Genomic DNA, 72,089 nt, shown 5'->3' with positions numbered 1-72,089 from the left:
TTTATTTTTATTAGTAGAGGGTAGGTTGAAGTCAGAGGGAAAAATGCTTAATAAATGAAAAAATAGTTTTAGAAACACAATAAATTATGAGAAGTTTGGACAAAAAAAATTTAGTATTTTATCGAATCTCCTGTTTTGACTATGAAAATGATACTGAGTGAAGTAATTCCATTTAATCCATACAATTGAGAGCACATACATCTTCCACCCAGGGCTCTCAGGGTTCCTGTCTCAATTAAAAGAACTCTTGAGGGAGAGATAATTCTTCTAAACAACAGTTCGAGTAACTCCAATGCTTCATCTCCACTTATGAGTAGGGATTGCTTCATTCTTTGTACATGTATCCTGAGTGCCTAGCACAGTGCTGATATATGATACCTGCTTAATAAATACCTGGTGATTGATTAATCTCCCTAGTGTAATGGAAACACCTTGAGGGTACAGGTTATTTTGTTTTTGTCTTTGCACCATCTGTAACTAGCACAGTGTCCTGCAAATAAATATTTGGTGTTTAGTAAAGGTTTGTTGAACTTTCAAAAAAATCCTTAAATAAAAAGTTCAGGGGTTCATACTAAATCCCTCTTTTGGGTTGTTTTTCTTCATTTATTGAAATATTTGTGTTTGTTGAGTAGCTAGGTAGCGCAGGGGAGAGAATGTTGGACTCAGACTCAGTTTCCTCATCTGTAAAATGCAGATAATTATAACGTCTGCTTCAGAGGGTTGTTTCAAAGATATAATGGGATAGCATACATACATATAGTACTTCACATACCTTAATATAGACGTGTTATTATTGTTGATCATCAAGTTCATGATAAAAAAGGGATGTTTTTATAATGTCTGTTGAATTGAATTGGTCATAGAAAGATGACCTCCTTCCCACAGGGATTCACCTTGGGTTTTCAAAGGCTATGCTAGAAGAACTCTACAGATTTTAGGAAGTCTCATCAAGGTTCTGAGCGCGGAGTAGAGACCCAAGGATAGATTGTGTGTCTGTTGTGTGGTGTTGTACACAGAACCCTAGATTTGGGATTAGGAAGCCCTACATTCACATCCCAACTCAGTCCTTACCCACCTGTGTGTCTTGGGCAAGATATTTCCCTGCTCTGGGCCTCAGTTTCCCCATCTGTAACAAAACAGCATCAATATATTCCTTTAAGGTTTGCAAAGGGCTTTATATCTGTCATGTCATTTTTAAAAAGTAGTTGCTATTATTATCCTCTTTTACAGTTGGGGAAACTGAGGCAGACAGGGATTAAGTGACTTGCCCAGAGTCATACACCTAGTAAGTACCCAAGGCAGGATTTGAACTCAGCACTTCCTGATTCAAAGCCTAGTACTCTATCAGGACGCTTCAAATCAATGGCCCTATGATCCAATGTCTAACCTTGTTAAGTTTAGAGAAGACCCATAATCAGAAGGCTAGACAACAGGTAGTGAACTATCACCACCACAGTGACGTACTTACTAAGGCATGGACAGGTTGCAATCTGTCTGGAGAGACCTGCTCACCCTGGATCTTCAAGGGTTTGAAATATCCAGATAGCTATCTCAAATACCCATTTCCCATAACATGTGTAGACACAGCTTTATCCTGAGTGGTTTCCAGGATTTGGAAGTAAACCAGTTTCCAGCTCTTTCACCATGCCAACTGAATCAAGAGGAACTCTCCTTTTACCTCACTCCCCTAGGGACAGACCAATAGACAGCCTCCCATCCTTTATCTACCAGAGGAGCCCTGCCCAGCTACACAATTATGTCTGAAACTAACCAGATCAGCAACTTTGCATGAAACTGTGAATCATCTCTATTGGTATGGATAACTGAGAGCCCCAGGAGCACCTCTTAGGACCAGCCTCCACAGTCCTCCACCCCATCAACTCTGTGCCACTTCTGAGAGGGTTGACCCAGTCAATTCAAGTCTGGGGGACATGGACAATCAAAGAAATCAAAGATATTGAAAATTCTATAAGAGCGACAGACCCAAAGCCCATGGAATCCTTGGTTCTCTACCATACCCTTCAGGAGAACAGAGAGGAAAACACTGGAGTCTTACCTCATCGGGACAACTAAATGATTAGCGGTGATTTCTGTAAATTCAAAATGGAAAACTCTAGTCTGTTAGAGTAGGGTGTAATAGAAAAACCACCGAATTTGGAACCAAGAGACCTGAGTTCAAACGTTGGCTCTCTTCCTTGGACAGATCACGGCTTTTGGCTTGTACTACTTTATCCTCATAGGATCACAAGACTATAGATTTAGAACTGAGATGGGCCTTAGATGGTCCTCTAGCCCAACCCTCTCATTTTACAAGTGAGGAAACTATAGGAGTGTTCGGGATTCAGCTGATGCCGACTCTAGAGAGCCAATGGTTAAATGTTCAGTGAGAGCGCTTTCACCTTGGAAATTGGCAAATGCTCTAAGCAGAACTTAATCTTTTGTTTTGTTGGTCATCTGGAAAGTGATGGAGAAAATGTTTAAAATGCAGATTAAATTGAAAGGTGTACCGAGCATTTTCAGAGATCTGTTTGTTAAACGTTTACCAGCACAACCTGCTTCTAGCTTGAAACCTACAATCCTGTGGCCCTCTGATCTGCTCCGTTCGTGAACCTAGGGCCCTTCTACAGCCTCCACAATGAGTGATCCTCCCACCTCTGGAGAACGCCAGGCTACAGAAAGAACTCTAAACAGAAATAGATCCCTAGGCATTATAGTGTAGGGGAAAGAGCCCTACAAAATCAGGAAAGATTCTGAGAGAATGAGGAGCTTACCTCCAATGTGTGCTCCTTGTGTGACCTTCAGTAAGTTACTTAACCTCAGGGTCCTCGTCCTTCAGAAAGAGAATAGTAACACCAACGGGATTAACCTCTGTTTCCTCATCTATAAAATGGAGATGATGATAGCATCCACCTCCCAGGGTTGTTATAAGGACAAAATGAGGCAGTATTTATAAAGCTCTTAACACGGGGCCTAGCACATAGTATGTGCTTAATGAATGCTTGTTTATTTCATCCCTCCTTCTCTCCCTTCTCTCTTTTTTCTTTCTTATATTCCTTTCTTTCTTCTTTCCTTCTTTCGTCCTTCCCTCCTTTCCTCCCTCCCTTCTTCCCTTCTTTTCTCCTTCCCTTCTTCCCTCCTCCTTCCCTCCTTCCCTCCCCCCCTTCTTTCCTTTCCTTTCCTTTCCTTTCCTTTCCTTTCCTTTCCTTTCCTTTCCTTTCCTTCCTTCCTTCCTTCCTTCCTTCCTTCCTTCCTTCCTTCCTTCCTTCCCTCTTTCTTTCCTAGGGGTTTTCTTGTAGGAAGATTCAATGCCATAATGCACTTCATAAACTTTAAATGCCATATAAATTTCAGCTATTGCAGGTGATCTCTCAGGTCTTCTACAACTTTAGATCTATGATCCTCTAAGTCATGAGGGATGCCACCTTGGGGAGCCCTAGTTTCTTGGGGATTCCCGGGGACCAAAGATTCCTACACTTTTGTGTGTACCGGCCACCTTTGACAGTCGGTCTGGTGAAGCCTATGGCCCCGTTCCCTGACTAATGCTTTAAATGAATAAAATAAAATACACAGATTACAAAGGAAATCTATTAGACCGAAATACAGGGATCAAAAGGTTTTGGTTTTGGTTTTGTTGTCAAGTTTACAGGTCTAGGTTAAGAACCACTGGACCAGAAGGTTTCTAAGATTCCTGCCAGGGGTAAAACCACAAGGCCAAACCTTCACCCATACCATAACCCTCTTCCCCAACTGAGGTCAGCCTTTCTTGGGGAGGGTAAACTCCCTGATGATGCAGCAGCAGGAAGTGTGATTCTGATTAGGCAATGTGCTAGAAAGCTAATAGCTAACACTTCTACAGCATTAGCAATTGTTATCTCATTTGACCTTCACAACAACCCTGGGAGGTAGGTGCTTTCTGTTCTTTTAATTTTATTCATCTTGAACTTCATTACAAAACAAAACAAAACAAAACAAGAACATTTCCATGTTCATAGCACAATATAAAAGAGGATAAAACCATGAATTTCCATTTCACACTGTATACTTTTTTTGAAAAACTATGAAATAAATACTACACATCCTTTTCAAAGCTACCCTGATCTTCTGTGCTTCCTTCTGAATATTCTTTTGTTCTCTGCCATGTACTTTTTATTTTTTTTCTTCCTCCCTCCTCACTCCACCTTAGAAAAGGCTACCATTAGACACAAATGTGTGTGTGTGTGTGTGTCTGTATACATATATTTGTAAAACCATACTATACATACTTATATTTATCAGTCCTTTCTCTAGATGTGGATAGCATCTTCTTTCATAGGTCCTTTGTAGTTCATTTGAGTATTTATGATACTCAAAATAATGAATCGTTCAAAGTTGTTCTTAGAACAATATTGCTGCTGCTGTGGACAGCACCCCCTTGGCTCTGCTCATTGCGCTCTTTGTTATTTCATGCAAGTCTTCCATGTTTTTCTAAAATCAACCAGCCCATCCTTTCTTATGGCACACATAATATTATTGCATCATGATCATACACCACAACTGGTTTAGCCATTCTCCAATTGATGGGCATCCCCTTGGTTTCCAGTTCTTTGTCACTACAAAGACAGTTGCTATAAATATTTAGAACATATAAGTTCTTTTCCTTTTTTCCCTAATCACCTTAGGAAACAGGCATAATAGTGGGATTGCTGGTCAAAGGGTATACACAATTTTTATAATTTTTTAGGCATAATTCCAGATTGCTCTCCAAAATGGTTGGATCAGCTCACAGTTCCACAAACAGTGAATTAGTGGCCGAATTTTTTCACAACCCGTCCAACATTTATTGCTCTCTCCTATCGTTTTAGCTACTCTGATAAGTGTAAGATAATATCTCAAAGTTGTTTTAATTTGCATTTCTCTAATCAATAGTGATTTAGAGCATTTTTCCTATATGACTATATATAGTTTTAATTTCTTCATCAAAAAGCTGCCTGCTCATGTCCTTTGATTCGTCAATTAGGGAATAACTGATATTCTCAGAAATTTGACAAAGTTCTTTATATATTTGGGACATGAGATCTTTTTCTGAGAAACTGTCTATACGATTTTTCTCTCAATTTTCTATTTTCCTTCTAATCTTGGCTACATTGGTTTTATTTTAAAATTTAAATTTAAATAAATTTTTAAATTTAATGTAATCAAAATTATTTATTTGACACCTTACAATGCTCTCTCTTGTTTATTCATCAATTGTTCCATCCATAAGTCTAATAGGTAATGTTTCATGTTCTTCTAATTTTTTTAATGCTATCTGCCTTTAATATCTAGGTCATGTATTCATTGTGACCTCATCTTGGTAAATGGTGTAAGATATTGGTCTATGTCGAATTTTTGCCAGACCACTTCCCAGCTTTCCCAATAATTTTTAGCAAAAAATGAATTCTTATCCCCAAAGCTTAAATCTTTACATTTGTCAAACACAAAGTTACTATAATCATTTGCTACTGCATATCATATGTCTAGTCTGTTCCATTGATCTATCTACCTTTCTTTTTCTTAGCCAGTACCAAAGAGTTTTGACAATTATTGCTTTATAGTAGAATTTAAGATCTGGTACTGAGGTAAGTGCTATGATTATCCCCATTTTACAAATGAATAAGCTAAGGCAAACAGGGATAAATGACTTGCCTCTATTTTATAGCTACCAAGACTGAAGTCCTGGAAGATTCAGTGGCTAATAGATTGGCACAGAAAGAGGCAACTCCTGATAGAAAGGGAGAAAGCCTGGACTTAGTTTTATGCAGAATTGGGAATTCTAGTTTTCAGAATCCCTTCCTTCCTTCTTTCCTTCCTTCCTTCCTTCCTTTTTCCTTCCTCCCTTCTTCCTTCCTTTCTTCCCTTCTTCCTTCTCTTCCTTCCTCTCTCCCTCCCCTTCCTTCCTTCCTTCTTTCCTTCCCTCCCTCCCTCCCTCCTTCATTCTTTCCTTCCCTCCCTCCCTCCTTCCTTCCTTCTTTCTCTCCCTTCCTCCCTCCTTCCTTCCTTCCTTCTCTCCCTTCCTCTCTCCTTCCCTCCTTCCTTCCTTCATTCCTTCCTTCCCTCCCTCCCTCCTTCCTTCCTTCCTTTTCCTTCCTTCTTTCTTTCCTTCCTTCCCTCCCTCCCTCCCTCCTTTCTTCCTTCCTTCTCTCCCTTCCTCTCTCCATCCCCCTCCTTCCTTCCTTCCCTTCTTCCTTCCTTCCCTCCCTCCCTCCAGCCTTTTCTTTCTTCCTTCCACCCATCCCAACTGTGAGTTCATGAGAGCCAGGGCTGAGTTAGGCAACTCTTGAAAGTGGCTGTTTACCTCAGGAGACCAAGACCACTGAAAATACCTGGCAGGTGAGTCACAAGACTGAGTCTCCAGGTTCATTGATGGAAGGCCATAGCCAACCTTGCATTTGAGCTCCAGGACCTGGAGATGTGAAACATCTCTTTGAATCACCCAAACAGGGATTATCTCAATTGCAAAAACCCCAGCTTCCTGTTTCTAAGAAATTGGGCTTGGGGAAAGGAAGAAATTTCAAGAGGTTTGCTATAACCATGGGGAGTTGGGAGGGAAGAGGAAGGGTGGACTTCCCGCTCTGTAGTTCTAGAAGGCTCACAGAAAGGAAACTGGGCATGTGGGATGCAGATTTGCATTAGGACACTTCAGCAGAGTGGGGCGCCTTCCCCAAAACAGGCCAGAACATTTCAATCCAGTCAGGCTCCCAGGCAGAGTGGATAAGGACCTCGGCTAGGTTCCCCACAACCCTCCTCCCTTTTCCTCCCCCACCCCTCCAGAGATAATTTCTTAACTTAAGCCCTACAGAACACACAGGGCCCTAGCCTACTGCAAGCTCTGGGCCTCATAGAAAAGCCAGAACAACATTCAAAATGGCTTGAGATTTCAGATTACACTAAGATCTAAAAGGAGGGAAGGAAGGAAGGAAGGAGGGAGAGAAGGAGGGAAGGAAGAAAGGAGGGGAGGAAGGAAGGAGGGAGGGAAGGAAGTAAGGAAGGCAGGAAGGAAGGAGGGATGAAGAGAAGGAGAAAGGGAGAAAGGAAGGAAGGAAGGAAGGAAGGAGGGAGGGAGGAAGGGAGGGAAGGAGGGAGGAAAAAGGGAGGGAGAGAAGGAGAAAGGGTGAAAGGAAGGAAGGAAGGAAGAAAAGAAAGAAGGAAGGAAGAAAGGGAGGAAACATTTATTAAATGCTCCCTATGTCCCAGGCATTGTGCTAAGTGCTTTACAAATACTATCTCATTTGATCCTCCCAACAGCCCTGAGAGGTAGGTGCTATTATTATCTCCAATTTACAGTTGAGGAAACTGAGGCAGGCAAAGATTAAGTGACTTACCTAGGGTCATACAACCAGAAAGTCCCTGAGGCTGGATTCAATCTCAGGTGCACTTGATTCCAGGCTAAACACTGTGTCCACTGTCCCACAAGCTGCCCTTGGGGTTTAGGCCAAATCAGTAGTGTGGTTACACAGATTCAGAGGACTTTAGAAATCAGCTCCCCCTTTCCCTCGCACCCCTAACATTCATTAGCTCTGGCAGCAAGTCCTTTCAACTGTCATCCTCAATTTCCTCATCTGTAAAGTGGGGTAACAAATATCCACACTCCTTCCTTTCTTCACAGAGTTGTAATGATTAATTCATTCATTCAGCCATTCAGTGAGCGTTTATTAAGGGTCTCCTATGGGCCCACCACTAGGAGACAAAGACAAATATAAAACTTTCCTTGCACTTCAGGAACTTATATTCAATTGGAGGGGAGGAAACAATGTTCGCAAAGATCATTAAATATTAAGTACATGCAAAAAAGATGCAGAGCTAATGGGGGCAGGTGTGCTGTGGTTGGAGAATCAGCAGGTGAAGCTTGAACCGAGACCTGAAAGAAAGTCGAGATTCTATGAAACAGCTGTGGAGGTGGGGAATGGAACACCAAGTACGAGGAAGAGGGAAGAGAAGAGGAGTATGGGGGAAGAGGGAGGCAGCTTCTCAACAGCTTTGAACTGAAGAGTTTGTATTTTATCCTTAAGACAACAGAGAACCCCCCTGGGTGTTCTAGAGCAGAGGAGTGGCATGGTCAGGCTCTGGGGAAAATCCATCCATTTGGCAGCAGTATGGAAAATGAATTAGAAGAGGGAGAAACTGAGAAAATTAGAAGCCTATTGTAGTAGTAGGAAGGAAAGAAGGAAGCATTTATAAATTGCCTACCATAGTGGAGAAGGACTTTGAAAATATTATCTCATTTGATCCAGGTACTATCATTATTTCCATTTATTCATCCCTATTTCAACTTAACTATTGAAGAAACTGAGGCAGACCAAGTTAAGTGACTTGCCCAGGGTCACACAGCTTGTGTCTGAGGTTGGATCTGAACTCAGGTCTTCCTGACTTCAGGGCTAGTGCTCTATCCACTGAGGCACCTAGCTGTCCGTATAGAATACAAGGCATTTCATAAACTCTAAATTGTAACTTAAATGTCAGCAATTGTAATGATTTAGTCACTGTGTCATGGGATTTAAAGTTGGAAGGAACCTCAGAGGTAGGTTGTCTAGTTTATTGTTGATATTCAGTCGTGTCTAACTTCATGACCCCATTTGGGGATTTCTTGGCAAAGATACTGGAGTGGTTTGCCATTTCCTTCTCCAGTTCACTTTACAGATGAGGAAACTGAGGCAAACTGGATTAAGTGACTTGTCCAGGGTCACACAGTTAGCAAGTGTCTAAGGCCACATTTGAACTTGGGTCTTCCTGACTCCAGGCTTGGAGCTCTATCCACTGTATCACCTGTCAAACCCAAAAAGAAACAGATCTCTGTGGCTGCATGTCACCTTAGAAAACCACAAACTGACATTAACTATGTTGGGTTGTATTTTTATTTATTTTGTGCAATATTTCCCAGTCCCGTGTAGTTGACACCTTCAACCATTTTATTCTGTTTTAGCCATTTCAATCATTTCACAAATGAGAAAACTGAGGACCAGGGAACTGCACTTCTCCAAGTCCCAGTTCCTTTATTCTAGAGTGGAGGAGAGGAAGGCCTGGAAAAGGGAAGGGATTTGCCTGAGTGTGCCCATGCACACTAGCAGAGGTAGGACTGGAATGGAGCTTCCCTGCCCAGCAGCATGCTGGACCAGGATGCTGCACCTGGAGGCAGAAAAGACCCGAGTTTGAATTCTGACTCCAATGTTTACTTGTAAAGTCTCTTTCCCTCCGTTTGTTCATCTATAAAATGGGACTTACATGCCTGATACCATCCACCTCACCAGCCCTATTGTCCCAGAAAAAAATGTTTTGCAAATTGTAAGACACTCTAGGTGGTGGCCTGCTAGAAGGAAAATGTGAAGATTGACAAGGATGAACGGCTGGTAGTACGCATGAAGAGCATGAGGCTATTTCACCCGACGAACTTAAAGATGAACTATGTGAATGACAGCCTAGCCTCGCTTCGTTGTACTGTTATAAATATCAACACGATGATGGAAGAGCCTCAGACCCTCTGTGCTGTTTTCTCTAGTCCTGTTGGGTGTAAGCCTGAACAACAGATGATGTATGCTGGGAGTAAGAATGAGCTAGTTCAATCAGCTGTAATAACTAAAGCATTGTAAGAAATATTGACGACCTGACCGAAGAATGGTTATGTGAGAAACTTGAATTTTTCCACTAAAGTGAACTCTTAAGTATTTATGTACTAACCCGACTCTCCTGGAACCAGGCCTAAATACTTACTTATGCCTAAAAAGGCACAATTTTGTTTCCTGCAGCAAATAAAATATCTTCGGTTGTGCAAAATTTGTACAAAGGAGGAGATTCTTCTTATAGTAATGAAAATTTTAAAAGCATTTCCTCGTTTTTGTACTTGTTTAGTGGAAGACTTCTGCAGGGAATTTTCACACTCTTATGACTAATTTCTGTAACTTCTGGTTCAGAATTTATTACTTTTAGAAAGCATTGGAAAGTGGAAAGTGGGTTTTGCCTCCTTTTGACAAATACTGGATATTAGCATAGTGTAACTTGTCAGATATGTGAAACGTATTTAAAGGCTTGAATGACCAAATTTGAGCCCATAAATAATATGACTTTAGAGCAGGGGTGAGGCCGCGGGTTCCCCACTCCTGTTTTAGAGTATCATATATTGGAACTCAGAATCTTGTGGAAGTGAATGTTGAAAACTAAAATAAATAAACTGAAATGTGGAGTATCACATATGCTAACTCCTTTTTCATTAGTTCTGGAACTCATTTACTTTACTACATTTTTCTTCCATAACCTCCAATATCCATAATTATCAAACAATAGTAAGTCCTATGAAGTTATGAACTGGAATATTTCCTGATGTCACATGAGCGTTAGTCATTTTAAACCTGTTAATACTGTGCCTTTGATTTGTTAGCTTTAAAATTAATCTTGAGAGTTTTACACTACCAGTAATCCAGACTTGGTGAAATTAATACTTTTGTAAAGGGTCCAAGTAAAATGTTTTGTAGTGTCTAACTCTATAACTAAAATTTGTAATAAAACCAACTTAATTTCTGTAAAAAAAAAAAAAGAGATATTCTAGAAATGTAAACTATTATTCCACTGAGCAATGGGAATTTTTTTGTTGTTGTTGAATAAGAAATTATTCCTGTTTCTTTCTCCTACATAAATACCACTTCAGGGGACAGTCCAATTTGGCTCTGAGTTTTCTTCTCTCGCCAGTCAGTTAAGGGGTGGGGTTGAGTCAAAGTAGACCGAAATTTTCATCAAGTTCATGGCTTTTTGGATGGGATCAACACACTCTACCTAGTATGAATACATTGTTTATTTTTCTTTCTTTTTTTAATATTTACAGTCGGAAAGACTTTGCTTACTGAGTGACTTAACCAAATAGGAAAGGAGAGAACAGTTGTGTGTTATTTAACCTCCCTGTAAATGTCACCCGTCCTTTCTATGATTGGAGATTCCAAAGGTGACACCCCAGCTGGTAGCTCTCACCCACACCTGCCACCCCAAGCCTCTTCTTGGCTCTCTGTCCTTCCATAGTCTGCAAATGCATGTATTTTTTTTTCTTTATGATAGGGCAAAGGAAAGAAAAGGAGGGAGGCAAGGGAAAGGGGGGGAAAGTAGAAGAGACAGAGAGGAAAAGAAAGAGAGAAACAGGAATGGAGACAGAGAAAGAGAAGCAAGTGCTTGCTACATTTGAGGCTTTGTCCTAGATTGTTATTTGGTCATTTTCAGTCATGTCTGACCCTTTGTGACCCATTTGGGGTTTTCTTGGCATAGTGGTTTGCCATTTTCTTCCCCAGCTCATTTTACAGGTGAGGAAACTGAAGCAAACAGAGTAAAGTGACCTACCCAGGGTCACACAGCTTGTAAGTGTCTTAGGCTGGATTTCTAGATGTTGGGGTACATTTTACTGAGTCAGGGTTAGAGTAAAATGCACAAATCCATAAGTATATAAATGACAGTTTGAGAAAGAAGAGAGTCCTAACAACTAAGTGGACCAAGAAAGGTTTTCCAGAAGTGGCTTGTGAGCTGAGCCTTGAAGAAAGGAAGAATGGATTCAAAGAAATAGAAGTGACAAGAGAGAATATGGAGGAAGGGTAGGGAATGCCAAGTTGGGGGAGCAGGAATTAGATCAGTAGCCTAGAGTCAGATTGTGAAGAGCTTTAAGAGCCCAACTGAGGCATTTGTTTTTGAGCTGAGAGGGTGATTAAGTAGAGAGAATGCTGAACACCTGGGTTTAAATCCTGCCTCAGATGCCTCCTAGATGTGTGACCCAGGGGTAGTCACTTCACTTTGATTTCCCTGTCTATAAAATGAGGGGGTTGGGCTGAAGCCTCTAGGGTCTCTTCTGGCACTAAATCTATGACACTGTGATCTCTACAATCCTTTTCGGCTCCAAATCTATGATTCCATGCTGCGATGGGGAGCCATAAGGGAAGGTTCTGAAACAGGGGAGTGTTGTGTGCATTAGGAAGACGGTTTTGGCAGCTGTGGGGAGAACGGATTAGAGAGGAATTAGACCGAAGGATGTTGTCATCATCCAGGTGAGAAATAAAGAGGACCTGAAGTAGGGTAGAGGCTAGAGGCTGTGGTGAGATGACTCGGGGGCATACAGAGGAGAGAAAGAGAGAAGAGGCGAGAATGGTGCTAAGGCTGTTGATTTGGGTGACCAGAAGGATGGTGGTGTCCTCCATAAAAAATAAGGAAGTTTGGAGGAGAGGGCTTAAGGAAGATAACAAACCCCCCTATGAGCATGGGAAGACAATGAACAATGCATTTGTGGGTTTTGTTATAGATGCTGATCTATTGTCTACACCTCACACAGAGGCAGGGAGGGGAAGCATTGCCTGCTACCACCATTTGGCATATGGATGGGTCTATCAGTCCCGCTGATCCCCTGGATTTCCCAAGCAGCAATCTGGACTACCCTTCTGAACTTGCTCTAATTTCTCAGTGCTGCTGGTGTCTGTGGTAGTATTTCTTCCCAGATATCACTGGAACTAGAGCGGAGCAGACTGTTACTGAGCATCTTGGGAATTAATATTCTATTGGACATTTCACATAGCCTCTAATATGGTACTCATTCAATTGCAAAAGCCTACATTATCTCTACCTCTGCAAGGTGGTGCAGTGGATAGAGCCTGGAGTCAGGAAGACACAAGTGTGAGTTTTACTTGAGTATGTTGAGACAGGAATTCCTGCTTCAATATAAGTGAGACAAGGTGGCCTTCCAGCTTGAAGGTTCTATGGTTCTGAACTCTTCAGGGTCTCTTAGGTTTCTTCAAGTTAAATAATTCTTTAGTTTTCAAACTTTCAGGTGGTTCTAGTGCCAGTTCACCATGGATAGCTATCAGTTCTGCAGAAGCTCAGAGGATGAGGCAGAAATCAAGGAGAAAATTGGTCTTGATGACCTTTATAGTTCCTTATATTCTAAATTATTTGATCCTATGAATAAGGACTGGAGTACTGGTCAGGGAAGGCTTGATAGAAGAGATGGGTCAGATTAAGTTTAGCAGAGGCGAAGAAGAAGAGAACAAGTATTTATTAAGCTCCTACTCTGTGCCAGGCACAGTGGTAGATACATTACAGATTTTATCTCATTTTATCCTTACAACAACCCTGAGAGGTAAATGCTATTATGAGCCCCATTCGACAGTTGAGAAAACTGAGGCAGCAGAGGTTAAATGACTCACCCAAGGTCACACAGCTAATAATTGTCTGAGGTTGGATTTCCTTCCTAACTCCAGGTCCAGTGTCCTATGCTGGACCTCCTAAGGCATGGAGGAAGGATTCACAATAGCAAATTCATGGTATGAGGAAGAGCTCAGTCTGGGGAGTTGATGGTCAAGCAGGCAGTGTTGGGGAGAAAAAACTGGATAAGTGTGACAAGACCAGAATATTGTTGTTGTTTTGTCAATTAGTTGTGTTTGACTCTTAGTGACCCCATTTGGGGTTTTCTTGGCAAAAATACTAGACTGTTTTACCATTTCCAACTCATTTTACAGATGAGGAAACAGAGGGAAACAGAATTAAGTGACTTGCCCAGCGTTACCGAGCTAGTAAGTGCCTAAGACCAGAATATGGTATCTTGAAAACCAGGCAGAAGAGTTTAGATTGACAAGGTAGGAAATAGAAAGCCCTTGAAGGTCTTTGAGCAGGCGAGTGGCTTACTTGAGAGGAGGCTTAAGGAAGTGTGGAGCCAAAGATTTCTAGATCCAGAAAGGAGCTCAGGACCAATCTGTCCCTAAACAAGAATGTTCTCCACAGTATCCTTTGGCCAGTGCTGAGTCAGGCCTTCCTTGCAGACTTATAGTGAGGAAGAGGCCACCACCTTCTGAGACAATCAATTTCACCTTTGAATAGCTTATTTGTAGAAAATTTTTCCTTTTACCAAGTCTAAATTTGTTTTTGCAGCTTCTATCCATAGTTCTGCCCTGTATAGTCAAATGAAGCAATTCCCATCCCTGTTCCACTTGACAGTCCATGGCATGGACACTGACAGCACTGACAACCACTGTGTCCCCTCCCCTCCCCCAGTCTTCTCTTCTCTAGGTTAAATATCCCCAGTTCTTTCACCTGATCCTCATTTGGCAATGATCCAAGACTCTTCACCATCCTGCTTGCCCTCCCCTGGATGTCCTATGGACTGTTAGTGTCCCTCCTGGTCTCTCTTTTTGACAGATGACCCTATGATCCCACATACCAGAGATGGGAATCCCTTAGGATTTATAGCTGAGAGAGACTTTAGATATAAAGGTGTGGATGGCAAGAGTTGGTAAGAATGAAAAAGGAGGATTAAACACCCAAAATGTTTTGAAAAGAAGATTCAACAAAACTGCATTACTGACTGGACATCAGGGAAGAAGGGAGAGAGAATTAGAGATATTGCTATGGTTTCAAGCTTGAGTGTCTAGGAGAAAAATGATGCCATTAACACCTTGGGACAGGTGGGGAAGAGCCAGTTCGGGGGAGAAGACGATGAATCAGATTTTAAATGCCATTCAGTGACCATTTATTAAATGATGCCTGGGTTCAAGTCACTGCATTAGCTGTTAAATTTGCTGAATTTGAGATCATGGCAAGTCAGTCAAATGAAAATGTCGAATAGAGTTGGAGATAAGGACCTCTGCTGCTTAGCACAGAGCTTGGCATGCACTTAATAAGTTGTTGTTGACTGACTGACCCGCTGACCTGGAATTTAGCTGAGAACAAAGGTGGTCAGGTAGTCAGCCTTCTGGAGAAAGTTAAAGGTGAGAAAGTGGATAAGCTCCAAGGGAAAGGATCGGATCAGGGCCCAAAGACTGAGCCTCAGGGAGACCTCCTGGTTAAGGAGGAGGCAGAGGGAAAGTTGTCAATGAAAGAAACAGAATGCTGAGAGGAGGGAAATGAAAGTGTCACAAAAGCCTCAAGGGCAAAGAATATCAATATGGAAGAGGCTGTCGGCAGTGTCAAGCTCCAAGAGGAGATCAAGGGAGGGAAGATGATGGAGAAGCCATTGGATTTGGCCATAAGAAGGTTATTTGTGACCTTTCAAAGGACATTTCCAGTAAATTGATGAGAATGGACATCAGACAGTACAAGGTTTAATATTGTTATCAACTATTTCATGTCTTTTGAGTGGTTTGGATTAAATACACAGATGACATTCACATTTACAGATTCCACAAAACTTAGAGGAATCATTAACATATTGAATAAAAGTTACAAGTCACAAAGATTGTGGCAGTCTAGAACAAGGAGTGAAGATTGAGGAGATGGGCTAAACCAGGAGAGTTTATTTGCTATGGGGAACTCCTGGGCAAGGAAATTCCCTCTACCAATTCGAGTCAGCAACATCTTTTCTGCAAAGTAGTCTTTTTCTAAGTCTTTCTTGGTTGTTTGGTTGGTTTTTTTTGTTTGTTTGTTTGTTTTTGGTGAGGCAGTGGGGATTAAGTGACTTGCCCAGAGTCACACAGCTAGTAAGTGTACTGTCTGAGATCAGATTTGAACTCAGGTACTCCTGACTCCAGGGTTGGTGCTCTATCTACTGTACCACCCAGCTGCCCCCTGCAATGTAGTCTTAGAGAGTGGTCTAGAACACTGATAGGTTCAGTGACTCATCTGATGCCACATAACCAGTATGGATCAGGAGAAGGACTGGAACCCAAGTCTTCCTGGATCCAAAACCAAGTCTATCCCCCTATGTCCCTCTGGGTCTTGAATCAAATAAGAAGAAACTTAATAGAGACAGATGGAAAGGCTTACATTTGGGTTTTTAAAAATCAACTTTGAATGCGCAGGGTAGAGGAAAATATGACCAGACAGAGTTTGCCTTTAAGAACTATCCAGGATTTTGTGTGGATGGTAAGGTCAATATTGACCATCAGTGTGATTTGGCAGCCAAAAGAGCTAATGAGAACTCGGGCTAATCAGATCTTAGAACCAACATAGCGTCCAGCAACGTGGTGAAAGTCCTAGGATACTCTACTCTGATCGAACTTCATCTGGGATGCTGTATTAAATTTAGGTGCCATGTTTTAGGCAGAACATTGGTAAATTATAGAATATTTAGAAGAGGGCAGCTGTGATGATGAAGGGGGTCAATTTCATGGTATGAAAGGATCAGAAAAGGAATTTGAGCTGTTTAGCCTGGAGAAAAGAGGGCTCAGGGGAGAGAATGATAGCCGTTTTCAAGAATTAGAGGGACCATTACATTGAAGACATATTAGATTTGTTCTGCTTGGCCTCAGAGATATCTAAGAGCACATGAAGGGGCAGATGTCAAAAAGAGGCAAATTAATTGATGGAAAAAAAAAATCTTCCTAAAATGCCTGAAGGTAAAATGGACTGCTTTGGCCACTAACTGGTTTTTAAAGGTCTTTAAGCAAAAGATAGATGGCTACATGTTGAGTATGTAACGAAGAGGATTTTTGGTTTGGCTTGGGCTGGATAAGGTGGTCACTGAAACCCTTCCCTGTGATTCTGTGGATAAAAGTGTACACAATCGATGTTCAGAAAATTTTTCAGGGGACATAGAGAACTAGAACAGTAGCCAGAGGGTGGGGATCAGGGTCAGATGATCAGTGAACAAGTGGGCAGGCTATACTCATTCAAAGAAGTTTCCTGGAAAGACATTTACAACCTTGTCCAAGTCCTGTTTCCCCATCAGTCAAATGAAGTGGTTAGAATAAATGGCCTCTGAAATCCTTTCCAACTCTCTATTGATGATCCTAAGTTCAAGACATGCTGCTTCGTGGTAGACAGTGGAGCAAAATAAAGGACTTGAGTCAGATTCATTCCCATTTGGGGGAAAATGGCCACATTTCCTCACCTCTCTGGCCTCATTGATTTCTGGCTTTGAGATCTAGAGTAAGGCATTTGTGCACACTTTGGAAAGTCAGAAAATAGTGCCATGCTATGTGCTGTGCTTGTTGAGGCAAGGAAGGTCGGGTGAGGCCAGAATATGAAACACCTTAACTGTAATACAAACGACTTTACTTCCCCAAACGAATACCCACATACCAAAGAGTGGAATTCTCAGTTATTTCAGATGAGCACTTTTAACGTCTTTATCTCTGCACCCATCCCTACTGTGCCCAAAGGTAGTTACCTGCCTACCCTCCCTGTCTCTGGATCTGCTATCTGACCCAATCCCCCAGCCAGATAGCCAAAGATCTAAAAGTAATCCAGTTCTCCCATTCAAGAACCTCCCATCACAGACTCAGACTTGTTTGTGTTTTCAGATTCTGTCACCATTCCAAGAAACACAGATACATTTCCTTTGAATCCTGAAGGCCAAGGTCGGTTGATCTTTTACCGTTCATCTTCCAAGGTCACCTTGGTACCAATATCTCGCAGGTTTTTCTTTCACTATCAAGTGTTGTTTTTTTTTTTCTTCCTCTTTTTCTGTCAACTCCTGTCTCTCCACTGCCTCCTACACACACACACCCAAAACACCTACAGTTCAAGAACATTAAGGGAGGCAGGTCAGTATAGTAGGTAAAGTGTTGCTTTTGGGGGACGAAATGTGGCAGTAGTCTGCTGGAGGAGATGGGACAAGGCAGAAGAATGGTACATGCAGTGTGTTAGATGATAGGGACCTACAGACATGAAACATCAGGACTGGAAAGGACCTGAAGACATACGTGGTTTAGAACTAGAAGTGATTGCAGAGATCACCTACATAAGTCAAATCTCAGTGTCACACAGCTAATTAGCGACCCTACACTGACTAGCTTCTCGGTTAACAATAATTAGAACCATATATTAAGTCTCAGGGCCTATAGGGACTTTGGAGACCATCTAATCCAACCTCCTAATTTTAGTTGGGGAAACTGAGGCCCAGAGAAGTAACTTGACTTGCCAAGGTCAAGCCATAAATTGGCAAAACCAGGGCTAGAAGTGTATGGGTATGCATTGAATTTCCTTCCTCCGGTAAAATGTGGGTTCCTTGGGTTGGGGGGTCCCACCTTGATTTTTGTCTTTGTATCTGCCTGAGTGGAATGCAGTGCCTAATACGGTACAGAATTGTTCAAATGCAACGCTTCATTTCCAGGCCAATGGTCTTTCCCTTATACTACAAATCACATTCTAATAGAATATCAACTCCTCAGGGGCCAGGGGCTGTCTAAATTTTGTCTTTGTACTCCCAGCATTTATCACTGTATCTGGTGCATAGTTGGTGCTTTATAAAGACTTGCTTGGTTGACCGATTACTACTAATGATGCTGTTGACCCTTTGGCAGTGGGACTTTTAGGAGGTTTTCTAGGACTTATGAGATTAGCTGACCCTATGATTTTAACCTTAGCAACAGCTACCCAGACCTGGGATCAAGGATGTGAAGGAAGGACACTGAAGGCTGGAATCTAACTGCTGCCCTGAAACAACATTTTTTTTTTCAACTAAATATCAACTTACTGAGATGCGGCATGGCCTAGTAGAGGGCTAGCCTTTAAGTCAGGAAGAATCTGGGTTCAAGACCTACCTCGGACACATACCAGCTGTACCACTTTGGGCAAGTCAATCTCAATGCCCCGACGAAATTCTCTTGGACTGTACATTGCCAAGAAGATACTGATCTTGGGTGGTAAATGAAATTCCGCACCAGGAGCTCCCTACCCCATAAATCCCAGGTCTCGTAAAAATGATTTATTCTTAGCAGAGGGATTGGTCTCTCCCACCCTCCTTTGCCTGGCCCTCCCAGATAATGGATCCCCAGCAATGACAGCAACAAGCACCTGGCTCCATTTCAATTCACTGAGTAAACTTTAGTCCTCCCTGCCCCTGCAAAGGTTCAAGCAAATTTCAGCTCTCCAATCCAAGAATTACACACACATACACACATTTGTCAACTCTTTCCCAGGTTTGTTGGTTTGTTTGTTTTTTAATCAAGGCATTTATGGAGACTGTAAAAATAGAGACATCATGCTGAGAAATACAGCTCTTTAACGATACAGATTTTTTAAAAAACAATTTTAAGATTCCATTTAAAGAGTAAGATCCCTGATGAAACAGTGGCCATGGGGTTGTTCCCCCACCCCACTCCCCAATATTCAACGCAGAAATCAGAGGGGAAGTAAAGCAGGGGTTGTCCAGTTTACTAGAGAAGGACAAATACCTGTTTCACTAATCATGGGAAGGCTTGTACATTCCAGCAACCAATGGGAGACCATCTTAAGGGGCAGGTGTCAAAGAAAATGCTCCCCACAGCAAATGTGAAAGATAGTTCTGTCCCAACATTGTCCATTCAACAAGTATTTATTCAATGCCTACTATATGCATAGGACAGGATGCGAGTAGATAGATTCTATGTGTGCTATGCACATAGGAAGTGCTCTATAAAAGCTTACTGATTTTGTTTCTTAAGGATATTTAGCACTTAGCATTTTACATTATTATACATTTGAAAGACCATACTCTTGCAAAACCAATTTACACATCCATGCTACGAGTTCTATTGCTAACCCTAAAAAATTACTCAACATTAAAAAAAAATACTAGAGCTTAGAAATGCTTTACATTTAAATAGCAATTTACATCATATAAACACATTTATCTCTTCATTGGTTAAAAGTGGTCAAAGGTTCATCGCTGCTTTGCACACTGAGTTAAGAATCACAGTTTTAAATAAGGTAGTAGAATTCGTGTGTCCAACATGCATCTTCCTCGTTGATAAGATGAGTGTCTAATTTCCTGTAAGACCAAACGTTGAAATCCCACAATGCCACACTCACAGGGCAATGGATTTTCTTTTGAAAAAACAAAATCGTCCTGCTTGCCACCATCCCAAAGATGAAGCAATTTGAAGCAGATGGTTCTTAAATTACACGTGAGCCCTTCCAACTTAGCCCCTGAAGGCAAGGCCTCTCAAGAGATGAGGAGTCTATTTGCAAGAGACATCTGTCGTGATGCTACCTGCTTAGACTACAAGATTTCTTACAAGAAATCAAGAGGCTCCCTCTCTCAGAGAGAGCTCTTTTTAACGCTTTCTTGGGCTCACATACTTCCAAATTCAACCAATGTTTCAGAAAATCTGAGTTGGCTAAGAGCATTCATTGCCTCAGGAAAAAAAAAAAAACAAAAGGAAGTATTTGAAAAAGGGCAATTCTCACTCAGCTTCTGTGAGGGTGTCCAGGGCATCAGCAAGAAGTTTCAGGCAAAGGACTGTGAATGACTGAAGAAAGTAACAGGCAAGCAGGGATGAACCATCCTCAGCCCCATTCAGTCCTGAGACCTCTCAAGAATACTGGCTCTGGAGTCAGAGGTATTGGGTTCAAATCCCACCTCTGTGGCCATTCATCCTTCTCAGACTTCAAGGTCCTCATCTGCAAAACAAGGAGGTTGGTCCTCCAAGGTCCCTCCCACCTCTAAATCTAGGAGTCTAGGAAGCTGTAAATCAGAAGCCAATTCTCCAAGGATGACAGAGATCCAATACAACTCCAGGACATCTCCCTCTCCCTCCCCTTTCGGCACTGTATTGAGAAGTACTTGGTTTTCACTCTCAGCAGTCAAATTGGCATGGCTGCCTGCTTTGGGTTTTCCAAGGCACAGACAGCCAACCCAGATAAAATGTACAAAATCCAGATGGAGACAATTGAAAGAGAAGCTAAAAACTTAATACCCCAGTCTATTCAGATAGGGACCCAGTGCCAAGAAAGAGAGTGCTACCAACAAATGAGTAGTGATCTTTTTACTCAGGCATGGACTGTCATTCTCCAGCTCCACTTAACACCTAGAGTGAGGCTTGCCGCTCAGGGCAATTAGCTGAGAGTGAGGGTCCACCTCAGAAAAAGCCAGAAAGTCTCAGGAATGAGGAAATCGGGCCTTGCCTAAAATGCTGTCTTAAGACCAGGGAGCTAGTACTCTAGCAATAGAGGATGATAATAATCAGGAAAAAGTCTGAAGAAAGGTCAAAGAGGAGCATTGGGCAAGTTGATTCTTCCATGGAAGATATTTAATTCAATAAGCATTTATTAAGCACCTAATGTATACCAAGTCCTGTGCTAGGTCTTGGGAATACAAAGACAGAAAATAAAATGATCCCTGCCCTCAAGGAGTTTATATTCTACACATTTTAATACCCCTCAATACACACAAGTTATGCCCATTTTTTTTGACATGGGGAAGTAAAAATATTGTGATATGTACTTTCTGTTAAGATTTAGTGTAGGGAGGACAGGCTTCCTCAGAGCTCTTTTCCTTGCTTAGAAAGCAAGATATGGGGGCAGCTAGGTGGCACAGTGGGTAAGTATGGACCCTGGAGTCAGGAAGACCCGAGTTCAAATCCAGCCTCAGACACTTACTAGCTGTGTGATCCTGGGCAAGTCACTTAACTCCAATTGCCTCAAAAAAAAAAAAAAAAGGAAAATATGTCTTTATACCTCAAGGAGAAAGAAGTATGTTGTAGTTTTGGGGATAGAACCCTGGCCCTGGAGTCAGGGGAGCTGAATTCTAGTCCTGACTCAGCTAAATCCTCCATTGGACAAGTCCCTGCATCTCTCCCAAGCGCCAGCCACCAAATGAGGTTAATAATAACAATTGCATAACTCTCAACTCACCAGGCAATTGTGAGGATCAAATAATAAACACTAGAGAAAGACCTTTGTTAAATCTTAAAGAGCTATTTAATGTCAGCTATTATTTTTATGGATGCCCTGGGTAGAGCCACGCCAGCTTGGTCCTTTTCTTGCCTCTCTTTTCAGTTGCTTAGTAATTGTCAACGGAAAAACTACAGACCACAAAGCTATAGGCCCCAGGGCCAGACTGTGGGTACCATTAGGCAGAAAAATAAAATTCAGCCTGTCTAGGCCCCAGCTCCAAGATCACTCAATGTGCTTCTCTTCCAGTCAAGGTGGCCTCTACCTGCCTTTACTCTATTTGCAAATATCCGTCAACCATATTCACTGAGTGCTTACTATGTTATTCACCAACCAATACTTACTGAGTACCTACTGTGTGTTGGAGAACAAAAAACAATTAAGGACCTTATAATCTTGGTGGTAACGTATCCTGGTCCTCATCTTGAAGATCAGGAAAATGGGGGAGAAAAATTAGGAAAAGGTCAAGGGCATGGGGCAAGTCAAAAACTAGAGCGGGAAGACTTGGGATAATCTGGCTCCACTTTCATTTTCCCCTACCTGTGAGCCAATGCCTAGCTTTCCAGACACCTTGGAACCAGTTCCATGGCTGGAGGTGCATCTGGTAACATGTCACAATAAGGAGAAATCATAGGATCATAAAATGAAACCTGCAACAAATGTTAGAAGACAGCTAGTCTAAACCCCTCACTTTGTAGATGATGCAACTAAAGCCCAGACAGGGAAGTGATCAACCCAAGGTCTCTCTGACTCCAGCTCCAGCATCTTTTCCCACTATGCCATAATGCCCATTCTGGTAGTGTTATTTCCTGATTAAAATGTGCAATGCCAGCCAACTAGGCTAAAGCAAGGATACCTGAGCCTAGAAGAACTGAGCCAAGAGGGAAAGAACCGGGAGAAATTTTCATTTTCAAAAATTATTCTCATCACCTCACACACCCCAACACACACATATAGCTTCCCCCAAATAATTGTGACTCTCCTTTGAAAGCCCACCAGTAATTCTGACCATTCTTACTATGTGACTTTGCTTCTCTTATACAACTTTTTTCTCTTATCTGGGGTTCTGAAAGTTGATCCTTTTTCATTCTCCCTAAAAGACAATCTTTGGAGCCTTCCCTCTGTTTTTGTTGAGCTAAAGGACAGGAGACAGATGACCTCTTAGCTCTCATTACCAAGTCGGGATGCAAGTGAACCCATCAATTACTCCCACAACACAGTGTTCACTCCCACTCTACCTACTCCATATAAAAACTAGGATAAACACAACCAAGGATGGACTATAGGAAAAAGGTTAAGAGACAGAGAGTCTCACCAATCAGCCAAGAAAAAGATAGTCTCTGCAGTAGACTGATCTGGTTCAGAATCCCTGATTCAATGATTCTCTTAACCTTTCTTTCCCCATTAAACTCTATCAGATAGCATTGTGTGGGGCACATAGTAGAGCCAGCATCATCTCCAGCTTCCAATTACTGATCATCTAGAAACTAAGTCCAATCTCCCAGCATCCTTCAGGCTCATCACCGTTGATCCAGTAGGTTCCCAGCATGTCAGAGCTATGTCATTGGAGTACAGTCAAGCTGTTGTATCCATCTCTCCCAAGAAGGACACTTGGCGTCCTCATGCACAGAGAACATATCACCTTATACTAAGTTATTTTGCATTTAAAAAAAACAAAACATTTAATGCCCTCTGATTTCTTTTTCGTTTTTTTGTTTTTTCTCGTCCTCTAGGCAGGTAGCAAAAAAGTTGAGAACCACATTATTCTTGCAACAGAAATGAACTTCACAAGAGGCAAAAATTGATCATAACCACATTCAGCATCATATTTCACAGAAAACTGTGTACGTTTTTTCCCCATACAGGACATACTTCAAAGTAACAAAATAATTTTAACAACTGTAGTGTTCCTTCTTCCCGTTAGACGTAGATTGTTTCTTCCCTTATGGTACATAAATAGGAGAAAAGTAGTCTTTGAAATATTTACGTCCAGAGGTTCTTGGCTTGTTGCTGGGTGTGTGTGTGTGTGTGTGTGTGTGTGTGTGTGTGTGTGTGTGTTCCGACAGCCCTAATTTTCATTTTCTCTCCATCCCCGGGCATTCTTCCCAAATTTATATACCAGTCTCCGTCCATCCACACGTTCCAGGATTTCTCGTTTGTAATAGTATCTGTAAAGTGGAAAATATACAGGAGGCTAGTTAGGTCTGAGTTGGTGGAACACTTGTGCATGGAACACAGAGCTGTCAGTAGGGTGGAATAATTGGCACTTTGTCCCAAAACACCAAAATCAGAGGGAGCAGAAACCACTAAGCAAATAATAGAATTTAGTACTTTAGTTAAAGAAGAGTGATTCTCCCACCCCTCCCCCCAACCACTACATAGAAACCAGGGGATGGTTTCTCCAGGTCTGTCTGTCTGTCTCTCTGTCTGTCTGTCTGTCTGTCTCTCTGTCTCTCTCTCTCTCTCTCTCTTCCCCCCCTCCCCACCCCCCCCCCACCTCCCCAACACATATGTAAAAAAGGGAAGCTCTTGGCCCCTCCCTCAGCCGACGGTGTCCTTGAAGCCCCTTGCCCCAGGAGTCAACATTATAGGATCACCAGTTTAGGGCCGGAAGGAACCTCAGAGGTCATCTAGCCCAAACTCGTGTAACAGATGAAGAAACTGAGGAGCAGAGAGGGAAGGGGATTTTTCTGGAGATCCAGCCAGTCGGATTGCCCCAGCAGGGTGGGGAGGGTTTTGAATCTAGGCCATCTAGCTCCAGATTCAGCCCTCTGTCCCCTTCCCTGGCTAGCTATGCCTCCCCACAAGCAGGTCATTTCACGGCGTTCCGGGCCTCTGGAATCATTTACCTCATAGCTCGGCTGAGCTTCTCGTAGGTCATGCTGCTGTTGTTTTTTTTCTTCCCCCAGAGCTGAGCCACTGCCTCCGACTTCAAGAACCTGAAGATGCCCTCAGACCGGTCCTCCCACTTTATTAATCCCGGGTTCTTATCTGGGTTCAGCAGAATGTCTCGGATAAACTCCCACAAGTGAGTCCCTCGAGGGTCTAAACAAGAAAGCAGAGACAGTTCATTACCAGGGAGTGAGGGAAGGGTGCCTGGAGTTCTGATCACTTCCGTAGATTCCTTGAGGGCAGGGAGTATTACTTTGTTGTTACTGGTGTTTTATTTTTACAGCACACAGTAGGTGCTCAGTCATTGTTGTAGAATTAAATTAAATTGGATTATTGATCAGTGCCAGTCTAATACCTTCCTTTGGGTCTTCCCCTCTTTCATTTCTCTCCCCTTATTAGAATCTAAACTCCTTGAAGGCAGGCACTGTCTTTCTTTTTGCAGCCACTCCCCTCAACTTTTGGTCCCCAGCTCCATGTCTGTGATCTCATACATCTGTCAACATAGAAGACAATCTGTGGAGCACCTGCTCCATCTCAGATCTTGAAAACAAGTATTTCTTTCCTGCGGGTAGAAGTATCTTCAGGAAAGAGAGGGGGGAAGGGAACAGACAAACATAGAGAAAGAGAGACAGAGAAAGAGGAAAGGAAAGGAAGGAAGGAAGGAAGAGAGACAGAGAAAGAGGAAAGGAAAGGAAGGAAGGAAGGAAGGAAAGAAGAAGGAAGGAAGGAAGGAAGGAAGGAAGGAAGGAAGGAAGGAAGGAGGAAGGAAGGAAGGAAGGAAGGAAGGAAGGAAGGAAGGAAGGAAGGAAGGAAGGAAGGAAGGAAGGAGGAAGGAAGGAAGGAAGGAAGGAAGGAAGGAAGGAAGGAAGGAGGAAGAAAAGAAGGAAGGAAGGAAGGAAGGAAGGAAGGAAGGAAGGAAGGAAGGAAGGAAGGAAGGAAGGAAGGAAGGAAGGAAGGAAGGAAGGAAGGAAGGAAGGAAGGAAGGAAGGAAGGAAGGAAGGAAGGAAGGAAAGAAGGAAGGAAGGAAGAAGGAAGGAAGGAAAGAAGGAACGAAGGAAGGAAGGAAGGAAGGAAGGAAGGAAGAAGGAAGGAAGGAAGGAAGGAAGGAAGGAAGGAAGGAAGGAAGGAAGGAAGGAAGGAAGGAAGGAAGGAAGGAAGGAAGGAAGGAAGGAAGGAAGGAAGGAAGGAAGGAAGGAAGGAAGGAAGGAAGGAAGGAAGGAAGGAAGGAAGGAAGGAAGAATGAAGGAAGGAAGAAGGAAGGAAGGAAGGAAGGAAGGAAGGAAGGAAGGAAGGAAGGAAGGAAGGAAGGAAGGAAGGAAGGAAGGAAGGAAGGAAGGAAAGAAGGAAGGAAGGAAGGAAGGAAGGAAGGAAGGAAGGAAGGAAGGAAGGAAGGAAGGAAGGAAGGAAGACCTTTTATCTTCAAATCCCTCTTCATACCCTCCTCTTAGGGTTTCCAGGAAAGAATACCAAGAACAGATTGTTTGGGCATTTCTTTGCATCTCCAGTACTTATCACTTGCCTTAGCATGGTGCTCAATAAAGGTTTGCTGATTGAAAGTAAATCCTTAATAAATGATTGTTGACTGGCTAACTCTAGGTGCCCAGAGACTCTCACTTGCTAGACAACTTCCTTTAAATGCTAAATGGTTAAGTGTTTGGGAAAGAGCTAATATTGAGTAGCTAAGAGAAATAAATGACCAGGAAGAGAGGACCAGTTGGCCCCAAAATGTCACCCCACAAAAGGTGGGAACCTTTTACCTTCCCCATATGTGTTGCTTTTTTTTTTTTTTCAATTGAGAGTAGCCAGGGCAGCTAGGTGACACAGTGGACAGAGCACAGGCCCTGGAGTCAGGCCTGAGTTCAAAACTGACCTCAGACACTTACTAGCTGTGTGGCCCTGGGCAAGTCACTTAACCCTGATTGCCTTTAAAAAAAAATGAGGGTAGCCAAAGGAGGCAACCTTAGTCTACAAATAAGTCACTGGGCAAGTGACCAAAAGGGCATTTCATCCTGGCTCTTCAGCTCCATCTCAAGAGCAATATGTCATGTTTCTACAGCCCTTTAGGGGAGTACAGTGGGGAGCATGCTTTATATAAAGTCCAAGAATCTGGGTTCAAATTCTAGCTCTCCTTTTTTCTATTTATACTAAATCTACGATCCTAAGTCACATCACGCCTCTGGGTCTCAGTTTCCTCATTGGTAACATAAAGCTTTGGACCATGTGTCCTTTAAGGACCCCCAAGCCAGCTCTGAATCTATGATCCGGGATCCACTATCTCATTTACTACTCAGAACAAACTTGGGTCAATGGTAATGGGAATATCATTATCCTCACTTTACAGATGAGGAAACTGAGACTCAAGATGGTAAAGCAACACACCCAAGGTCACGCAGTCAGTAAGTGGCAGAGTCACTACTGGCTTTTGGTATTAAAGATTGAGTTTGTAAATATGACTGAACCAGTCATGCCCGACTGTTCGTGATCCCATTTGGGGTTTTCTTGGCAAAGATACTGGAGTGGTTTGCCATTTCCTTTTCCAGCTCATTTTACAGATGAGAAAACCGAGGCAAACAGGGTAGAGTGACTTGCCCAGGGTCACACCGCTAATAAGTGTCTGAGGCCAGATTTGAACTCAGGTCTTCCCAACTCCAGGCCCAACACTTTAACCACTGAGCCACATAGCTGCCCTGCCTTCTCTGTTTTGGTATATGAATAAAGGCTGGAGATGGGAGACCATGGAAGAGGGGAACTGGAGAAGTGATGGCAGAAACTGGTTTGATATGGTGTGAGATCAAGCCTTGGATTGAGATCAAAAGACACAAGTTCAAATCTCGTCTCTGTTACGTTCTATCTATGTGACTTGGGGAAAATCATCTAATAGCTGTGTCCAAGAATTTGAAGGACCATGCTGTGGATGGGAGATTCAACTTCTTTGGCAATCAGAACACTCCATAAGGTTGCCTTGGGAAGTAGAGGGCTCCTCCTTACTAGAGAAGTTCAAGCAGAGATTGGATGCCCACTTGCCAAGAGTGTTGAAGAGAGGATTCTTTTGACCATGAGACAGCCTTTGAGGTCTCCATCAGCCTCCAAAATTCTCTCAGGCTCCTCTTTTGTAAAATGAGATAATTAGCACCCCCATTCAGTACTACAGGTCACCATATAAACCTATGCCCAGCTTCTCTTGGGCAACGGAGTGCTTTCTTTGCTCTCCAATGATAATGTCTACCTCTCTATCCATTCTTCCCACCATCATTCCACCTGTTTTATTCACACAGTGAACATTTGATAGTGCCTACCATGTATAATTCTAGAAAGAGATTAAGAAAAAATTCAGCTAATCGAACAACAAACCTTTCTATAATATTTACTATGTGCTGGGCACCGTGTATACAAACATAAAAGTGAAATAGGCTTTACCCTCAAAGCGTTTATATTCTACTGATCTAAACTAATACACAGCCCTTTCAGTCGAGAAGGGGGCTAAGCCAAACACAGGTTAAGTGTGATATACAATATTCTGTGATTATGTGCTTTAGAGCAGCTGAGGAACAAAAGATCTCATGAAGCCAGAAATGGACGTTTACCAACCTCAGTGATCAGAGTAGGCTTCATGTACCGTCCAGGGTGTCTGAGTTGGGCATCAGAAGACAGAAGAAATAGAAATGAGGGTAAGCAAAGGCAAGGAGGTCTCAAAGGGAAATAGAAAGTGGTCCAGTTGGAGAAGGGTGTGTTGTACATAGCTCCATAGAGACAAAAGACTAGGAAGTTCGGGTGATGCCAGCCTCTAGAGGGTCTTAAATGCTAGTCAGAAGAGGCTGGCCTTGGCTCCGCAGTCACAAGGGGACCACTTACTGTGTTTTTTGGTGTGAGATTTGGCCGGATGCTCCTGCTCCTTTTTCAGATCAGGTGAATCTGCTCAGGATGAACAGAGAAGACACTTAGGTTACATACACTGCACGTTCTTTTTCATTTTAATAATCCAAAAATTCAAATGCCTGTTATAAAGAGAGACACCTTTCAAACTGGGACAGATCCTTTCTTCCTTTTTTTTTTTTTTGGCATGCAAAGTTATATTTTAATCAGCCTGACAAAGGAACCATTGATGGGATTTGAGTGACTACAGAAACATATAGATTAGTTTAACAAAGGAATGACTCACTGTGGGCCCTGTGCCTGTCACCATGGGGGGGAACCAACCTAGGCACAGCTGAAATCAAGTTAAAACTGTAAAATTGAGAGGCAAAATTGGAGGTGTCTTATGTGTTGTCTGTGGGACTTTATATTATGGGGATATTTAGGGAGACTGTACATAGAATGAGCATAATAACTACCTCAACACTGAACTCCACCCCCTCCCAACCCATTTGCGGAGAGCATTGCCTCAAATAAAAAGTAATCCCCAAGCCAGCCCTATCAAGAAAAGGGCTACAGAGGAATGACTGGTAAGACCTGGAGTATGAGCAGCTGCCACTCAAGAGCTGTGTGACCTTGGGCAAGTCTCTGGGTCCCAGCTGCCTCTTTCTAAAATGACAGGGTTGGACTAGATGCCTCTGAGGGCCCTTCTCCTCTAAATCTATGATCTTACAATGCTACAGACATTCCTTCTACAGCCCCTCAGGACAGTCCAATGATGGTCACCATTGCAAGATTTCATTGCCCTAGGAAACCAAGAATCCATCCCTGTTCCTATTAAGGGACTATCGGGCTTCAGACATAAAATGGACTTAAGTATTGTGGACCACTTCCCATAGACGGACCAGTTTACCTGACTGAGCTTCTCTCTACACAAGGCTTTGAGTGGCTCCCACAAGGGCCCTGCGTAAACTACCTGAGTCAGATGGGAAGGGGTGAAAATTTGTCAAGACATCATACTAATTGCTCATACTCATACACCTCTTTATACCATCTCATCTGGTCCTCACAACAACCATGAGAGGTCAATGCTATGACTTATCCTAATTTGTTTTTCAGTCTTATATAGTACTGATCCCATTTCACAGGTACAAAAACCAAGGCTCAGTAAGGTTCTTACTCACCCAGGGTCATGTAGCTACTAAGAATCTAAGGAAGAGTCTAAACTGTAGTATTCCTGGTCCCTATTCTAGCTCTGCCTTTTTGCTAAATCCAGTCCTCCACTAATGTGCTGCCCAGATGTCTCTTCAAAGCATTGACATGACCTTGGCTTCTTGGAGGCCGTGCCAACCTGAAGGAGCCCAAATTTAAGCGGGTTCTGACGCAGCAAGTCTGCCATTGCAGGACAAGCCAAGATAAGGTGAGAGGGTCAGCAACTCAAGAAGAACCATGGCTTGGGTCTAAGACAGTGACACAGGCCTCCTTGCTGCTCCCCACACTCTGGGCATTTTCATTGGCTGTTCTCCATGCCTGAAACACTCTCCCTGCTCATCTCGGCCTCATTCCAGTCCCAGCTAAAATTCCACCTTCTACCAGAAACCTTTCCCCACCCTCCTTAATGCTAATGTCTTCCCCTTCTGTTGTTTACTTCCAACTTTTCCTGTTCGTATCTTGTTTGCAGGGGGCTGTTTGCACATAGTTGTCTCCTCCATTAGACTGTAAGCTCCTTGAGGGGAGGGATTGTTTTTTGTTTCATTTGGGTTTTGCTCTTTTTTATGTGTATCTCCATTAGTTAATACAGTGCCTGGCACTTGGTAGGGACTTAACAAATGCTTGTAGGTTTGACTTGATGTGTCCAGCATATGATTTGGGTGACTGAAGGAATTCTAGCCAGATAGAAACCTGGCTCTTTTGACTTATAAGAAAAGTCATAAAATCAACAGATTTAGAGCTGGAAGGTATGTCAGAGACCATCTAGTGCAATCCTTTCATTTTAAGGTAGGTGGAATAAATATTTGGTCATTGAAAAAAAATTAATTTAAAAAGTAGATATTTTTGTAGATGGGCAATATGGGAATGTCTTCCTTGATGATCTATATTTCTTATAGGGCTTTTCATTTTCTTTTCCAAGGAGGGTGGGGGTAGATAGGGAGAGAAAATAAGTACCTGATAAATGAAAAAAGTTTAATGCAGCTAGGTGGTACAGTGGTTATAGAGCACTGGACCTGGAGTCAGGAAGATCTCAGTTCATATCTGAACCGAGGTACTTAATAGCTGTGTGACCCTGGGGCAAGTCCCTTAATCCTTATTTGCCTCAGTTCCTCGTCTGTAAAAAGGGCACACACTGGACAAGGACACGGCAAACTGCTCCAGTATTTTTGCCAAGAAAACTAGTGAAAAAAAGTCCATGGGGCCACATACAATCGGACGCAACTGAACAACAAAATGGGGATGATAACACCTACCTGCCACGGGTGAAGGATGAAATGAGGGTTTAAAACCTATGTCCTCTAACTGCAACCTCTCTCTCCCTCACCATGCCGTCTAATAAGGTCCACACAACTAACCCCCTCCCCTTCTTTCCCTTTCCCCACCAGGATCATCGGCTGGTTCCTCTTGAAGACGCAAAGGTTAATTAATTCCCAGGAAAATCAAAGAGCCCTCCATCACCCTCTCTGCCCGGCAGGAGGGAGCAGGGCGAGGGAGATTGCAACATCCCCCACAGCAGGATGTGACAATGTCGCAACTGCCTTGGCACTGCCCCATTGACACAGAGTGATACATCACAGTGACAGGTCAATGCTGCTCCCTAGACAAAGAGACGTGGTTACCCAGAGAGCGGTGTGGCAACAGGAGCTTTCTAATGGCGCCCAGAAGGGATGCACAGAAAGCCTATCAGAGACAGGGTTGGGCTCGGGGAAAATATTTCTCCCCTCAGTGGCCCACACATTCCACGGTTTCTGTGTAAAGGCTGCAAAGGTTTGGGGGTTAGCCAGTTAAGAAGAGATAAGTTCAAATACAGCCTCCACTGCTTACTAGCTAAATGACCCCAGGTGAGTCCCATTAAGCTCTTTAAAACTTAGTTCTCTTTACTAGCTGTGTGACCCTGGGCAAGTCACTTAACTCCAATCTTGTCACCACAGATAAATAAACAAATAAATAATATATAAATGAATAAAACTCAGTTCTCTCCTCAGTAAAATGAGGGAAATGGTACCTGCTTGTAGTTATGAGAATGCCTACATAAATTGCTTTCCAAACCATGAAGCACTATATAAATTTCAGTTATTATTAAAGTAATGGTATAGACCACAGGGACAAAGTTTTCTCTGTTTATGTCAGCTCTTCTTTCCTAAGGCTTAACTTTCACAGGACCCAGGTTCAAATCCCTACTCTGATGCTTACTACCCTTGAGACCATGAACCAGTGACTTGTGTCTCAGTGTCCTCAGCAGTATAAAGAGAGGATTGACAAAGAGATCAAAGAAAGAGGAAAAGGACCCCTATGTACAAAAATACAACAGCTCTTTTTGTGGTATCAAAGAACTAGAAATAAAGGGGAGGGGGTGATGCCCATCAGTTGGGGAATATCCGAATAAGTTATGGTATATAAATGGGATAGAATACTATTAAACTGTAAGAAATGATGGAAGAGACCATTTCAGAGAAAACTGAGATGTGTATGAATTGATACAGAGTTAGGTGAGTAGAACCAGAAGAGCAATTTCTATAATAACATTATAAAGGCAAAAGCTCTGATCAACACAATGACCAACCAGAATTCTAGTGTGTCGATGATGAAGCATGCTACCCATCTCCTGAGAGGTTAGGGACTCGGGGTACAAAGAGAAGACTTTTTTTTTTACATGCCCCCTGCATGAACATTCTGCTTGACCATGCCCGTTTGTTATAAGGGTTTTATTTTTCTTCCCCCTTCCGATAATTCTATCTTGGTGGGGTGGGAAAGAAAATGGATTTTTATTAGTTAAAAAATACAATAAATTTAAAAAAATTAAACCAAGGGAATTGAACTAAATGGCTTCCCAGGTTCTTTCCAGTTCTCGATGTATGATACCATAACCACTGCACCCCCAATTTTGTCCCATGGTCTTCCTAACACAGGGCCCCTTCTTCGGTAGAGGCCCAGCAACCCTGCCGAGGGTTTTACAATGCAAGTGTTAGAACATGACTTCAACCCCACTGCCTGGCTCACAGCAGAGATTAGGGATATTTGCATATGATTCAGCTGTGAGCAATTTCTTTACGGGATATACAAATTTCAGTGTTATAAGAGGCTGCAACGCCCTAGCTTTAGGCCCAACAAGCCAGTGGATAAACACATCAAGCCAGAGTTGGCATGACAGGGCCCCAGGACTATCAGGCCCATCAAGAATACTGGCAAGGCTTTTATGAAAATGGGCAGATGGCAGAGAAATCAAAACAAACCCAACTTCCCCCACCTCCACTTATCAGAGAGGGCATCAGTTTAAGCCAGGCCCCACCTTAGTTCTGCTGGTTAATTGTCCTCAAATATAGAAAGATCCTCAATCATGGGGCTTTTTATGAAGTCTTGAGATTCAGCGATAGAACCTACTGGCAATGGCGGATTGGCAGGAGGGCTCTGGTTCGATCTAGCTGTGGTCAGAGGCCACTCGCGTCTGAGCCCCCATCGGTCAATTGGGGAAGTGTTGTTGGATAAGTGAGGCAACTTGACATAATAGATGGAACATTGCCTTATTGTCAAGCAGACCCGAGTCAAAATCCTCCCTTACTTATTAGCCTTGTTCCCTTCAGTAAGTCACTTAACCTCTCCATGACTCTTTTTTTTTCCTCTGTAAAATGAAGGTGTTAACTTGGATAACCTCTGGGGTCCCTTCTGAAGGCTCTTTAAGTCCAAATTAAATAATATTTGTAAAGTGCTTAGCAGAGCGCCTGGCACACAGTAGGTGCTTAATAAATGCTTGTTCCTTTCCCCTTTCCTAAATCTATGATCCTAGAAAGTCCTAGACATAGTCATAGAATAACAGATCCAGGGCTAGAAGGACCCGGTCTCAGAGATCACCCACACTTATCCCCCCTTCCCCCTCACGAGTTTGCTTCTAATTTATCCTGCATATGGCTTGTTTGTACACAGTTATTTGTATATTGTCTTCAACGGTGAGCTCCTTGAGGGCAGGAACTGTCTTTTAGCTTTCTTTGTGTTCCCAGCTTAGTGCAGTGCTTGGCACGTTAATAGACACATAATAAATGTTTGTTGCCCTACTGACTGATCTTTAGTTGTACTGGACAGATCTCGCCTGGAACGGCTAACAAGCTTCTTCCCTCAGACACCTCCGCTAAGACCACTAGATAATAGTATTTATGTAGAGCTTTAAGATTGGCAAAGATAACATTTAAAAATAGCATCCCATCTGATCCTCTCAACCAACCTTGGGAGGAAGGTGCTACTATTACCTCCACTTTATAGATGAGGAAACTGAGGCAGACAGGTTAAGTGACTTGCCTGGGGGTCACATAATTAAGAAGTATCTGAACTCAGGTCTTTTGACACCAGGTCGAGAGCTCTATCCACTGTACCACACAGCTGTATGAAATTAGATGCCTTTTCCCTCACCAAAAAAAGCTTTTTCCCCCTCATTCTCTAAAGCAAACAGGGAGCCAAGATTTCCTATCTCTATTTTCTAGCTTGGAATAAAACCCAGATTTAGCAAAGCCAAGTTCCCTGGGCTCAGGGTATCAGGACTGTGCCCTTAGCTCCAAACAGACCCAATCATCTCTGACGGTGAGCTGTTGATTGGTTCAAACTCATTCCTCCTCAGTTCTTGACTCCTTCCAAAGAAACTCTTTAGGGGAAGTGACATTAGCTAAGAGTCCAGGGACATCTGGGAAGAAATATAAACTGGGCTCTCTCAGGCCAGGTCCTGAGCTGTGAAAGCCACAGCCCAATCTGGGTGTGGCTTCATTTTCAGAGTGTCAGAGCTGGGAAGGGCCCCAGAGATCATCTCATAGGAAACTTCAAGGCAAAGTGGCTGACTCCAAGTGACCCAGCCTATGGGTGACGGAACCAGGACCAGAACCAACATCTTAATCCCAGAGCTCTTTCAGTTGTACCACACAACCCTCAGTACAGGCTGATAAATTCCAGTCTCTTTAAGTTTCTACTCATTTACTCAGGAAGTATTTACTGATTGACCACCCCATACAAGACGCCATGGGTGGGCTAATGCCTGGAAATAAATATTAATATTGGTTCCTATTCCCAATTCATGCTTATCCTACATCATGCCCCTTCCCACATTCTACAGGGCAGACAAACTGGTGTTCTTACTGTTCTTTGCTGCATCTCTCGTCTCCACGTCTTTGCATTGGCTGTTCCCCATGCCTGGCACTCATTCCCTCCTCTTCCAGAATCCCAGTTTCCTTCAAAACTCTACTCATGTGCTATCTTCTGCATGAAGCCTTTCCTGGTTCTCAAGCTAGTATACTCCATACCCTGCCCCCCATCTCCTACCCCTAAAATTACCTTGTATGTATTTTGTAAATATTTTATGTACACATTATCTCTCCTGATATTAAGTCAGTTCCTTGGGAAAAAAGATTGCTTAATTTTCGTCTATGTAGCCCCAGTGCCTAGCACAGTGCCTTAACAATTCTATGTTGACTGGTGGAAGCAAGGGACGGCCACATGGGTTTAGCAGGGGTGATCAGGGGGTACACCTTCCACAAAATGCAGGTTCCCCTAACACCCTGCCACATGGAATGAGAACTGGGGCAGCAAGTCTCCTGGTTTCCCACCCACTGGTTTTTCCACCCCAGTACCACGGCTATGACTTTGGAAAGCTTTTATCTAAAGAGATTACCTTGGAAAAGTCCTGGCACAGATTTCATGAGAATTAAACCCTGTACATTAACCTGGGACCAATGCATTTCTTTGCCCTATTACTACCTTTGGGTCTCTCTGGGAGCAGGGACAGTCACTTCTGGGTCTTGTATTAAAATACACACTCCTCAGCTGTCATTCAAGGCCTTCTATAATCTTATCCCAACCTCTCTCTCAAGCCTGATTTTAGTATAAGCCTTCTTCCTACAGCCTACTATTGGGTCAAACTGGACTATCAGCTGTTTACCAAAAATTCCATCTCTAGTCTCTCAGCCTTTATATTGGCTGGCTAAAATGCCCTCCCTCCTAACTTCTGCCTCCTAGAATCTGGTTTCCTTTAACACCAGCAGGATAATTATAACAACATCGCATTATAAGCATGTTAAAGCTTACAAAGTACTTGACCTATAATATCTTGACTGATCCTCGTAACAAACCTGTGAGGTGGGTGGTATTATGGTGAGGAAACCGAGGCTGAATGGATTTGGCTAACTTGTTCAGGGTCACATGGTTAGTAAATATCTGAAGCAAAACTTGAACCCAGCTCTTCCCATGCCAAATCACACTGCTTCCCACGGCTTAGTTTCTGCAGGAAGGGAGGCCTTTTCTGGTCCCCCATGTTGCTGGCCCCTTCCCCTGCCAAGATTACCTCCCATCTAATCTGTATGTCTTTTTTTTAAGTCTCCCCAATTAGAATGTAAACCCTTTGAAGGTAAGGGATATTTATTTTTTTTCTTCGTATCCTCAAAGTACCTGGAATATAGTAAGTGCTTAATAAATGCTTGTTGAAAAAAATTGAATTAAAAAAATAGTTATTGGTTTATCAACTGATTTTCTGCACCCTTTCAACACCCTTGACTAAAATGTGCCCCTTCCTCTTCTCTGCTTTTCAGAATCCTCCTCTTTTGCCTTCTTCCAGCCTTCCAGCCTTCCCAGATTTCCCTAGCTGAATGACTCCTCATTCCTCCCACAGATATTTCTAGAGCCATTTGGTGGGATTACTTTACCCCATTACTGCCCACCTTGGACTCTACTTATCTGTATACATATCTTTTCCCTCCCAACACCCCAAAAAGATACTCCAGATGACTTGAAAACAAGGACTAGTTCATCTCTACACCCCCCAGACAGAGTTTTGTCCAAAATGGGCCCTTAATAAACTTTGCCGAATGGAAATTGAATGAAATACTCCAGGCCATATTCATAAGGAGGGAATCATAGAATCACCGATGGAGGGGCTAATTTGGGTCCGTAATGTTCCTTCTCACTAATTTTAAGACAATTAATTAAAAAACCCTTCTCTGTAGAGATCTGACCAAAAAAGTTGAATGCAGAAATCGTTTAGAGCATTGTAGAGTATTATCCAAGCTTGTCATTGTCATTGTAATGACATTGTAATGAAAGCAAACATAAGTAAGCACATGGACTAAAGGACTATCTGTTTATCTCTCCAGTTTGCCTGGACAAAGACCATAATGACACGCAGCAGTGTTGGATGGCCTCCCAAGGAGGGCAAGGTGAACCGGCAGACGCCTAGAGTCCATACCGTGAAGATCAGCAGGGAGGACTGGGAGATGGGGAGTTCATAGAAGACAAAACAGGGGAGGAACACCAGTGAGGTGGAAATGAGAAGGGTCTTGGTGGGCTGACATCTATCCAGAAGGGGGACCAGACGAGTGTCGCTCGGGCCCAAAGGAGCAATGAATGGAAGAAACAGGGAAATGGGAACTCTCTAGCAGTAGAATGGGATGCCTTGAGAAGCAGCAGCCCCGCTATGGCTGAAGGGCTTCAGATAGGAGCAGGATGAGGGGACAGATTCTATCAGAAAGGCTCAAAGGGTCATAGGTTTAGAGCTGAAAGCATTGAGTCCAACTGCCTTACTTTACAGATGGGGAAACTGAGGCACCAAGAAGTTTGAATTTTTTGATGTTTCATAGTAATTTACCCAGTAACATACAGCTAGTAAGTGTCTAAAATGGGACTTCTACTGAGGTGTGGGTTGAGACTAAAAGGCAATCTCTGAATTCTGAGATTCAGGTTTTACAAGGCAACGCACATCCACATGGAGGTGGGTGTGCCCACTACCAAACATTTTTTCATTTGGTACCCACCCACACGGCTGAAAAGTCCAGGTACTTATGGACAGTAACATATGGGACAGCTAGGTAATGCAGTGGCCGGGAGTAAAGAAGACCTAAGTTCAAATCTGGCTTTAGATGACTTACTAGCTATGTGACCCTGAACAAGTTACTTAAACCTCAGTTTGCCTCAGTTTCCTTATCTGTAAAATGAAGATAAGGATAGCGCCTACCCTTGAGGATTCTTGCAGGAACACGAGATAGTAATTGGAAAGCTGTTAGCACAGTGCTGGGCACATAGTAAGCATTAGAGAAATGTAAAGCCATTAATATCAGCAATACATTGTGCTCAGCACTAATGCATTATAAGCATCTTTGGTGATGACTAATAAGGCATCGGGGCTGGCTCTTAAAGTAGGCAGAGTTGGCAGCCACCCCTGTTGGGGTGATTCCAAGAGTTTATACAAAACTATTATGCCCCTCACCTACAATACAAATACCTTGCTTATAACTGAAATTCCACAGCCTGAGATTCAATCCTTTGGCTTAAGGCATTCACACACTCAAAGAATGTTAAGCCTGAAAGGGCCTTTTGAGGCCACCTAGTCCAATCTCCTCATTTTGTGGGGAGGTGGAGGGTGGGGGAGGGGAATCGAGGTCCTACAGTTAGAACTGGGACCCAAAGGCTGTGACTCTAGCTCCAGTATTCATTCCACTATGGTGGCAGGCTTCCCTACACTTTGTCTCCCCCTGAAATGCAGGCGTTGAGACATCACATTCAATGTTGCCCTAATTTATACCTTAGTGGGAACACTTTTATAAAATTCTTTGCTGAAAACAGATTTTGCTCACGATAGATATAGGGAGGGAGAGGAGAATATAATGACGAGGGGGACCAGCTAGCATAGGGAGAAGGACAAAGAAAGGAGAGGTCAACTCAAAAGACTTAATATGCATTTAGAATTCACTTGCTCTGAATATTGGAGATCTTGGATATTACTACCCTCTCCCAAGTCATGTGGGACCCAATTACATAAGGAAAACTAGATCGAAAGTGAAAACTGGCATGCCAGTCATTCTTAAGAAGCAAAGGGAATCAGAGTGTTAGACTCGGAGATATAATTGATTATCTTACCAATCGGGAGGTGGCCAGTGGTTGTCATGGAGATCTGAGCTCGGCAGAAAGTTTTGCTGTCCATCATTTCTAAATCAAAGAAAGACAACGGAAGTTTAGAAGTTACCCTCTTACAAAATGGCATTGTGGATAATTTGAAAAGGGCTTGAATGGTCGGATGGTAGTTACCTACTGTGCTACCATAGTTGGCATCATATAAATAATTATCTTCTTTCCAAGTGGCCATGATGGAAGGATCTGAAAGGAAAAAGAAAAAAGGTAGAATTCAGGGGGGCAAGAAAAAAAACTTTTGTGAAGTCACCAGCTTTGTGACTTTTGAGATCATAATGCCTTTCCCTGGCCACCAATCCTCTCTATGTTTTGTGTCCACCATTAGAACATAAGCTCCTTGAGGGCAGGACTGTCTGTCTTTTCATATTCCTATCCCTGGCACCTAACACAATGTTTAATACATAAGGATAGTGACTAGCTGATTTCCTTGATTATAGTTAACTCCCAGATGAGAACTGGCCTCCATCGATGAAGATTGGCACCATCTCTGAAACACACCATCATAGAGAATTGTCTAGAACTCAGAGAGTAAGTGACTTGACCAGAATCACACAGCCTATCTGTGTCAAAAGCAGGACTTGAACCCAGGTCTTCCTGGCTCCAGGACCATATTTCTATGCCCTATGCCATGGTGTCTTTCACAACCTAATTACTTAATAAGTGATTTTTGTTCCTTTTATTTATTCATTCGAGTATCTCCCGACCATCTTCGCAGCACACCACACTCTATCCTCTTCTAACATAAATAATTATCCTTATATTTTCACATAGGGGTGGGGAGGGGGTCTAAGAGTAACTTTTTCAGGACAAAGTTGTATAGTTAACGGGTAGTGGTCTTTATAAAATGATATGCTTTCTTATAATTGTTGTGAGCTCATCCTCACCTTACTCCGTTCATCTGCCCAAGTGCATTGATCCTGAACCCCACACCTCCAAGTGTCTCCAGTTAGCCTCAGGCTAGCAGGATTTTGTTTTTTCAAAATGAAATTAATCTTAATCTCTTTTAATTAAAAAAAAATAAAGTGAATCCACCTATGCCATGCAGCATTTTAAGGAGAAGAGTTTGCAAAACAAAAATGCTGGGGGCCAAATGTACCGGTCCTAGAAAGAACTAGCACACCCTTCTTTGCACAGCAGACTTTGGAACTGAGGAGTACCTCTTCTCAGCCCTGAATGTCCCTTTAAATTTCTGAATCAAAGATAAACTCCCCTCCACCCACTCAAAGTGAAACCTAACCCCATAGCATCCCCCAGCTGCTGGCTAGTCTCCAAAAAGAAACATCCCCTCCCAATTATTTGAGCTCCATTAATGCCAGCAACTAATTAGGATGATATCCTAATGTGTTTATCTTCCTGGCTTTGGAAATATGAAAAGACTTCTCCCTCTGTGCCCCCACCACCCCAACTTAAAGAATATTTATGTTGTTCCCAAGTGGAAAGTGTACTCCTGACAGAAGTTAGTCTGGTGAAGTAGGAAGAGACCTGGACAACTGACTGCCCGTGTGACCTTGGTCTGTTATGTCCCCCTTCTCTGGGCCTCAGTTTCCCCATCTGTCAAATGAAGGGGTTGGACTAGAAGGGCTCTGAGGTCCTTACCACTTTAAGTCTATGATCCACTGAGATCTTCATTTTGTTTTTACTGCCTAAATCGTATGAAATCTGACTCACTGCCTAAGTCCTGTTTACGACATAGGGATTTAGCTGGTATCCTAACTAAGAGCTACATGTTGGGGCACCCCAAGCTCTTCTCTTTGGGTTACGCCCTCTCCTTGCTTGGTCAGCCCCTACGTCTGTTGTTTTGCAAAGCAAAGCTGGCCAAGGAGGTTTGGGGGGGTGGGGAGTTGCCCCGTCTCAGGACCTTCTCTCCTTTCCCTCTTCCAAGGATGGATCAGTCTCTCCATCCTTTAGCTCCGCTCTCCTGAGCTGGTGCCGCAAGAAAGTTGTGGTGCTTGGGAAGGAAGAATGGGACTCTTTGGGACTTTCCCTGAGACACCACCCCTTGGTCCTTGAGGAGGGTGCCTGTGGGGTCACTGAAGAGAGGAGTTAAAACTCCTGGGGAGCCCATACACGGGGATGCCCAGCAAAGCCTAATTAATGTACTTAGCTGCTCTTGAGTTTGTCTTTAATAATTGGGAAGTAGCCATCTGGTAAAGGGGTACATCCATATACTGGGCCAGTTTCTGTTCTACATGACTCACAAACACCCGAGGGCCAAATTCTGGCCTTGGATACCTAGAACTTGGGTGCCCACTCAAGCTAGTAATAGGTTCTTCTTCCCTGTCCCCTGGCCCCCAACTAACCTGGGATATTAAGATTTAGAGTCAGAATACCTGGGATGGAACTCCAGCTCTGCTGATTGCTACCTGTGTGATCTTGGGTTGGTCACTGAACCTCTCTGTGCCTCAGTTCCTCATCTATAAAATGAGGTTGCTTATCCAGTATCTTGGACAAGAAAAGCCCAAATAGGGTCATGCAGAGTCAGACACGACTGAGAAGACTCATCGACAACAATAACACCTATAATACCTGTCTCTCATGAGGCTCAAGTTAGGTAATTTATGGAAAGCACTCTGCCAACCTTGAACCACAGTACAAATGTCAGCTATTTTTTTAAGTCCTTTCTCTCTCACTCATCCCTCTCTGCAGGGATCTCTCCACCAGGAAAGTCAGTGATTGCTCACCTGCTTGCTCTGTCTTCACGATGACATTGTGGGTGGACTGAAACGGGTCGCTGCTACATAGGCCTGTGGAGATGGTTTGGGAAAGTTAAAATGATGGGAGACCAAGGAGAGAACCCAAGCTCAAGATTCTGACAATGCGCTAACTCATCACGACACCTGGATGGCATCAGGGCCAAGGTTTAAGAGTCTGGACCTCCGCTGACTGTCCACCTGCCTGAGCCCTTCCTGTGTTTACTCAGGGGGCCTCCATGGCTCCCACTAACACAGGGAATCAACTCCCTTGTTGGAGGGCTCTCTTTCCTCCTGAAAGCACTTCTGTTAACTTTTCTGTGCACACCCTGAATTTTCCCAGTAGACCAGAGACTTCTTGAGAGTAGCATAGTCTACTGGACAGACCATTGAATTCAGTGAGAGGACCAGAGTTGGAACCCCAGCTCTGCTGACTGCTACCTGAGGGACCTCAGGAGGCCTCAGTTCCTCCTCCTGAAAATGCGGGAGTTAGACTCAGCCATTCTGAACTTCAGTTTCCTTGTCTATAAAATAAAGAAATTGGACTAGACAGTCTTTTAGCTTTAAATATGTGGTTTTATGATCCTATATTGGATAGCCCTAGACTCTGGGCAAAGGAAGGGATGGCCAACAGAGGGGTGAGCCAAAGGAAACATTTATGGCCAGTTGGTCAATCTCACATTCAGATGGTGGTTTTTGTCTTGTCTCCTCAAACTTGGCACATAGTCCTCCCATATGGTGAGGGATCTGTGATCTCATTCACGGGAATGGATTCCCTCCAATGAAAGAGATCACCATCACCCAACCATGCCTGTCCCTACATCTTGGGCAGCCCTTGTCCATATCCTCATGGAGTCCACACAATATACCAATATGCTTGTTCTCCTGATATCCAGAGAATGCCAATGCACAGAATGTTTAAAAAAAATGTTTGCCAAATGAAAAAGCACAGTGTCTAGTGCATAGTAAGTACTTAATAAAGACTTCCTTCCTTTTTTCCTCTTTTTCTTGTTTCCTCTCTTCGTTTCCTTCTCTTCCTCTTTCCCACTATCCTTCCCTCCTTCTCTCTCTCTCTTTCTCTCTCTGTCTCTCTCTCTCTCCCTCTCCCTGTCTATCTCCTTTTGTTCTCTTTCTCTTCTTTCCCTTCCCTCCTCTCCCTTTTTTTCTTTCCTTCCTTCCCTTTGAATTACATTGCCCTGTAGATTAGTCTAGAACAGTTGGGTTTGGGTAGCCTGGATTTCCCAAGCTTCCACAACCCTAAGAGAGATTCACTTCCAGTTATGACAACCCTCTGGCCACGTACTTAGAATGTAAGCCCCTATAGAATGAAAACTCCCCAAAGGCAGGGACTAAAGTTTCACTTTTGGTTTTGTATCCCTAGTATTGGGGTAGGGTCAGAGTTGGAGGCACTAAGAAATCCTTGTTGCTTGATCAATTGATACCCAACTCTTCTGAAGACAGTGATTCTTCATTTATACAAGGATAGAATGAGTATTAGTGATAATAATGGCGAGGATGATAGCTAACATCTATGCAGTACTTTGAGCTTGGTAAAGTACTTTACACACCCTGCTTCATTTAGCCTTAAGTGGTGAGGGAGATATTATAGGTATTATTCATGCCCATTGAGGCTCCAAGGTGACTTGCTTAGGAGCTGGTCTTCCTGAGCCCAAGTCCAATACATGCTCCACTATACTAAGGTGCTAATATTGCAATGAGAAAAGCTGAGATGAGTGAGAAAGAAGAACTGACAGAGAGCAGGAGGAGGAGGTTGGTGTTCCTCTTTTTCTGAATTCAATCACATCGGTTTTGTGTGTAGACACAGCCTCTGAGTTATATATGGAAGAACAGAGTGATCATTGCCTCGCTCTGAACTCTATCTGCACTCGTAAGCAAGGTCCAATCCATTGTCTCAGAGTAAGGTACGGTAGAAGGGGTAGAAGGAGCAATGCATTTGGGGTCAGAGGAGGTGGATTCAAATTCAGACTTTGCTGTATGACCTTGTATGAATCACTTAACCTCTTGAAGACTCAGTTACCTTTTCTATAAGTGAGCAAGTTGGACCAGGTGACCCCTGAACTCCCTCCCAGCTTAAGGACAATGAAACTTGGAAACCTGTTTTCTAATCCTGTGTGTGTTCATCTTGTTTCCCCAACAACATGGCTAGTGAGTGCCTCAGGGGCAGGCACAATAGAAGCTTGTGCCTGCTGCCTCTTCTGTCCCCTCCCACAGGGTGCCAACCCAAGGCTAGGCACACGGTGGTGACTTAACAAGCGATTGTCTAATAAATTTAGGTTTGTCCTAAGGGATGAAAAGCACAACCCCATCAGAAACACATCCATTATAAGTAAAGGTCACTTATAGATGACAAAGGTTGTCATCTCAAAGGCAGCAACCACACTGGGATCGTAGATTGGTCAGGGATAGACAGGCAGCAGGGTACAGAGGAAAGACCACTATATTTGGAGTCTGAGGACCCAAGTTCAAATCCCAGCTCAGCCACTATCTATGTAACCTTGGGCACATTCTTGAATATACCTGGGCCTCATTTTTCTCATCTATAAAATGACAGGGTTGGAGTTAATGATTTTTAAGGTCCCTTCCAGCTTTTAAACCTATGACGCAATGACATCCCCTAGGTTTAGTCAGGCCAAGGCTTGAAAAAAGTGGATTTTAATTGGGGGGCGGGGAAGGGAAAGAAGGCTTTTTATTTCATCTGCCATCATTTGAGTCCTCAGGTTTATTTTTAGTGTTGTGTTTGGTTTGGTTCTAGTAAAATAACTACCGTGAGCTGGGTGCAAAGGAACGAGGGAATGAGTGACAGACAGATGAGCTCACTCAAAATGGCGGTGGGGCCGTGGAGGGGGTGGAATGTTCCTGAACTGACACCAACATTCTCTTCCTTGGCTCTCAAGTTCCCTCTCAGTGCCGATGGCAGCCATCGAGAGCCTGAATATGGTTTCTGTCTGAGGGGTCGGTGCTTCCAAATGCCTAGTTTCCCAGCCCAAAGGTCCTATTGACAAGAAATCAATTCCCTTCCCTTTGGGCCTAGGTCTTCCTCTATATGCTTGGAGAGAAGAGCTCGTTTAGAGCCTGTTACTTGGGAGTCCTTGGTTTTTTAATGTTGGATGACTTTCCATTAGTGTATTTCAGTATAATCCCTTCTTGCTTTGAATGACGCTTAAGTAAATATACCATGTAGCCCTGTATCAGATTGCATGCCGTCCTGGGCAGGGGGGAGGGGAAAGAGCAAGAAAAAAATTTGGAACTCAAAATCTTATAAAAGTGAATGTTGGAAACTATCTTTATATGTAATTGGGAAAAGTAAAATACTATTAATTGGGGGAAAAATATAAGTAAATAAATAAACCAAGGGCTTTAAGCCTAGTAAAATATATGAGGGTGGGACTGGTTTTTTGGTTTTTGTTTCTTTGTTTTCATTCACAGCGCCCCTAACCAAAGCACACTGCAGGCAGACAATCAATACTTGTGTAATGGCAGAGGGGGAGGAGGGGCAGGGCACGGGTATGGAATGTGACAAATAATGGCAGACTTTTTTCTAATGTGCTAGTTGGATTTGTTGGACTTTTTTTCTCTCATTTTTTTTTGTTTGAAAGGATGGCCTTCTGGGAGAAGGACACGTTGGCAAATGTAAGGGGAAGTAAAATCAGAAGGCAGCAATAAACAATTTTAAAGGGGGAGAGGGAAAGAACTCTTGGGATTATACATTCAGACTGGCAGGGACAGTGGAAGTCATTCAGTCTGAGTCCTTTGTGTCCCAGGTAAGAAAACAGACGTTCAGGCCAAGCGACCTGCCTGTGGTCAGGTGACAGATGAAAAGAAAGCCTGGGGTTGGAACCCAGGCCTTGTGATTTCAAACTCAGCACTCTTCACCTTACCTCCCTTTTAAAACAGTCAAGACAATTTTCCTTTAGTGTTTGGAAATAAAAAAAAAAATATTAGGCTATCTCTATTCTATATGGAACCTCTCATTTAAGTATTAATATTTTATAGTCTCTTAGGTAGCCGAGAGATCGGAAGCTGGTAGAACACAAGATGACTAGGGAAGGGACTCTTGGCTTTTTCTTCTTGTTTTTGTATGTCTGGCAGTGTCCTGCCCATAGCAGGCACTTACTAAATGCTTATCGGAGTGAATTGAGAGGTAGCATCTTATACCTAGTAAGGCTTGGTCAATGCTTGTTGGACTGGATTGAGAGACAACTTGATGTAGTAGGAGAACTGGGTTGGGAGTCAGCTGTCCTGGGTTACAATCTGACTTACTACCTGTGGGATCTCAGGCAAATCACTTCAATTTTCTGTGACTCAGTTGTTTCATCTGTAAAATGAGTTTAGATGACCTCCCAAGTTTCCTACCAACTATCTATGACCCTATTGATTGGAATTATACTGATGTTTACCTGTATCCAAGACTCCAAAGGTAAGAAAGCATAAATATGCACAGCTCCTGGAGAGGGACTTTGTAGTGAGAATTTTGAGGCTGGCTTTCAAATTATCAATAGAATCGATCTCAGGTGTGCTGAATTTTAACCTGACTGAATGAGTTGGTGATGGGTTCGCTGTTTCAGTTCACTTTAGGGGCTTCCTAAAGGAAACCATGACTGGGTGGATGGCTAGCTTGCTACTTTTTTCGTGAAAATTTAGCTGGGATAAGAAGGGAGCTGAATCTTCTAAACGTTAAATGATTAGGAAAGAGACCATCCCTAGTCATCTACATTGCCTCCTATTCTGTTCTTTGCAATTTCTTTTATTAGAAAAACTGAATTAAAAGCAATCCTGGTCCTCTTTACCAAAGGATCCTTTCTCCCGGAGCCATGCACCCCTCCCAGTGTGTTTAGCAGAACCCACAGAAGATGAGGATGGGGGAGAGGAGGTGGGGAGGAGTATATTCACCATTCCACTTGAGATGTTGCAGGTTGTTATAGAGGATCTGGCCTGCTGCCCCCGCCGCTCGGCTAAATTCTTGCAAGGTCATGCTGCACAAATGTTCCCCATTGATGTCAAATTCCTGGAAGGGGATGCAGTTGGCATCAAGCTGGTTGGTATCGAGGAGGTGTTGGAGCCATTCCCACACCTGGTACTTGGTCCAGTACTGGGGATGAATTTCATGCCACTGGCCTCCAAAAAACCCACTAGAAACTGAAAAAAGAGGAGATCCAGTGAGTGACCCGGGAGTGTATTCAGGGATGGTGACTATGGGACCATTTTTGTACTGGGTTAGTAGATGAACAGAGAACACGCCCAAAAGTAGTGGGTTGGGGGCGGGGTGCGGTGCAACATGTAGGGGAGGGGGGAAGGAGCGGGTCTGGCATTTATGCCTGGACAGACATACAGGCATGAACAGTAACAGCAACAATAAGCATTTATGGAGCTTTTCTGAAGTTTGCAAAGTGTTCTGCACAGAATGAAACACATTTTTGGACATGGCCAACATTAGTATTAGTTTTGATTGACTACATATATTTGTTTAAAAGGTTTCATTTTTCTTTTTTTCTTTAGGAAAGAAGGAGGTGGGAGGGAGAGTAAAGTGTGTTAATTGGGGGAAAATACTTAAATAATGTATGTTCTGCAGAAGTGTTTCATTTGATCTTTACAGCAAGACTATGAGGTAGATTCTACGAGTATTCTTTTTATCCCCATTTTACAGATGGGGAAATTGAGACTCAGAGAGTTTAATGGATTTGCCAACAGTCACACAGCTATTAAGGGTCTGGGGCAGGAACTGGAACCGAGGTCTTCCTGACACCTGATTCAGCACTCCATCTGCTCCAACACGCCAAATGTCTGCAGCCAAAAACAGCAGAGCTGGAGACCTGGGCTCTCAGCCTGGCAGGACCACCAGCTCTCTGGAGAGCCTCAGTCAGACTCATCTCCTCTCCGTGCCTTCACTTCCTTCCCAGGAAAATGCATCTAATAATACTTTCCCACCTCTGTCGCTCCCAGGGAACTTTATTTATGAGGGAGGACAAGAGAGGTAACACCTTTTTAAGTGCTCAGAGCTCCTTAGAAGACAACTAAGGGGAGAGCGAGATTATATTTTCAGCAGCTAATTAATCACAGACCCAGTAATTAGCACACACACACACACACACACACACACACCCCTGCATCACCCTACCAAAGCCTCACTGGAATTTTAACATAAGCTCCTTGAGGGCAGAGACAGGTTTCTGTTTGTCTTTCTCTTCCTAGAGCTTAGCACAGTGCCAGGCACACAGTAAGCATTTAATAAAGGCTTGTTGATTGGTTGGAATGTCCCTGAGAGAGGTATCCTGGCCTCTTACTAAGACTTTCTTGCTTTTCCCAAACACAGCTCTTGGCTCTCCCTCCCACTTATTTTGGTGGGAACAACCTCTCTGGCTGCTGAAGAAGAGGTGCAGGGGTGAATTTTTCATAACTGCCGTTTACCTGGAGTGTGCACAATGCCACCTAATCTTCTCGCTGTGCCTAAGTGTACAGCAGTCAGAGCTTCTGCAGTGTAAGGCTGGTAGCAGTTGTGTCCAGTTTTCTGAGCCTCAGTTCCCACATCTGCAAAATGAGGAGGTTGGCCTCTGAGGTCCTTTCCATCTCAAGGTCTAGGACTTAGGATTCCATAATCTACTTTGAATACTGACATAAATACTTCAAGCGCCTGTCATTTAGTCAGCATGAAGTACAGATTGTGACCCCTTCATAACCTGGTAATAGCCTTTGAAAGCTGCTGTGGCTGAAACATTCATTGCTCTACTGGCATCCGGTGCTTACTGGTCCAAGGACACAAACATCTAGCCCAGATGCTAAGACTTCCTGACCCCGAGCTCCAGACACCAGTCTAGATCCATCGTCCACACCACTGCCAAACTAGTATCCTAAAGCATGGACCTGACCAGGTTATTTTATTCCCTTACCCAAGAAGCTTCAATGGCGTCCTCTTGTCTCCAGGATAAAATACAGACTTCTCGATTTGGTATCTTAGCCCCTTCAAAATCTGGCTCCCTCCTACCTACCCATCCAGACTGAATATCCCTTCACACGCACACATACACACACACACGCAGTGTTCTAGCCAGACTGGCATCCTGTGCTCTTCCTCATACATGACAGTCGATGGACCCCATTACACGCCTTCCTCACCTCTGCCTCTTACAAACCCGAGCTCTCTTCAAAACTTAGCTCAAGTAACACCTTTTATAGGAAGTATTTCCCTATCCCCTCTCCTAAAATTATCCTGTATTTACTGTGTGTTCACATGCATATATAAAGAAGTATGTACATATATATACATACATGCCAATGTAGGGAGAGGGTTAAAGATAGGGTTATGAATAGGGACAGGAATAGAGATAAGGAGAGAGAGGAATTTGTGGTTGTTCAGTCATATCTGACCCTTCCTGATCCCTTAGTGGGGCTTTCTTGGCAAAGGTACTGGAGAGCTTTGCCATTTCCTTTTCCAAGAGATAGGAATAGGGATATGAAAAAGACTTGTGATTTGAATGGCCAAGGGAATTCCTGCCTGAAGAAATGCCCTCCCCCAATGCTAGTTGACACCTTCTGAAACTTCATAGTCTTAAAGAATTTAGATGAGCACCAGAATATTAAGGGACTTCCTCGGGGCCGTGTGTCAAAACTGGGACATGCATATGTGCTTAGGATATTCAGAATATTTTGTATTTATTTATATATGTGTGAGTGAATTCTCTGAGGCAATGTAAGCTTCTTGAGATTTTTGTATTCCCAGTCCCTGACATAGTGCCTGGCACATGGCAGAGATTAATTACTGCTGCCCTACCTTCTGAGAAGCCAGGGTCCTTTCCAAACCCAGGAGGTATAGTAAAAGGACATTCATTGGGGCCTTAAAGTTATGCCTAAATGTATCCTCATTATAGACACTCCTTCTCCTTCCACATTGCCTTTACTAAAAGGAGTAATTAGGGGCAACTGAACAATCTACATCTTATACTAGATGGTCTCTAATGTCCCTCAGCCTTAAATCTCTAATTATGATCCTATATCATATTTGTTTGCCAAAAGCCTAATTCACAAAAAATTTCAGTGTGAGAAAGCCAACTTCCTCTCCATAGGAAAACTGGCTGGGCCAAATGAATTTACGAAGCATATGTTGGGAAAGCTAGGTGGCTCGGTGGATAGAGCTCTAGGCCTGGAGTCAGGAAAATCTGAGTTCAAATTCGCCCTCAGAACCTTACTAGCTGTATGACCCTGAGCAAGTCACTTCACCCTGCTTGCCTCAGTTTACTCATCTGGAAAATGAGTTGGAGTAGGAAATGACAAACCACTCCAATATCTTTGCCAAGAAAACCCCAAATGGGGTCACGAAGAGTTGGAAACAGCTGAAAATGACTGAACAAAGTATATACGTTGAGCCTACTCAGACCTCAATCCATTCCAGATGCGTGCCTTGCCCTTGATAGTTTGAGTCCATCCTACACATAAATCCATTTTCTCTTTGTGCATTGGGGCTACTTTGTTGGGGCAATGAGTGGAGAGATCCCTTTAAGGAGTATAAGCAGGTTTAGAAAATTCAACCCTTCTCATGACAAGGAACAGCCAACGGATAACTGTCTTTTATATTCAGATTAAGGAGGTACACTTGCATCGCCCCAAAAATAGAGAAGAGGGAACCCAAACAACCAACCACAAACACTGGGAAAGAAAATTACATTGGGAAGTTATTCCCAAAGAATCATCAAGTCCCAGTAAGTCCTAAACCAGAAGACCAGGTTTGTGGTATCATGGGGAAGACACCGAATGGCTGCCAAGACCTTAGGGGTCCTATCCAGCTTTCTGTCTGTGATTCTGAAGTACAAGGTTCCAGGCCATGTTGTCTATGCCATGGTTTGTATTTGTGACATGGTTCTGTAGGCCCCAAGGCAATGGCCAATGAGAGCTTCTTTAGGGTTCCACAGTCACGTCTCTATCCCTCAGAACTTAGCCCATGCTTGGCACAGAACAAGTGCAGAGTAAATGCTTGTCGATTGACTGATTTCAATTCCACTGCTTTGACCTCAACATCCTTGGGAGGATGGATATCAGACTGAGTTAGGGAACAAAAGATATAGGATACCAAAAATGGGCACCAAGATGATGGGAGTTCCACTCAATTCCAAGTCCCCTGTTCTTTTCCAAAGTGAAATCAGCTCTAAATATCTCATTTTTAAAGTGGATCCCAGCTCCCAAAATTCAATTCATTAAACGAACCAGGCACCGTGTTTGGTATTGGAGATACTCAAAGACCAAAATCAAAATAGCCTTTGTCCTCAAGAGGCTTATACTCTGCTAATGGAAAACAATGTGCTTAATTAAGTAAATGCAAAGTAATTTAATGAGAGAGAGAACATTGAGCATGGGGAGGGGAAGGGGGAAAGACAATTGGGCAGACCCCTGACCTGTGCTATGTTGGGAGCAAGGGAAGCGAAGGGGCAGAAATCAGGAGGGGGAACATTCCAAGCATGGGTGGCAGCCCATGCAAAGGCAGGAAAGGGAATGTGCATGAGGATCCCCCAGGGGGTCATTTTGTGAAGAGAAACAGTCCTGAATGCCAACTGACAAAGACAAGACTTCATGACACCACGCAATGAAGTGGGGAAAACTCTACTCAAATACTCAGCTATTGAGGAAACTCCAGAAATATTCCAGCACCCAGATAATGGACTCCATTTCAGAGATGGTTTTCACCCAGCTGCCTGGGATCAAAGAAACATGGCTTCTGGGAATGAGTCCTACTTGTTGGTGTACCTCCAAAATTGGTTTTCCATTTTAACTTTTATTTTAAAATTTGAGATAGCATGGTGTCGTAGAGAGAGTAATGGACTTGACAACAGGAAGGTCTGGGTTCAAATTCCACCTCAGGCACTTACTGGCTGGGTGAAGTTAGGCCAAGACATTTAACTTCATCCTTTCTGTACCTCAGTTTCCCCATCTGGAAGATGGAGTCAGACTTGATGGCCTCTAAGGTCCCTTTCAGCTTTAAATCTGTGATATACTCAGTTGTATGACCCTACTCAAATCTAATGTTTGAGGCAACTTCCTATGACTGTAGGTTGAAGAGAAGTTACTGACCTGTATTGGTTGAGGAAGTTCACTCACTTGGGAATTCCCCTAGCAATGAAACCAAAAGTCTAAGCCCTAGCCTTAGAGGTGGCCAGGTGTCACAGTGGTTAGAGCACTAGGCCTGGACCCAGGAAGTTCAATTCCAGCCTCAGATACTTAATTACTGAGTGACCCTGGGAAAGTCACTTAACCTCTGTTTTCTCAATTGTAACCTGGGGATAATAACAGCACCTACTCTGCATGGTTGTTATGAGCATCAAATGAAATAATACATAAACGTTAGCTATCAAGGTTTTAAAATTGACTTGATAGAGCCAGGCAATTTCTTTAGATTCTCCAAAGAAAGCCCCACTCGCTGATTATTGGGGAGAACCAGAGAACCACACGCAGTCCCCGATTCCTCTGTGTGCTAAGTGTCAGCAGGGACTATAACCCGAGGCCTGGACACTCTCTAGTCTTGCTGGAGCAGGGAAGCAAGCTTGGAATAATCCTGACTCCATCATTGATAGCCAAGAACCCCTGCTGAACCTGGGGCCCTCAGACAGTGAGAAACAAACACTCTCAGAGAAACGTAAACTCCTCAAGGGGAGAACAGTGCCTGACATACGGTAAACTCTTCACAAATGTGTCCTAAGCCAAGAAGCTAGTGCTACCCTGAGACCACCCTCCATCTACTTTGCATCTAGCTTGCTCGTACCTGGTTATTTACATGGTGTCTTCTCTGTTACACTCCCTGAGGGCAGAGATGGCGTTTTTTGTCTTTCTTTGTAAACAGAGTGTCCAGCACAGAGTTAGTGTAAGTAAATGCTTAATGACTAAACTGAACTGAACTGGATTGGATTGAACTGCATTGCGTTGCATAGAGATCCTCATATCAGGGTTTTCCTTGTATGGAGAGGGAGTTATAGACACTTGCTAACAATGGATCCCTTAGCTTATTTCTTGACCCTATTTGCTCCTCTTGTAATTGTAGAATTTATCTAGAAGGGGCCTTATAGATAATTAAGTTCAACTTTCTCATTTCTTAGATGAAGCTGGGGAAAATCCTACTGCTTTCCAGTCTGCGAATACCAACGGAATTATATGGCTCCGATTCATAGTATGATTCACTCTGCAGCAACCCTATGGGAATTTGAAAGTGTGCCATGACCCCCCCCACCAAAAGTCGCAACTAAGTTTGAAAGCAAACAAAGTCTCCCCCCACTCCCAGAACTTCTCACATCTGGGATGGTAATTGGAAAGTAGAGGCCCTCATAAAATCATCACACTGCTTCTCCTTTCTCAGCCTGGGATGGTTATCTTCCTTGCATAACAAAAGACAAATCTCCATCTGAAATATTAGGAACTCTTTGGTGGGACCATGATTATAAGTCTCAAGTTTGTAACCTTGCAGTAGAGAGCCTTGACTAAGCCTCCTCCCCATTGGATAAATATTAGGACATACATAGGCCTTAAGAGAACCCAAGTTCAGTATCAAATTTATTCAAGCCAGGGAGCCTTATGGAATGGAAAGAATACTGGTTTGAGAGTCAAAAGGAATAGCTACTTTGGGGGTAAATTCAGCTAGGAAGATTGGGTTGGAAAAATGCGCCATGGTAGAGGGCCCCTGGAAATGAAGGAACAAGGAAGGTTCCAACATACACAACCAGAAAGTCATGATTTGAGAGATGGGACATCAGTAGCTGGTGGGCATGATGGGCGTTGTAGAGAGGACACACACCCCCATCCAGGAAGGAAGTGTGAATCTCCACCAGCCAGGCACTAGTTACAGTGGTATGGAAATTGAAAGAGCTGAGTGCAACATCTCATTCTGCCACTCATCACATGTGTGACCTCAGATAAGTCATTTAACTTCTCCAGGCCTCAGCTTACTCTGAAGTAAAATGAAGGTGCAAGATGACCTTCCAAATCTAGCCCTCTTATCCTATGAATTGTAGCTCCACTATTTACTATTTGTTATGACTGGGAATATCATTTAATCTCTCTGAGACTCTTTTTTTTTTGGAGGGGGGAAGGGAAGGCAATTGGGGTTAAGTGACTTGCCCAAGGTCACACAGTAAGTGTCAAGTATCTGAGGCCAGATTTGAACTCAGGTCCTCCTGACTCCAGAGCTCTAGTCACTGCCCCACTTAGCTGCCCCTGAGACTCTTTTCTTAATCTATAAAAATGGGGTTGAAGTAGATGATCTCTATGGTCCTTCTTGTTCTAAACACCATGATTTTTTTTAAAGGAAAGAAAAAAGAAGGCAGTAGGGTAAAGAAATAAGCTAGGGGGTCAAACTGACAACAAATATTCCTAAGTCCTTTCTAACTTCCTCCCTTATCCCCTATAAAGTGATATATATGGGCTGAATGAATACTTACTACCCTACTTTACTTTCTCTTAATTTAGTAAAGATTAAATAGATTCTTAAATAGAATTATTAAGCTGTCTTCAATGCTCAGCACCAACTTTGTCCTGTCCTGGCTTCATTGAGAAAGAAGGAGGAAAGCATAGAACAGGAACCTCTTCTTCAGGTACCACCTGGCCCACCAATCTCTCTCTCAAGCGATCCCACCCAGGCACCGTCCTCCAGGACGGGAAGGCAGGAACTGGAGAAAATTGCCAAATGGAACCAATTGGGGGAAGGCCATCAATCCACAAGGGAATTCATCCTTCCCATCCTGACCTACAAGTTAATGTTTTTCTGGGACACTGTCACCTAAGGTGAAAAGAAGGGACTCACTTGAGTATGGGGCAAATAGTACCCGGCACTTCACCCCACCCAGAGCCAAGGTCCTCCTACCATTGCACGTGGAGTAACTGTCAGTCCAGGCCGGCTGTTGGTGGAGAAGATGGTTGCTGGAATTGAGATTCATCACACCACTTCCTTCCAAAATCATGATCTGTAAGGGTGTCCAACAGTCTGCTCAGTTAATGTCTTCTTGACCAATGCCATTTGGAAAGCGCCAGCAGTAAAATTTAAAGGAGAAGAGAAAAAAAAAAGTCAGTTCTTCAACACCAGCCCCAGAAACATGTTGCCGCAGCCCTTGTCGGTAAAGGCAGAACTCTCCCGCAATTAAAATTTCCATGTCCAATATTCATATCTATGAGACAAGTTTTTACAGCCACCCATTCATAAATGAATAATCTCCAATCAGGAACGGGGCAGAATGGAGGGCAATACACCTCTCACCAGGAGATGCTGGCCAGCCTCCAAGTTTACAAAAGTGAAAACACCAAAGGGTGTGTGTGTGTGTGTTTTTTTTCTTAAAGCAGAATTCCAGTCAATTAAACCTTGTAGTCAAAGAGATGGGCATTTCCAGTGAGATTCCTACCTAAAATTGTCTCCTCCGTAGTCCCAGAGCTCCTGTGTACATGCATCCCCCACACCCAGCCCTGCCACTGAATGGCGTAGGGATCTGGAGTGGGGACTTGGCTGGGCTCCCCAGCCATTGGGATCTGCTTCTCCTTGGGGCACTTGGGACTCTGCACAGCTCTGCCCACCGCCTCCCACCCTCCAGCCCCCAAACACAAATGATAACTGGCCCTTCCTTCTTCTTTGGTATATTAAGGGATGAAGATAAGATGGTCTTGAGAACTAAATCGGAATATAGTGTAGAGGGAAGAGCACTGGCCTTGGAATCAGGTTTTGTTGCTGAGTTCTTCTGTCACGTCCCACTCTTTGTGGTGCCATTTGGTGTTTTCTTGGCAAAGATATTGGGGGGGCTTTGCCATTTCCTTCTCATTTTACAGACGAGGAAACTGAGGCAAACAGGTTAATTGACTTGCCCAGGGTCACACAGCTACTAAATATCTGAAGCTGGATTTGCACTCAGGAAGATGAGTCTTCCTCACTCCAAGCCTGGCATGCTATCCTTGTACAACCTAACTGCCCCTTGGGAGCGGAGCATTTGGGTTTAAATGCTGGCTTTGCTGCTTACTGAGCTCTATGACTGGGTAAATCACCTTATCTCTCCAGAATCTTCATATCCTCAGCAAAACGAGGGCAAGCAACTAACCTCAAGGGTCCTTTTCAGCTCCATCTGTGGTGTTGGCCCCCTTGTAAAATAAGGGGGACTAAGCCTCTGAGGTCCCTTCCAGTTCAAAAATCTATGGGCTTGGGGCAGCTGGGTGGTACAGTGAGTAGAGCACCGGCCCTGGAGTCAGGAGGACCTGAGTTCAAATCCAACCTCAGACACTTGACACACTTACTAGCTGTGTGTCCTTGAGTAAGTCACTTAACCTCAATTGCCCTGCCTTCACCCCTCCAAAAAAATAAAAAATCTATGGGCTTATGATTTTAATAGCCATCAGTATTGAGGAAAATGGGAGTGGGAGGCATATGGTAATTCCCAGATCCTCAGGGAAATCTAGCTGGAAAGAGCCTGGCCTGGGAGTCAGGAAATCTGGGCTCTAATCCCAGGCCTTCTCTGGGACTCAGTTTCTTCATCTGAAAAAAACAAAAAAACTCAAGTAGTGGGGTTGGACTGAATGGCCTCTCAAGATCCATTCCTGCTTTATATCCATCATCCCGTGATCCTACCTGCGTGGCTTTGGGCAAACCACTTCCTCTCTGTAGGGCCCATTTTCTATATTTGTAAAATTAGGGTCTCCAAGCTCCTCTTTGCCTTTAAGATGGTATTATCTGAGAAGAAAATTTAACTCTGTCTGAGCTGTCCTACCTTCTCAACAGCTGGAGTGGCAAGAGGGGCAGGAAGAGGTGTGGAGGATAGAATCTCCTTCCCTCCTCGCTCTATTTACCCAAGGCCTGGGCTCCCAAGGGAGCCCACATTGGCCCTACCACCAACATACTTAGGAAAGTTACTGTTTAACATTTGAAGGTCTGAAGATCATAGCCCAACCGGTTTGCACAGAAGGTTTGGATAGGCAGGTTTCCACTTCATGGAAGACCAGGGTTGGAGGAAAGGGAAGGTTGGGGGGTGCGGGGAGACAGAGGAGGACCAGGCTTGGGGTTTCCTTTAAATTGTTCCATCCTGTTTGGCCAGCTGGGGTTGTTTAAGGTGGCTGGTTCCACAGAGCACAGAAAGAGGCAGGCAGGTAAAGACAAGAGGGTGACCTGGCCATCTCTGGGGCAGGAGGCTGGGAAAAAGAGAGATAAGGCCTCCATTTGCATTTCCCAGGTAGCTGAGCTCAGCAGCTTCTGGACCAGACTCCTCCTAGATATCTCCTGGCTCCAAGCACTCAACTACAGGAGGACCCAGGCTCAAATTTAGATTTAGAACTGGAAGGTCCCCCCAAGGCACACAGACTGTCGCTCTTCATTTTGTAGAGACGAAAAAATGAGGCCCAGAGATGCGTTCATCAATGTCGTACAGACAACTCCCTTGAGACCTCAGTCAAGTTCAATCAACCGATTTTTATTCTTTGTGTCTGCCTGACCGTCCGACCAGTTTAGATCCCGTCTGATTCAGTACTCTAGCCTAGCACAGTAACTCGACCCCAAAGGGTGTGTGGATCAAGGGGAGGAAGGGTGGCAAGACGGATTAAATCCCCCCCCTCCCAGCCATAGCTAATCATGGGGTTTGTCTCCTACACAACCACACCTACCACTTCAACCCCATACTTCCCGGAGCCTTTTTCAATAGCTTGGCAAGCTCCGAGTCTTCCCCCTTTTGAGTTCCTGCATCAACCCACCTGGGACTTTATAACTTAATCCCAACTTCAGAAACAGCACAGATGCCATTGGGAAAATCTGCCCCACCCAGACCCTAACATACCTAAACAGAAAAAAAAATCCTGATAAGAGGGCTGAATCCAAAAAGTCTGAGACCCATGGGCCCAGCCTACCATCCCTATCTGTTCTATCAAAATATCATGTTACTTTAGCAATCACTTTGCTATCAGTCAATCAAGAAACAAGCATCCTCTGTGTGCCAGAGAGAAAAAGAAATGGAAGCATCCCTCTCCCCCATTATAGTCAGGACCTTGATAGCTATAGGATGGCTTCAAGCATAAAGTCCTGGGCTGGAGTCCAGAAGACCTGAGTTCAGATCCAGCCTCAGATACTTGCTAGCTGGACAAGTCACTTAACCTGGGTTTGCTTCAGTCTCCTCAAATGGAAAATGGAGCTCATAATAGCACCTACCTACCAGGGTCACCATGAGGATAATATTAGCACAGTGCCTGGCATATAGTAGGCTCTTTCTTAATGAATGCTTGTTCCCTTCCTTGAGAGCTGAGACTTTGTCTTTTGTACTTTCTTTGTACCATCAGGGTTTAACACCACTGCACATAGTAGGCACTTAGCAAATCCTTGTTGATTGACTGACCGGCCTCCAGAAGCTTCCATTTTATCAAAGGAGACAACACTGGCAAGGTTAAGTACAGACAAGGGAGAATCTGAGGTCAGGGTCAGTTCTATTGGATTTTAACCTAATCTGCCAGGAGGATAAGGACCAAAAAGATCATCAGGTTTAAGGAAAGGGAGGAACTAGGCTGTTTCAAGTAGATTAAGGCTGTGAGGCAGACTGTAATAAAAAAAAGGGGGGGGGGCAGAGTGCAGCGGGGAGAGTCATCATTAAGATACAGGTTGCTACTCCCCAACTCTCCCCTCTAATCCCCAGCCCTCAAAACACCAATAGCTCTGTTTCACTGATTTTAATAGAAGCAACGATGTAATTGAAGCCTTGGTCCTGGAGCCTGGGGAACTCTGGGGCTCTAGTGATTAGGTCACACAAACCTTGGAAAAGCAGCAGCAGAAGGAGCCCTCTCTGGACATGGGTTTAAATCCCCCCTCTATACTAGCTGTGTGACCTTGGGCAAGTCACTTAACCCCAATTGCCCTGCCTTTCCCCCTCGAAAAAAAATATGAAAAAAAAATCTCCACTCTATTTACTAGCTTTTGTGACCTTGAGCCAAATAGGAAGGTGGGGTAAGTGGACCTCGGGGTACCTCCCAGTTCTGAATCTCAATTCCTCAGACCCATTCCAGGTTGAAGTCCCAAGGAAGGACTGATGTAAAACACCTGTCAATGTTAGTCTTCAGTCTGGATGCCCCACCCTCACAGCTGGGCTCATGGAGCAACAGGCATCAATTTCTGGCTCAGCCATTGTGTCCCCCCTTTTAAGAGAAAGCTGTTAAGAGTGGTGAGCTGCCCATTTAAAGGGTATATAAAACCGTGCCTACTTGTAAAAGAGTTTATATGACAACCCCTGGTTAGTCAGAGTTCATCTGAGCCCACATGAATACCTGATTGAAGGACTGCTGGGGTCTGTTGAGTAACCAGCACTCACCCATACCTAGGTGAGCTGACACTCCTAGGGCCTCTAGGAGGGACAATGTTGTCTTGAAAGGGATGATTATAGGATCATTTCCCAGGCTAAAGAGATGGCCTCATAGGCAGAAAGATCTGGGTTCAACTTCTACCCTGCCTCTGGTGGCATAGGGGATAGAGCACTAGATCTGGAATTAGGAAAACTTGGGTTCAAATCCAGCCTCAGACACTAACTGTGTGACCCTGGGCAAGTCATTTAACCTATTGGCCTCAGCTTCATCAACTATAAAATGAGGATTATAGCACCTACCTTCTAAGATTGTTGTGAAGGGAAAATGAGCTAATATTTGTAAAAAGCACTTAGCACAGTCCCTGGCACATAGTAGGTGCTACATTAAGCATTTATTTATCCTTCTCTTCCCCTGGTGATCCTAGAGAAATCATTGAACCTTTCTTTTTTTTTTGGAGGGGGAAGACAAGGCTATTGGGGTTAAGTGACTTGCCCAAGATCACACAGCTAGTAAGTGTCAGAGGGTGTATTTGAACTCAGGTCCTCCTGACTCCAGGGCCAGTGCTCTATTGACTCCACCTAGCTTGCTCCCATTGAACCTTTCAATGATATAGGCAGGGGAGACTATAATTTGCAAAGAGAGTGGCAGCCTAATTTGGTAGTGGAAGCTTTCTTATCTGGAAATTCCTTATCCCAGTGAAATCACAGGTCCCATTCCCTGTCCCTGTCTTAGAACCACCTGCTTGCATTTCTATGGATCATTTCATCTTTAAAATGGGGTTTGTAGCAGTTGGGCATATAATGGCTTCCCGCTCTGGGGAGATCATTCTGGCAAATGGATTTCCTCTTTAAGAGGCATAGATAGTGGGCTCTAAGGCACCTCGGGGGGAAGAGAAAAAGGCTTAGAGAGGTAAATTCATTTAGCCCAGGTGCCCCAGGTAATAAGTGTTAAGAGTCAGAGCTGGAAGCCGGGTCTTCTACCTACAGATTCAGTGCTCTTCCCATTACTCCATTCTGCCTCCCCCTGTTATGAATTTTCTTAATAAGATTAAGACTCATTTCATTATTTGGTATTCATATCCCAAAGTCTAACACAGTACTTTATCCATGGGAGACATCTAATGCCCCTCGATTATTATGATGATTTTGGTCACTGGCTTCTTTCTCACAAAAGTAATAGAAAAGTGGGGATTTGGCCCCACTGACTCCAAAGGCAGTATCCTTTTCACTCACACCGCCCATGGAGGGGCCATTGCTTATGTAGGATAGAGGTGAAGATCATCCCCATCCTTAGTCATATCGACTCTTTTATTTGAGTAGCCTATGGAAGTTTCCTAGTTCTCCCACAGCTTCTCTTCCCTTCCAATACTGTCCACCTTTCCCTTCTGTTCAGTTGGTGTCTGATCCGAGAATGCAAAATGAAATCGTTCATGTCGAGCCATGAAAAAAAAATCCTAATTAGGCTAATAGGAAAGTTTCTGCTGTTAAAACAATTCATTGGACCCACTTCAAAGGTGAGAGGGAAAGCAATGGGGGTGGGAGCTCAGTTAGATGTGCCACGGCTAACTAACCCTCCCGGAGCAGGAAAGACGGGCGGTGACTGGGTCTGACTCGGTGCCCTTCTGGATTGCTCGGGTTGCACAATCCTGAGAGATTTGTTCATGCAAAGGGAAGACAGTTTGTTAGATTGACGGTTCTGGAGACAGACGTCTGCCCCTTAAGTTGACAAGCAGGAACTCCATGGCATCCATCACCTGGCAGACAGTTACCGACTCAGCTCCCCTGCTGCCTGTCAACTGGTTCTCAAAGTCTTTTTCATTCACTTGGGATGCTTACTTAGGGAATTCAGATCATCTCTCTGTCTGCAAAGTAGGGGCCAGGCCTTGGCAAATGAGTCTAGCTGTGATCAAGAGAAAGTACCCTCAGGGGTGATCACAAAATGAAATACAGCAGCAACGGGAGAACCCCCATCGAACACGTCGGGTCACTGGGCTCAGTACAGTTGCTGGGTTCCGGCCATTTCTTCCCACTCAACCTCATCTACACCTGGAACTTTTCTCCATCCACCATCACCCACTCAACTAGCAGATGCCTCATTACCCTCCAAGGGGATCCAACCCTGACCATCACCACCTGCAGAGCTCTATTTTTAGCTTTGGAGGGAGGAGGGCATTCGGGTCACAGGGTATATTTGTGAGTCCCAACTTGGGATCAGCCTTTAGGGAGTAAACTGCAGGATAGAAAATGCATAAAGTATTCAAAGGAAACTGACCTCCAGGTAACTAACAAACCAATAATGATTCCAAAGAACACATAATCAAATACTACCCTTCTCCTTTCAGTGGACAGGTGGGGGACTACTAGGGCAGAATGCTGTATACATTGTTGACAAAAGTCACTATATTTCTCTTGAACTCTTTCTCTGTTATGAGAAAGGGTTCAATTTGGCAGAAGTAGTGTGCATTTTCAAAAATGAATAGGGTGTAAAACAAGATTTGTCAATGAAACTAATAATAATAATAAAGTGATCGATAGACTTGATTCCTCTCATCAGTGCAAGGTTCAAAGACAGCTCCCAAAGACTCATGATGGAACAAGCCATGCACACCCAGAGAAGAATTATGGAGTCTGAATGCAGATGGAGGCAAACTTTTTGCTCTCTCTTTTTTTCCTTCTTTTTCGGTTGCATTTCTCCTTTCCCGTGATTCATTTCCATTGGTTATAATTCTTCTTTACAACTGGACTATTATGTAAATAAGTTCAATGTGAAGGAATGTGTAGAACCTACATTGGATTACATGCTGTCTTGGGGTGGGGGGGCGGGGAGAGGAGATGGGGGAGAAAATCTGGAACCCAAAAACTTGTGGAACTGACCATTGTAAACTAAAAATAAACCAACAAATTCATTAATAAATAATAATAATAAAGTGAATTGAAGCACATAGCTCATTTCAGTTAAACTCTCAAATGAAACTGTGTGGCACAGTGGGAAAGAGCTTTGTCTCTGCAGTCAGAGCAGCAGGCTTCAAATCCCTCCCAGGATATTTACTATGTCACCTTGGTCAAGTATTGGGCTTTCTGTTTCTTTACCTAGAAGATGAGAGACAGCCAGGTGGCACAGTGGATAGAGCACCAGGCTTGGAGTCAGGAAAATCTGAGTTCAAATTCAGTCTCAGACATTTCCCAAGTCTCTTGCCTCAGTTTCTTCTTCTGTAAATGAACTAGGGAAGGAAATGGCAAAACAAAAAACAAAAACCTCTCCAATATCTTTGCCAAGACAACCCCGAATGGGGTCACAAAGAGTCAGACATGACTGAAATGACTCAACAGCAACAAACCCGTCTGTAAAATGGGGACACACTAGACAAGGAAATTGCAAACCATTCCAGTATCTTTGCCAAGAAAAAACCCATGACTCCAAAATCAATGTTGAGAAAGCTCTAGGTAGCAAAGCAGATAGAGCTTTGTGCTTGAAGTAAGGGACACGAGTTCAAATCAGAAACTTACTAGCTGTATGACTCTGGACAAGTCACTTAACTGCTGCCTGCCTCAGTTTCCCTATCTGTAAAACAGGGATAATAACAGCACCTACTTCCCAGGACTGTTGTTGTGAGGATAAAGTGAAAGAATATTTGTAAAAGCTCTTTACAAACCTTAAAGCACTATATAAATGGAGCTATTATTGTCACCGTACGATACTACAGTTAAGCATGGGCAATTATCACTAGACCTTAAGAGTCCATGAAGGGAAGTAATGTGTAAGAAAAGCTTGAAATAAATGCCAGAGTTTATATCTGATTCCAGGGGAATGGGGAACACCAGAAGTTTACTGAGTAGGGGGTGAGGTGACAAGGTCAGACCTAGATATACTCCCCTAAACCGGAGGTAGAGTCATTCCAATGCCTGGTGCTTTGTGGGTTCATTCCCACCCTGGAAGGAGTGGCTGGCTCTGAAGATTATCCCATTGGGACTGAGTATTCAAGCATGTATCCCATCTTATTCACAGAATTAATATAGTCTTCATATTCTTCAGTCTAGGGTGCTTATCCAGCAGCTTGAAGCTCACTCCCATGAAATCAGCCACTTACTTCCCCAATGGCCACCCTCTCATTAATCTACAGCCTCCTGTCACTTCACCTCTGCCTCAGTTTCTTCATCTGTAAAATGAGTTTTAATAATAGTGCAGGGTTCTTGTGAGAATCAGATAAGATTATATTGATAAAGAGCTCAGCATAGGCCCTGGCACACAGTAGGTGCTTCATAAATGTTTGTTACTTTCCCCTCCCTCTTCCTCCATTCTTGTGCTAATGCCAGTGAGAGACTGGCTCAGAATGTATTCTTCCTGGGCCCGGGGTTGTCTCTCCCAGAACAATGGATTGGGTTGAGAATGGGAAGAAAACAGCGAAAAGGTAGGGATCAGGGGACTGTTGGGCCCTAAATCCAGAGCCAGAAGGAATTTGAGATTGAGTTATCTGCTCCAACTCCTTTATTTTACAGGTGAGGAGACCAAGCCACAAAGAAGGGACGTGGCTTGCCCATGATCATATGATCATAGAGGAAGGGGCAGAGCCAGGATTTGAACCCAGGTCTGACTCCAAACCTAGCCTTCTTGCCCCCACCCCCGCCCCCAGCTTCCTCACTGATGAAGAACAGAAATCCCTATGGGAGGACAGGACTCACAAGGGGCTGGACTCAGTGGCCTGAGACGCCCCTTCCAGCTCTGGGTCTTTGATCCTGTGACTCTCTGTTCCACGAAGAGCTCACAGAGGAAGCATTGCAAAGGCTCGATCTATTGTTTTTTAATTGAAAGGTAGGTTGGACACAGGTGGTGGCCTCCCCAAACCCGAAGGGTGGAGCTCAAAGGAACAAGCAGCCCTGGCATGACTGAGGGGGCGAAGCTGGGACCAACCTCTGCCCAGAGAACTGGGAGGGTGTGTCAATCTCAGGGCGGGGGCCACCAGGAGCCGTCTGCTTGTCTTTGGGCCTTGTTCAGGGGAGAAGAGAGGTGAGGGAGCTCAAGTCACAGAGGCAGAAACTGCTGAACTGTCACTTTTCTGATTAACGATTCCAGGAGAACCAACCTTCCAGCTGAGACAAGCCGAGCACAGCTTGGATGAGCTGCCCAATGGGAGGTTCTGTCCTTAACCCAGCTCAGCCATCCGAGTGGGATGTGGGAGACCTAGGGAGCTTTGGAGCCCTCAACCAAGAGGTCCCCCACACCTAAGAAACTGGAACACTTCTAATTCCTTCAGCAAATTAAGCCACTACTAAGTGCAGGGTACCAGGCCCCATGCTAGGGGAGATAAAAAAAAATAATTAAGACCCTGCCTTCAGGGAGTTTTATAAAAACCTTCAAGTTCAACCTCCTCCCCACTTCACAGATAAGAAAACTGAGGCCCTGGAGGGTTTTCTTTTTTATTTAAGAAGGGGGGAGATAACATTTATTAATTGAAAATAAATTTAAGAGATTACCTTAGGTTCTTTTATTGACTTCTTCAGTACAAGAACCCAAGGCATTGTGGGGAAAAGAGAAAGATGGAGTAGCTCATTTCTTGAGTTCTCCAATGGTGGCCATCATGATTGGCAGAGATTCCACCCCTGGGGGTAGCTCAAAACCATAGACTGATCATCTTTACCCCATTTACACCATTACATTGTATGTAATTATAACAAAAGCAAGGCAGAGTTGGAAGGGATTAGAAGGCATCTAATCCAACCAGTCCTCAAACAGGACTATAAGTCTACCACAAACCCCCCACGCATGAGCAATCATCCAACTTAAAGAGCTCCAGCAAGTGGGAACCCAACATCCAACCCCCTGAAGAGCTCCAGCAAGTGGGAACCCACTATCCACCAAGGAAGCTCCTTCCACTTTTGCTCGGCTGTCATAGTTAGGAAAATTTTCCTGCCGTCCAACCAAAATCCCCCTCGGTAGTTGCAATGACTCCTTAAAATCACCAATAATACTTTGCAGTATTCTCAACCATTTCTGCTTTCATCTTATTTGGTCAGATCTCTAAAGAGAAGGGCTTCTTAATTTTTTTTCTGTGTCAGGAATTCGATCCCTTTGGCGGTCTGGTAAAGCTTAAGGACCCCTTCTCAGAAAATGTTTATCACTGCAACAAATAAAACACAGACTATTACAAAGGAAACCAAATGTATTGAAACAGTGATCGAAATGCTTTTTTTTAAAAACAAGCTCACTGATGGATCCCAGGCAAGATCCCTTCTAAAGAGATTCTTCTCCACTATAAAACTTTCCTGTCTTTTTAAAACTACTTAGGAGCATTTTATTTCATATTATTCCCATTTTGATGGGGCAAGGGGGAGAGAAACCAAGGCTGAATGACGTTCTATGAGTTACTAAAGGTCACAGAATACAGTCTGGCAGAGCTGGTGTCAAACCCTCAGGTCTTGGGTCTTCTAACCTCCAGCCTTCGGGTCAAGTAACTGAAGCCAAAAATCACTGATTTTTTAGCCGCCCACCTCAGAGAGCCTACTGGTAAACCTACCAGCACAGAACAAATTGCTAGAATGAATAAAGATCTGGTGGGAGATTCGCCATTAGAGTCATAAATCATAGATCAGGAATCTAAATATGAAAGGAACCCTCAGACCTTTGCATTATCCAGGGAAGGAACCTGAAGCCCAGAAAGAACAAGTGTTATGGCTGCAGAGGTACTAAGTGGTAGAACTGAGCTTGTGATACGTTCTTTCCATTTTGTCAAAGGACCTGACCAGGGAAACAACGTTGCAACATTGCAAATTTGTATACTTTTTAATAGCTTCTACTAGCCAGTCTTGGAAGAGGGCAGGGTTTTTGTGTTTTGTTTTTTTCAGAGTAGTAACCAAGCCTTTAATAACTTGTAAACAGAGCTTTAAAACTTAAGAGTGCTAAGATATACGTCATATATATACATACAGTATATATTTTATATATACGTATATTAATATATACATACATATGCTATATTTAACATTTATTTATATATTTATATATACATACATATTTATATGTACATATGTGTGTACATATGTGTATCCTTTATATGTGTGTGTGTGTGTGTGTGTATACATACACATATACATTTTTATACAACTGACACCTAAAAATAAACCATGACCTGTTAGGGCCCATGCCTTTTCTAAAGAGCATAAATTAAATCTTTAATAACCCTAAAATGCAACAGTATATTGGACCACAGAATCTCACAGGTTTTCTAGTCTTGCTAAAGAATTTGCTGTAGAGTTATGGAGTAACAGCTTTCTGTTGTACTGGGGAAAGATGCCTATAGCCACCCACCAGATATCTTTTCATATATTCAACGTTGAGAGGTTGGTGCTACTATTATCTCGATTTTTTAGAGTTGAAGAAACTGAGGCAGAGAGAGGTTAGATGACTGGCCCAGGGTCATACAGCTAGTAAGTTTCTGAATCTGGATTTGAACTCAGGTCTTCCTGACTCCAGACCTAGCACTCTATCCACTGTCTCACCTAGCTAGATATCTATAAAATAAAGGAGCTGGGTTTGATGTCTACCAAGGTCTGTTACAATTCTAAATATAAATCCTAAAAAGTGATCCTAAAAAGGGTTTTTAATCATGATGATGGCAAAGGCCTGTGTTCAAATCCTACCTCAAATAATTACCAACTGTGTGACCCTGGATGATATATTCCCTCTGTGAGCCTCATTTGTAAAATGAGAAACATCTACCTCACTAGGTTGTTTCAGGAATCAAATGAGGTAATGTATGTCAGTTAGTCGATAAACTTTTGCTAAGCATTTACTATGTGCCAGGCAGTGTGTGCAGTCCTAAGGCTACAAAGAGACAAAAACCAGTCCCTGCCCTCAAGGAACTTACGGTCTAATGGTGAGACAACATGCAAAGCAAGCTATATACAGGATAAATAGGAAATATTTAACAGAGGGAAGGCACTGGAATTAAGAGAGATTGGGAAAGGCTTTTAGTAGAGATGGGATTTTATTGGGGGCTTAAAGGAAGCCAGGAAGTAGGTGGGCACAGTGAAGGAAGGAGACCACTCCAGGCATGAGAGACTGCCAAAGAAAATTCCCAGAGCTCAGGTGGGATGTCTTGTTCATGGAGTGGCAAGGAGGCCAGCATCACCCTGGGGCCTAAGAGGTCATGATAAGGAGGAGGGAGCTCTACAAACCTTTTAGAGCTCAATGAAGACAACATCCAGGGTCTATCCTTAGCTAATAAGCAAAATAACTAATAAACAAAAGCCAGTAAATGAATTTTGACCCTTCGTAATAGAGATGTTGAGTATATATTTTTTAAAAATAAAGATGCTAAATAAGATGGTCTTCCTGTTTCAATGTAACTGTAAGTTTGGGAGAGTTAGTCCTTAAGCATCATTCACCCCCAGGTAAAAATGTAAAACACAAACAATACTGGCAATATTCCCCATTTTCACCAATGAACCAAAGCCTGGGGATTACATCACCTATAATTCCACACTCACAGAGCTAGGTTAATGAAAACTATTCCCTACTTTCAGGGATATTGATTATTCTAGATATTCCAAGAGTTCTCCAGGCTGTTTGTACTTTCTGGAGGCCAGATCCAGAACATTTTTGTGGATTTCCTTTACTGTTTGTGAACAGTCTGTAAATACACACATTTCTGTGATCCTTACCGCCCCTGGTGCCTGATACAGACAAGGAGGCAGATACTGTAAGGGGTGAGGCTGATCAAAAGACAAGCTCACCCTGTGTGACCCTTGGAGATAGTGCCAACAACCTAGGAAGGAGTCTTTGAGATAAAGCTAATGAGCTTTTTAGGAGGACAGGCTGGACTCTTTCTCTCTTCCCCCACGGTGAAATGGAATTTAAGACATGAGGCTGCATTCTTACTTCAGGAAGGAGGTGGGGGGAGTAGAAGGGGGCTGAAAATGAGGGATTAAATAGAGTTCTATCTACCCTTACAGACTGGAAAAAACCAGAGAGGATACCAGAATTCTGATTTCCAATAATACAATCCTGAGACTTTTCATAGGAGGAAAAAGGGGGAACAGCCAGAGAATAGCTATCCCATAGCAGATGGCCAGGAAGGAAATCAACAGCTGGGGTAACAGCTGTTTGACAGCAAGTTCAACCAGGAATCATGTTTTCTATCCCCACTAAGGATCCCATCTTTCTATCTTTCTCTGCCTTCTACACTCCCCTAGGCTAACACTCCTCCCTATTCTCAGAGCAGACAATGGTCCATCTGGCTTTGGTCCACCTGAGTCAGGCTCTAAAACCCTCCCAGGTTCCTTTCATCTCTGCCCTCCTGGCATAGGGAGATCACCTGCCCTATGTCTCAACTTCCCCACCAAGGACTGCTTTCAATGACTATGCCCTCATGCAACTTCCTATGGGACACATACAAGGACCATGGTCCCTGCCCTCCTAGAGGAGTTTCCGTTCTTCATCCATTCCCTGACTTTTTTCACACTCTCAATGCAATCTCTCCTTAAAAAAAAATGCCCATGGAGAGAGGCAAGGAGAGGAAGGATGTCCACGGGTCCAACAAAAACAATAAGAATCAAAATAGATGACATTTATATATCATTTTAAAGTTTGAAAAAACATCGAATTTGAGCCTTAATCTCCTAAATTTGTCAGGCTTAGGAACAGAGGTGTACATTATTGAGAATGGAAGTGGCTACCTAGGAGAGTTTTAAGCCACTAGACCAGAAATAGGAACACTCTTTTCTCAATTCAAGACTTCATGATTTAGTGGAAACTGCATAGGATTTGGAGTCAGAAGACCTGGGTTCGGATCTTGGCTTAGTCATTTATGCCGTATGTTCAGTTCGGTCGTCGTCAGCCTTGTCTGACTCTTTGTGACCCCATTTTGGGTTTATTGGCATACATACTAGAGTGGTTTGCCATTTCCATCTTCGGCTGATTTTACAGATGAGGAAACTGAGTTAGACAGGGTTAAATGACTTATCCAGGGTCACACAGCTAAAAAGTGTCTGAGGCCAGATTTGAACTCAGGAAGATGAGTCTTCCTGACTCCAGGCCTAGCACTCCATCCACTGTGCCACCTAGCCACCTGCCCTATGTTACCATGGACAAATCACTTTGGTTATAGGTTTTTCACCTAGGAAATGAGGGTGTTGGATTAGATATGGGGTTCTTAATCTTTTTCTGTCATAGACAAGCTCCTTTGGCAGTCTGGGGAAGCCTTCAGGACCCTTGGTTTGAGACACTATTGGTTGAAGCACTTAACACAGTGTCTAGCACATAGTAGGCATTTAGTAAATACTTGTTTCCTTCCTTATTAGAATAATGTTTTGTATACATAAAATAAAATACATAGAATTACCAAGGAAACAAATTATGTTGAAATACAGTTATCACAATATTTTTATATATAAACGAGTTCACAGAAACTAGGTTAAAAACTCCTAAAATTTGTAATGGAATATTATTGTGCTATAAGAAATGACAAACAGGATGATTTCAGGAAAATCTGGAAAGATTTACATGAACTGAGGCATAGTGAAGTGAACAGAACGAGGGCGATGGTTACACAGTAACAGCAGTATTGTTTGATGAAGAATTGTGAATGACTTAGCTATTCTCAGCAATACAATGATCCAAGACAATCCCAAAGGGCTAATGACGAAGCATACTATTCACCTCCAGAGAAAGAACTGATACTGTCTGAATACAGACTGAAGCACGCTATTTTTCACTTTCTTTCATTCGAGTTTTCTTGTACAAAGTGACTAATATGCAAATGTTTTACATAATTGCACATGTATAACCTGTATCTGATTGCTTACCATCTCAAGGAGAGTGGGAAGGAGGGAAAGAGGGATAGAATTTGGATTTGGTTTAAAAAATCAAAAAAAGATAAAAATCAGGTCCAACAATATGTTTACATGTAATACATTCAAAAATGAGAGATACAGAGTTAAGAACAACTTTGAATGAATAAGTTATTTTGTCTATCATAAATACCCCAATTGGGGGAGGGTAGAAACGGGGAGAAAATTTGTAACTTAAAATCTTGTGGAAATCAATGTTGAAAACTAAAATATTAAATAAAAATGATAAAATTTAAAAAAAAGAGAATATTTCCAATTAAAAAATAAATACTATATTAACTATAAAGGACATACAAGAAAGATACTATCTGTATCCAGAGAAAGAATTGACAAATAGGAGTATGTATAGAATAATTTATACATATATATGTGTGTATATATGTATATATACATATATATACATATGTATACATACATATGGCATACTTTTGGCTAATGGTAGCCATCTCTAGGGGCTGGCAGAGAGAAAGGGAAGGAAAAAAAAAAACAAAAAGAAATGCACATGATAAATTTGTTGTACATTTGAAAGGAACAGCAAGTTGTTCATAGTAGATTTGCAATTTCATGTATAATCATCTTTTTTATTGTACTTTGTTATGGAAATGCTTGTTTTATTCCACAAATGAAAAAATAAAGAACCAAAAAAAAAAAAAACGCCAATCCTAGAATAGATGACTTCTAAGGTCTCTTCTGGGTCTAACTCTAAATACGATAAATGGTCATTTGTCATTTAGCTCCTTTTTTTAAGGACCACTCATCCATTGAGTAAAAGAAACTCATCGAAAGTAGGGACAGCTTTCATTTTGTCCCTTTTCCCTGGATCCTAACATACAGTGGTTTGTGCTGATTAGGCAAAGTTTAATAGATGCATGTTGAAATGTCAGGGGTGGGGAGGGGTTTGAATTGAAGGGAAGTATTGGAGGGAAGTAGAGTCATCCGTCCCATGTCACCACTTTAAACTCTGGTAAGACTATAAGACCTGCATGTTAGGTAAAGCAGCCAGGAATGTTGTGCATGCCCTCAATGCTACCAACATTAGGCTGTTACAGAAGAAATGGAATTTGAAGGAAATTGTATTCTATATCAGTGAGGGAGAAAATCAAAGAATTTTGAGAAGATGAGAGCTATGTCATGTGAATTAGGGATACCAAGTATCTGTCAGCAATGACTGTATTTACTACAATGTACCCCAACACAGGATCCAAAGCCTCACCAGACACATTTGATAGACTTGGTTTATTATCATAAATGTGTTTTCTGAATGTAGATAGACTAATTAGCAATTGAGAACAGGGAAAGGCAGGCAGAATACTCATCTATGAGAGGGTTTCTTTGGCCCAGAGTTCCTGGAGGAGCATGGATCCTTGATCTGACAGGGTCACCTTCTACCTGGATCTTTTTAAAGCATTAACAGACCTTCCTGGATCCCAGGCTTTATTTAACCTCAAGGGAAAGCCCCCCCCTCCCCCGCCTTAGCTTTCCAAAACATTGAAACTCTCCACCAAGAGAATTACTTGTCTAGTATCCCAAACCCTTCCAATTGGCTTCTAAACAATTAATTATTACTCCTTTTCTCCTTTTTAAATGTGTTCTGGTCCATTCAATGAATCCAACCAAGCGTAGAAGGGCAGGGGAGAGGGGAACCACTAATAGAAAGGATAAGCAGCAAAGAGAGCCAAGGCAATCTGCCCTGGGATCCGGAAACAACCAACCAGCCAAACAAACAAAATGGGAAGGATTCTATTTAAAAAAAAATTCTTAAGAGCAAGACCTCATATCTCTTTAAAGACAACTCTACCGCCTCTCCTTTCCCCACTCCCACTCCCTGTCTTTCCTCTTGCTGCAGAAGACTCAGGAAAAAAAATCAACAAAAAACCTTCCTAAGCTCTTAAGTTGGCAGATAGGATTAGGGTCCAGATTTCTCCAAAGCAGCCTGGGCCAGGAAAACGCTCCACTCAGGGCAGAATAAGGCAGTTGGCTGTCTGGGCTGGTGGCTGTCTCTCCCCAAGACAATGTGGTGTTTATATGTCAGAGGGTTAGGAGCAGGTTGTTAAGGTAGAAAACCCACCGTAAATAGAGCTGTTAATTCAGTTGCTGGCATGAGCTCCTGTTATCTCCTGAATACCTCCCAGAGGGTAGAGGCCCTACCTTTTCGTTTGAGTTGGCAGCCTAGGTATTTTTCTGCACCTGCTGCTGTGCTCCGATAACAACGCAGTTAAGCATTGATTTGTTGGAAAATAAACAGAAAAAGCAAAGAAAGGCATCTGCCCGAACAGCCTGAGCTGGTTTGACTGAATGGCTGTGCCAATTTGTTTTTCTTATAAAATCAGAAGAAAAAAAAAAAAAACCTCTATACACACATACAACAGACGCACACAACTGTGTGCTTTTGGTCTGAATGCTCCTTTGGCATACAGAAAGGTGTCGATGGTACCCAAGGACCCTTTCCCAAAGGGCAATCTATCCGTTAGTCTGTTCAAAGAAGGCACAGTGAAAGGTGTCTTGAGTCCTGTTGAGCGACAACTAACTAACACCATATTGGAGGGTGAGAATGAATGTTTTATTTTCCTACTTGTCATGAAAACAACAATCAAAAAGACACATTAACCAGGGTAACCAAGAAGCCTATTTTTTTGCCCCAACCAATGTGTCACTTCCAAGCCAGAGCTCAGGAAATCAATATGGTCTAGGGATGTAGGTATGGTCCATAACATATGCAGGATTTGAGTCAGACTCTACCGCTTAATACCAGAGTGACTTTGGGCAGGTTGCTTTCAGCTCTCTGGGTTTCAGTTTCTACTTCTGTCAAATGATAAAA

At 43.2% G+C, this 72,089-nt stretch overlaps 1 protein-coding gene and 1 pseudogene across 4 annotated transcripts; one reads left to right on the top strand and one right to left on the bottom strand.

Moving 5' to 3' along the window:
* Positions 1-7,821: 7,821 nt before the first annotated feature.
* On the top strand, positions 7,822-9,661 carry LOC118854956 (annotated as a pseudogene).
* Positions 9,662-23,626: 13,965 nt separating this feature from the next.
* On the bottom strand, positions 23,627-54,085 carry EHF (ETS homologous factor). Of its 4 annotated transcripts, none has more exons than XM_036764617.1 (8): positions 53,986-54,085; positions 46,047-46,292; positions 41,127-41,189; positions 38,563-38,631; positions 38,395-38,463; positions 28,303-28,365; positions 24,408-24,603; positions 23,627-23,726 (listed from the first exon to the last, which is right to left on the bottom strand). In XM_036764617.1, the coding sequence occupies exons 1-8, from the start codon at positions 54,080-54,082 to the stop codon at positions 23,627-23,629; spliced, it is 903 nt and encodes a 300-aa protein (XP_036620512.1). In that variant the 5' UTR covers positions 54,083-54,085. The 4 variants fall into 4 exon arrangements, with proteins under 4 accessions (XP_036620512.1, XP_036620509.1, XP_036620513.1 ...); XM_036764614.1 differs by having other exon boundaries at positions 28,303-28,362; positions 53,986-54,082; XM_036764618.1 differs by lacking the exon at positions 38,395-38,463.
* Positions 54,086-72,089: the final 18,004 nt, after the last annotated feature.

This window comes from Trichosurus vulpecula, chromosome 6 (genome assembly GCF_011100635.1).
Source record: "Trichosurus vulpecula isolate mTriVul1 chromosome 6, mTriVul1.pri, whole genome shotgun sequence".
NCBI classification, from domain to species: Eukaryota; Metazoa; Chordata; class Mammalia; order Diprotodontia; family Phalangeridae; genus Trichosurus; species Trichosurus vulpecula.
This window is presented reverse-complemented; position numbering and strand designations above follow the sequence as displayed.

Coding starts and splice junctions, on each gene's coding strand:
- EHF (XM_036764617.1), bottom strand. CDS start 54,082: ATGATTTTGGAAGGAAGTGGTGTGATGAATCTCAATTCCAGCAACCAT. Junction 46,293..53,985: donor CAGTTACTCCACGTGCAATG/GTAGGAGGACCT, acceptor CTCTTTTTTCAG/TTTCTAGTGGGTTTTTTGGA. Junction 28,366..38,394: donor CACTGGCCACCTCCCGATTG/GTAAGATAATCA, acceptor GTTCATCCTGAG/CAGATTCACCTGATCTGAAA.